The sequence below is a fragment of the Schistocerca nitens genome, chromosome 2 (assembly GCF_023898315.1).
Source record: "Schistocerca nitens isolate TAMUIC-IGC-003100 chromosome 2, iqSchNite1.1, whole genome shotgun sequence".
Lineage (NCBI taxonomy): Eukaryota > Metazoa > Arthropoda > Insecta > Orthoptera > Acrididae > Schistocerca > Schistocerca nitens.
In genome coordinates this window covers 1,094,887,283-1,094,959,371 of record NC_064615.1, presented here as the reverse complement: position 1 = coordinate 1,094,959,371, position 72,089 = coordinate 1,094,887,283, and the positions used below count along the sequence as shown (strand labels likewise).

Sequence of the window (72,089 nt, the reverse complement as noted above, 5' to 3'; positions counted from 1 at the left end):
GGCGCGATTTCATTCGTAGGGTCACTGTGAGGTCATTCTTTTCCCTCACAGAAAACATTACACAAATACTAACGTTTCCGAAATTTCTTGTCTTACTTGGGAAGTGGGTAAACAATATATACCGAAGGGCAATTCAGATTCCAAGGAGCTTTTTCCCCGTCCGGAGTCTGCGGGGTGAAATATTGCGGCCAGAAGATGTAGCGCCATAGAATATAGCAAATTTAATCAACAGTGGGCAACGTAGTAGGCAGAGAGAACAACTTGCGTTAAAAGGAGCTGGGCAACACAAATTTCACGAGACTTCCCTCAAACGTGACGTCATTTTGACGTCACGCGTAATATGGACAACGGCAGGAATTGCTATCGACTTTCTATAGCGATCGATGCTGGCCTCTCTTGCACGGGTCATAAGATTTCGTGCATATGAGACGACGTTTTGACACCATACGCGGCATCGAAGATTTATAAAAACATGTCGTTCTTGGTGATATTTATTATAATTATAATTATAATTAAACGACACATAATGACTTATAGGCGATTAAGGCTCTTATGACGTGTAAGTTACAGCACATAGTCCAAAACTTCGCAATATCATCGTGGTGTAGCGGTAAAGAGTGTGGATGTGTGAAGTAAAAGACAGCTGCTTGCTGTTTCTCGCTTTTCCATCTCCATATTTTTTATCCTTTCTAATAAATTCTTTGACTTTCTTATTAATTTTACAGAAGTATGTCCTGCAATATTCGATGTAGTGTACGTATGAGTGCTCTTTCAGGAGTGAGTTGTCACTGTGAACAATTTACAAATGAAACGTGAAACATGCAAATGCGAGTAAATACTCAAAACACGTTGGTTGTCTGGTAAAACGAATTGCCAGTCAGAATAAAAAGCGTAGAAAAGACAGAAAAATTTGCGAAACAACTAAAGACAACTTAATCTCAGCCATCTACACAGCACACAAGAAAATTTGCCTGCTAGTTCTTTTATGCACTTCTCTGCAAACAAGAATGACTTTAACCACCAATATGACGCTTTTCGTTATATTATTACAACAAAGTGTACCATTACCGATTCGTTCTCTAGGACCTTCAACGTGCCTTTGTTTTGAAACAGTATTTACTCATAGAACATAAGCTAAACGGGTTTCCGCTTCAATTTGTCTGATAGAATGACGGTCTACTCTTTTTAATTACAATCTCCTGAAATTAGTTGTTGACACACCTTAACGAACAAAGCTGAATATATACTGTACGTTAAATGGATTCAATGCTAGCAGACATCAGTTTGTGTTTTGCAGAATGAAATGTAGATCAGCAATTTCTGTCACACTAGGGGTTGTTGACGACATATTAGAAAAAAAAATAGTACAACATTTTCAGTACGTTTTTCAATTAATTCTAGCAAACGCTTCAATCTCTCAACTGTCCGGAGTCCAGTCCACGTGAATGCAGAACCTTACACATTCACAAACAACGTTCTCTGCAGTAAAAAAAAAAGCTTAACCTCCACTTCTCTGTAACTGAGGCTAATGTTGTTGTTTTGAATGTCATGTTCGCCTCACGTGTTGTTAACCGTACATATACGAAAGTCGATAGACAGTTCTTTCCGTCTTCGATATTGCGCGTCTGCGAAATTGCATGTGACGTCAAATGCCGCGAGGTTTGCATGAAGCCTTCTGAGATGTGTGACACAAAGGACTTCCATGGAGCGGTGTCAAGAGGAGCCCTCGAATTAACGACCCAGAGGAAGTGAGTTATTTCGAAGATGATGTACATTCAAGCGCCAAAGAAACTGGTATAGGCATGTGTATTCAAATACAGAAACAGGCAGAGTACGGCCCTGTGGTCGGCAACGCGTATATAAGACAACAAGTGTCTGGCGCCGTTGTTAGATCGATTACTGTTGTCACAGTGGCAGGTTATCAAGATTTAAGTGAGCTTGAACGCACGAGCGGTGGGACACAATATCTTCGAGGTAGCGATGAAGAGGGGATTTTCCCATACGACCATTTCACGAATCTACCGTGGATATCAGGAATCCGGTAAAACATCAAATCCCTGACATCTGCGACCGGAGAAAGATCCTGCTAGAACGGGACCTACGACGACTGAAGAGAATCGTTCAACGTGACAGAAGTACAACGCTTCCGCAAATTGCTGCAGATGTCAGTTCTGGGCCTTCAACAAGTGTTGCGGTTACTCGACCCAGTCCCCCGCTGAGGCGTTCGCCTAGCGACGGGTGCTTTTAAAACGAGTCCGGTGACCAGTGTCCCTCCATTGAAGGTTAGGCGTGCACAGCTGCTCACCAGTTACGTTGCACGCGTTCCTAGTTCTCCTGCTCATCCGAATTACCGTCTCCTTTTCCCAACCACAGCACTTCATCTGCCGCATCGGCGGCCCAGGTCAGGGCTTACGATTGCGGTTCACATCCGGTCCCTTCTGTCTGAACTGGAGTCCTTACCGTTACCACCTCTCCTCGAGGTCCATTCACATACACCTCCATGGTGTACACCCAGGCAGCATATTCTTCTAAATCTTTCGCATGGCCCTAGGGACTCCATTAACCATGCAGCTCTCCGCTACCACTTCCTCTCGATTCTTGACATGTACCAGGGACGTGAAGTGGTTTACACCGACGGCTCGATGGTTGATGGTCACGTAGGTTTTGCGTATGTTCATGGAGGATATATTGGACAGCACTCATTGCCAGATGGCTGCCGTGATTTCACTGCAGAGCTGGTAGCCATATCTCGTGCTCTTGAGCACATCTGCTCATGCCCTGATGAGTCATTTCTCCTGTGTTCTGACTCCTAAAGAAGCCTACAAGCTATCGACCAGTGATACCCTCGCCATTCTTCGGTAGCGTCCATTCAGGAGTCCATCTATGCCCTGGAATGGTCCCGTCATTCAGTGGTGTTTGTGTTGACCCCAGGACACGTCGGAATCTCAGGCAACGACCTTACCAACCGATTGGCCAAACAGGCTACGTGTAAACCGCTTCTGGTGATAGGCATCTCCGAAACTGACCTGCTTTCTGTCTTACGCCGAAGGGTTTTCCGGCTTTGGGAGACGGAATGGCATAACAGTACGCACAACAAACTGAGTGCCATTAAGGAGACTACGAATGTGTGGAAGTATCCCATACGGTCCTCTCGCAGGGAATCAGTTGTCCTCTGCCGGCACCGCATAGCCATACGTGGCTAACGCATGGTTACCTCCTCTGTCGCGAGGACCAACTTCGGTGTCGCTGTGGCTCACAAATGACGTACGTCCACCTCTTGCTGGACTGCCCACATTTAGCCGCTCTGCGGCGGACATTTAACTTTTTCAGCACCCTACCTTCGGTGTTGGGCTATAATGCCTCAATAGAAGCTTTAGTTTTACATTTTATTCGTTAGGGTGGGTCTTATCATTTGATAAGTTTTAGCGCATGGCCTTTGTTCGTCTGTGTCCTCCACCCTAGTGTTTTTAGGATGGAGATTTTAATGTGATGTATAGTGGTTCGCTTGTCCTTTTGATTCTCATGGTCAGTCAGCCATGGTAACCTGCTCTCTTGTTTTGATCTCTTCTATAGGTTTCTTGCGTCTCTCTAATGTTTTCTTGTCCGATTCTGTCCATTTTAGTGTTTGTTACCCTTCTGTCGTTCTTGTGGTTTTCTCCTTTCTTACAGCTGTGTTTTGCATGTCTCGATTATTTTACTCCCACCCTTGTGGAATTATTGTAATCGGAACGTGGGACCGATGACCTAGCAGTTTGGTCCCTGCCCCTCCCTTCTTTAAACCAACCAACCAACAACGAACATAGTCAATTGTTTGTCGGATACTCCCCAGTAGAACTCTTTCTAGTATAATGACAGCTATTCCCTGGCGTCTTAAGACGTATCCTATCGTCCTGTCCTTTCTTCTTGTTAGTGTTTTTCTTGTCTCGCCGATTCTATGGACAACCTCCTAATTCCGAACTTTATCAGTCCACTTAATTTTCAACGTCCTTATGTGACATCACATCTCAAACGCTTCCATTCTCTTCGTTTCCGATTTCCACACTGTCCATGAATCACCTTCATACAATTCTGTACGCCAAGCATACGTCTGCAGAAATTTCTTAAAAGCGATATGTGATACCTGTAGGCTCTTTTGGGGCTGGAATACCCTCTCCCTCTTCTAGCAGGCCTTGTAAGTACGTCATGTGTTACTTTACAGCGAAGGTATCATAATTCTTTTACATCGTCTACGTTGTGGTCCCCAAATTTGACAGTAGGTTTCCCACTGTTCTGATTTCTGCTACTAGTTACTACTTTCGTTTTTGTTCGGCTTGTTCTCAGTCCACATTCTGTGCTCAGTAGAATGTTCATCCATGTTTTGTAGTTCTTCCTCACTTCCACTGGCGATAGAAATGTTATCAGAAAATCTTATCGTTGCTTTCACCCTGAGTTTTAGTCGCACTCCTGAACCTTTTAATTTCGCCGAAGTTTCTTCGATGTGCAGATTGAACGGTAAAGGACAAAACTACTGCACCGCTGCCGGGAATGGTGAGGGAGTGGGCACTCAGTAAGGATAATATCAAGTAACAACAGAGGAAATAAACAGGTAAAGATACATGATATGATTCAGTAAATAGGATAAAAATACATCATATAATTGGGTGTGTGGGACACAAGGGGCAGACCTGTGGAAGTTGAACAAGATCAGCTGCTTGGAGAAGCTACCATGGCTGAGTTACGGTGGACCTAGTCTCGAATAATAGAGAGGGAAGAAAGGTTGCGTATTGTCAGGAGCTCATCTCGTATGGAGCTCATGCAATACCCACATATCCCGAAATCCCATATCGCAATGTTCCCACACTTCCCATTGGTCACTAGAGGCGACGCTAAAAGAGCATGCCTCGCTAGCAATACCTGATCGTCACAACCTACTCTTGGCCAGCAACATAGGCTGCTTCTGATACACAAATCACTGGAGCTGTCACCCAAACATATTACATTGCCGAGCATGAAAGAAAGAAAGAAAGAAAATTTATGGACTCGAAATCATTAATAAAACGCTCCAGAAATTCATCCAATCAGGCGGCCTGCACGCTGCATTCATGCCTTACACCATTTCTTATTGAGCACGTCATTCTTGGTATTGTGAGCTCTTGTTATCTTTGGAACTGCGTGGATGAGATTTTTACAACTTTCCGATGGAATGTCTCCAGTCTCAGAAAGTCTGCACACTATAAGTCGTGTATTGTGTAATAAAATGTACTGCTATCATCGGCAGTTAGGTAAAGTACTGAACTATTCAGCTATGTTGTAATATATGAATTGTTATATATCTCGAAAGAAAACTGGAAACCCTGTCTGACCACAAATGTTAATGTGGTGTGCGTACTGTAAGACCTTCGGTACACACACCATCAGATTATTTGACTTGTCGCTCTAACGAAGTAGGCGAGTGTCAGCAATATGTCTCGTGGTCTTATCGTGGCGTGTTTATCTACTGCCGTTAGGTCAGACCATAGAAATTCCACTTGGACGCTTAGAGTAGCAGATTGACGGTGACAAATTTTAAACAGAACTTGATTAATTTTCACACACATTTATTAAAATAGTAACAAGCATAAAATTACTTAACTTGATTCTGGATGCTATTTACAATTGACAATCTGAAGTTCCTTTGGTCTTGGTACGTTAATCTTATTCTCACATACCTCTGATACTTGGCAAAATGTCTATACATTTATCTTCATCGCTAAGTACAGGATTATGGTAATCTTATTAGGTGCAGACTGAAACTTGACTATAGACTGGTGCAGACAAATGCAGACTGAGTAATCGGAGGTCTGTACACTCGTTATAATACCTCGCGCGTTCAGGTATCACTGTGCGAGTGTGATCCGCAAGGAGAAAAGGTTCTACATTAGCAGCAACCTCATTGGCTGCGTTACATATTAATACGCGGATTGGCGGAAGCAGAATTTGGTCCGTCTCTAAGGCAGCGCCATCTCGTAGTGTGGAGACGGACGAGCGCTGAGCCTGCGCTGTTGTGCTTAGCGGGGCGCGCTGTAGTGGGAAAGTTGTGTACGCGCTCAGTACGCGGAACTATGTACACAACATCCCTCCCATCTGGGGGAAGAAGAAAAGCTTTTGAAGTTTGCTTGAAAAGCCTTTTTTTCTGCTTCCTTGCTTTCTGGCGTGCGTATGTCTGTGGGTGCACACATGTTGCTCCCCGTGGCATTCGCCCGCGATCCGCTAGGAAAACCCACTCAAAACCTACGAAACAGGGAACCGGAGAAGCAAAAATTTAGTTACATAATTGCATTTCAACATCGGTACATTGGTCATAGCGTAAATCTAATTGTTCTTCGACTTCCATCTTCTCTGGGCATGTCGGCTGTGGAAGGCTGGTGTAGTTGGCTGCCCATGAAGGTGCTGCGTCGGCGTCGGCGGCTGCCGGTGACGGCGTCTGGAATCCTGCGAGCTGCTCTGGGTTGACATCTTCTTCTGAGTTTGCAAAATGAAACAGCCTAGGAGTTCTGCCTATATGTGACTGCTGTCTTTGCTGCCGTAATTGATTAGTATGGCGAATAACTATGCCGCTTTGCGTTCTTATTCTATACATGACATTTCCAGTGCATTCTACAATGATTCCTTGTGTCCAAGTACGTTTTCCTCGACTTTAGACAGTTACGAGGACTTTGTCGTTTACGTGGAATCGTCGTCCTTTCGACGTTCGGTGATCATTTTCTCGATGCATTGTGGGTTTTAGGATAGACATCAAAGTCCTGTGTTGTCGCCCATGCAGTTTTTCTGCTGGTGACTGTGCCTCGTGCGGAGTAGCTCTGTATTGTGACAGAAAAATTAATAAGGAAGTCTCTTTGTTGTACTGTTGCACCAACTTTGTCATGTGTGCCTTGAACGTTCGTACGAATCGTTCGGCTAGTCCATTAGCCTCAGGGTGAAATGGTGCCGTCCTGTAATGTGCAATTCCGTTCATCTGACAGAATGACTGGAATTCATGCGACGTAAATTGTGTGCCGTTATCGGTCACTATGGTTTCAGGAAATCCTTCAATGGAAAAGATCTTTCACAAACGCTTGAATTGTTGTCGCTGAAGAAGTTGTACGCGTTTGTAATACAAAAGGGAATTTTGAAAAAGTATCAATGACAATTAACCAAAAAGTTCCAAGGAAAGGACCTGGATAGTCAACATGCAATCTTGACCAAGGTTCTGGAGCCTGCGGCCACGGAAAATATTGTCTTGGTGGAGCTGATTGATGCGTCTGACATAATTTAAAATTAGAAAGCATTGTTTCAATATCTTTATCAATGTTCTTCCAGTAGCAATGTTCTCTGGCCATGAGTTTCGTGCGCACTATGCCCCAATGACATTGGTGTAACACTTTATTCCTGAGAGCTTTGCGTATAACTACTCTTGTTTTTCCCGATTCACTGTGAACTAATGTGACGCCTTTGTGCACTGTGAGAGAATGTCTCATGTTCCAATAAGATTTCACTTGTGGCTGAGCTAACATGTTCTTATCGGTTGGCCATCCTGTAAGAATATACTGCTTTATCTGTGATAAGACTGGATCTTTGGTCACTAACTAAGCTATTAAGGTGGCATTGACGGGGAAATTTTCCACGACGTCCTCACTGATTACGTCTATCTGAAAACATACGTCCTCTGATTTGTCAAAATGTTCGTCTTGACCCGCCGGTAGACGTGAAAGTACATCGGCGTTGGCATGTTTTGCCGTCGATCTACATAAGATCTCGTAGTTGTAATTAGACAGTAGTAACGTCCAACATCGTAAACGCTGTGCTGTCTTAGTGGATACACTATTATGTGGTCCGAATATTGTCACCAATGGCTCATGGTCTGTGAGCAGAATAAATTTTCGTCCGTATATGTAGTCATGAAACTTCTTCACGGCAAAAATAATTGTTAGTGCCTCTTTTTCTACTTGGCTATAGTTTCGTTGACTTGAGTTTAATGATTTCGACGCGTATGCAATCGGTCGTTCAATCCCTTGATGTTTATGGGACATGACTGCACCGATCCCGTAATCTGACGAGTCCGCCGCAGTAGTGATCAACTTTTACGGGTCATATGTCGTAAGACATTTTGCGTCTACTAAACTTTGTTACAGTTTGTCAAATGCGCGCTGGCATTCTTTGGACCAATTCCACGAGACTCCTTTGCGAAGCAATCTGTGCAACGGTTCGGAAATTTCAGCTGCTTTCGGTATGAATTTCCGGTAATAATTAACTGGGCCTAATAAAGCTCTTAGTTGCTTTAAGTCTTTCGGAGCTGGCAATTTCTGTATTGCTTCTATGTGCTGTGGTGTCGGACTGATTGCGTTATTTGACAATATATGTCCTAAATACTGAATTTTCTTGACAAAAAATATACATTTGTTCTTGTTGCACCTGAGATTGGCCTTTCTGAGAACCTTGAACAGTTATCTAGTAAATCTTGTGGAGATTTTCCCGAGACGATTATGTCATCGAGAAAGTTAACTGTGTTAGGACAGTTTCTAATTAATTGTTCCAAGTAACGTTGAAAGAGGCTTGGTGCGCTAGCGATACCAAATGGTAAGCGCTTGTATCTGTACAATCCGAATGGAGTATTTATTACCATAAACTTTTGTGTATCTTTATCTAAAGGGATCTGCAGATATGCTTCCTTTAAATCCAGTTTGGCGAAATACACACCCCCTGCTAATTTATACTTCAGTTCTTCCGGTTTCGGAATCGGGTACGTATCTATAATCCACTGTGAATTGACAGTATTCTTGAAATTTGCACACATACGTAATGATCCATTTGGCTTTTCTATGACAACAATTGGTGTTGCCCAGGCTCTACATGTGACTGGTTCGATAATACCATTGCCTTCGAAACGGTCAAGTTCTTGTTTTACGCGTTCTTTCACTGCGTAAGGGACAGTTCTAGCTTTGCAAAACTGCGGCACTGCATTCGGTGTCAGCGTAATGTGTGCCTGGTTATCAGTTACACTGCCTGTCGCGGAGGAAAAAATATCTTCGTACTTCTGCAACACTGTTTGTAATTTTCCTTTCGGAACTTCATGTGTGCCCTGTTTCGCTTCATGGATTGGGAAGCCTAATTCGTGAAAGAGATCCAGACCCAGCAAGTTTGATGCCTTATGGGTGTTAACTACTGCTAAAGTAGCTGTCTTGGTAAACTGTTTGTAAGTTACTTCCGTCGTCAGTGCACCTTTGACTGGAATTTGTTCATTAGTGTAGCTGTACAGAGAGCTGTCAAAATGCTGCAATTTAGGAGAACCTAGCCGTTTATGCGCGTGCAGATTTATGATACAGATCGACGATCCTGTGTCAATCTGTCAATCTGGAATTTGATAGGTATTTTGTTCACCAGTAATGTGGCATACAATGATTTGTTCCTGTTTTGCACAACAGCATTAACTTTATGTTTAACTTTTGAAACCTGAATAGAGTCTTGCCTATTCATATCGTTCCACGCGTTGGAGGTATGCTTCTTAAAATGAAGCACTTTCTTATTGCTAAACTTATTTCTAGACTGTACACGTTTCTTATTACACACTTCTGATTTATGCCCTTTACGTTCGCAAAAGTCACAATGTGCGTTACGATAGTAACAATTGTCTCTGTGATGATTGATTTCACATGTAAGACATGATTTCAACTTTAGTCTTTTAGTTTGGGTGTGGTATCCGCTCTTAGATCGCGTGAGCTTAGCCTTGCTGTCCTGTTTACAGCCTTGGGTACGCGGGCGGCGATGCCCCGTGTCGCGTGCCTGTGTCGCGAACACGTCACAGCCGTCGTCTTGTACGACACTCACAGAAGCTTGGCTTTGTTCGTGTGTTCGAAAGATTGGTAAACAATCTTGCAAGGACGCATTGATTAAACTAAGGAGCTCTTTCCTTAATTTCTCGTCTGGTGAATGCATTATGAGCATATCACGTATTAAAGAATCTGCATAGGACTTTTTACACTTTTCGTTTTCACAAATAAATTTGCAGTTCCTAGTTAATCCTTGCAACTGTGTAACCCATTCCGTGTAGGTCTGCTGTACCTTTTTCTTGCATAAGTAAAATTTATGCCTTGCAGCAGCGACATGCGTTTGCTTGTCGAAGTATTTTTCGAGCATGCCTTTAATAGCTGGGTATGACAAATTTTTCGGTTCACAAGTCGGACTCAGTTTTAAGAGAAGGTTGTAGATAGCTGCGCCGCAATTTGCCAAAAAATAAGATCTTTCTTCTACATCACCTGATATCTGCGTGCTGCATAGTCCGGCCACGCTTCTTCCTTGCTGTTGTAAACTGCGAAAGGTGGTGGTGGAAGTTTAATTTGTAGCGTAGACGCTACGGCAGGCTGCGACTCCAAACGTTCCACTCTTGTAAGCAACGCCTGTTGCGTCTGTTGTATTTGTGCCGTGAGGTTTACGATCTGCGCAATGAGGTCCGTGGGTATCTGAAAATTCCAAGTGCCACTAGATTACTGCAGTAATGATATTTTAGCTGCAAGAGAGCGGGTTAGCAGACAAGTATGTATCTTGCAGAAGTCCACTGTAATGTATTTTATTTCAGGCTCACACATGGTATCCATAATTGTGCTGAAATCACCTGTTTCCTTAGTACCTCGTTGCCAATGTGGTGTGCGTACTGTAAGACCTTCAGTACACACACCATCAGATTATTTGACTTGTCGCTCTAACAAAGTGGGCGAGTGTCAGCAATATGTCTCGTGGTCTTATCGTGGCGTGTTCATCTTCTGCCGTTACGTCAGACCATAGAAATGCCACTTGGACGCTTAGAGTAGCAGATTGACGGTGACCAACTTTAAACAGAACTTGATTAATTTTCACACACATTTATTAAAATACACTCCTGGAAATGGAAAAAAGAACACATTGACACCGGTGTGTCAGACCCACCATTCTTGCTCCGGACACTGCGAGAGGGCTGTACAAGCAATGATCACACGCACGGCACAGCGGATACACCAGGAACCGCGGTGTTCGCCGTCGAATGGCGCTAGCTGCGCAGCATTTGTGCACCGCCGCCGTCAGTGTCAGCCAGTTTGCCGTGGCATACGGAGCTCCATCGCAGTCTTTAACACTGGTAGCATGCCGCGACAGCGTGGACGTGAACCGTATGTGCAGTTGACGGACTTTGAGCGAGGGCGTATAGTGGGCATGCGGGAGGCCGGGTGGACGTACCGCCGAATTGGTCAACACGTGGGGCGTGAGGTCTCCACAGTACATCGATGTTGTCGCCAGTGGTCGGCGGAAGGTGCACGTGCCCGTCGACCTGGGACCGGACCGCAGCGACGCACGGATGCACGCCAAGACCGTAGGATCCTACGCAGTGCCGTACGGGACCGCACCGCCACTTCCCAGCAAATTAGGGACACTGTTGCTCCTGGGGTATCGGCGAGGACCATTCGCAACCGTCTCCATGAAGCCGGGCTACGGTCCCGCACACCGTTAGGCCGTCTTCCGCTCACGCCCCAACATCGTGCAGCCCGCCTCCAGTGGTGTCGCGACAGGCGTGAATGGAGGGACGAATGGAGACGTGTCGTCTTCAGCGATGAGAGTCGCTTCTGCCTTGGTGCCAGTGATGGTCGTATGCGTGTTTGGCGCCGTGCAGGTGAGCGCCACAATCAGGACTGCATACGACCGAGGCACACAGGGCCAACACCCGGCATCATGGTGTGGGGAGCGATCTCCTACACTGGCCGTACACCACTGGTGATCGTCGAGGGGACACTGAATAGAGCACGGTACATCCAAACCGTCATCGAACCCATCGTTCTACCATTCCTAGACCGGCAAGGGAACTTGCTGTTCCAACAGGACAATGCACGTCCGCATGTATCCCGTGCCACCCAACGTGCTCTAGAAGGTGTAAGTCAACTACCCTGGCCAGCAAGATCTCCGGATCTGTCCCCCATTGAGCATGTTTGGGACTGGATGAAGCGTCGTCTCACGCGGTCTGCACGTCCAGCACGAACGCTGGTCCAACTGAGGCGCCAGGTGGAAATGGCATGGCAAGCCGTTCCACAGGACTACATCCAGCATCTCTACGATCGTCTCCATGGGAGAATAGCAGCCTGCATTGCTGCGAAAGGTGGATATACACTGTACTAGTGCCGACATTGTGCATGCTCTGTTGCCTGTGTCTATGTGCCTGTGGTTCTGTCAGTGTGATCATGTGATGTATCTGACCCCAGGAATGTGTCAATAAAGTTTCCCCTTCCTGGGACAATGAATTCACGGTGTTCTTATTTCAATTTTAGGAGTGTAGTAACAAGCATAAAATTACTTAACTTGATTCTGGATGCTATTTACAATTGACAATCTGAAGTTCCTTTGGTCTTGGTACGTTAATCTGATTCTCACATATCTCTGATACTTGGCAAAGTGTCTATATATTTATCTTCATCGCTAAGTACAGGATTATGGTAATCTTATTAGGTGCAGACTGAAACTTGACTATAGACTGCTGCAGACAAATGCAGACTGAGTAGTCGGAGGTCTGTACACTCGTTATAATACCTCGCGCGTTCAGGTATCACTGTGCGAGCTTGATCCGCGAGGAGAAAAGGTTCTACATTAGCAGCAACCTCATTGGCTGCGTTACATATTAATACGTGGATTGGCGGAAGCAGAATTTGGTCCGTCTCTAAGGCAGCGCCATCTCGTAATGTGGAGATGGACGAGCGCTGCGCCTGCGCTGTTGTGCTTAGCGGGGCGCGCTCTAGTGAGAAAGTTGTGTACGTGCTGACTACGTGGAACTATGTACACAACAGTTAATGAAATAGCCATAGACATACACACTTAAATAATGTAGGCACAACGTAAAAGAATTTCGAATAGCTCACTATTCAGACATTAAACAGGAAGTTATTGTTCGTGAAGAACTGGTCAGAAAATATTATAATGTTTGCTCTCAACTTGTAACCCAAACCAGTTCAAATGGGACTATTTCCTCTTATCTGAAACCATTGAATTTAGATTTGAAGTAGTAAATAAATACTTTCTTTAACCACTATTATCAGAATATAACGTCAAAACAATATCACTTCCTAATATTACAATTACAGAGGCCCTCCCTGTCATGTATTCTTCAGGATATCTCACTAAAATATCGGATCACCGTGCATTGTATTCAGAAATCATCAATCTTCCAAGACAGCAACTGATGACTCACCTGTCTCCGTCTGAAACCTAAATCCATGCAAGTATAAGTATTCTACACCCTCCCTGTAGACATACTTGTTATTCTTGGTGACATTTGTCCTAAGTTTATCGATTAGTTTCATCGCAAATTATGTTACTGCAGCTGCCGCAGAGTTAGCTGAGTCAAGCATTTCAGAGTAATAGTTTCCTGCTGACAACGCTTCACTGAAGTAGTGATTGCTGCTTTACTGGTGGGCTTGGTGTAGGAATTCAGTAGTGAGTGGACAGCTGCAGCGTGGAGTCGGCACTGGGCGCTGGTGGTCGCTAATATGTTTTCTGGCTAATTATCCGCGTTCTGCCGTTAAGATAGTCTTAAGGTTTCAGTGTGAAATGTATTGTCGCATATGGGATATCGCTAAAACTGATTGCACATAAACTGGTTTTGAAATGAGTGATCAATTTGATAAAAATTGTACCGAGAACGAGTAGCATTAACTGTTTGCAGTCGAGTCATTCACAGTCAGATCCGTGAAAGTTCTCAGCAATTACTCGCCAGCTGGTCGTGTTACACATGGAGACCGGTGACAAGGACGTCGGATTCTGCAACTATCTTCAGACGCGTAGCCCAATTGCAAGCATCAATATATTGTGACTGGATTTGGAATTTTCAGTAGCGCCTCGATTTTTTATGACAACTTTGGAATGGAAAGAAGGGGTGACCAACTACACTCCTGGAAATGGAAAAAAGAACACATTGACACCGGTGTGTCAGACCCACCATACTTGCTCCGGACACTGCGAGAGGGCTGTACAAGCAATGATCAAACGCAAGGCACAGCGGACACACCAGGAACCGCGGTGTTCGCCGTCGAATGGCGCTAGCTGCGCAGCATTTGTGCACCGCCGCCGTCAGTGTCAGCCAGTTTTCCGTGGCATACGGAGCTCCATCGCAGTCTTTAACACTGGTAGCATGCCGCGACAGCGTGGACGTGAACCGTATGTGCAGTTGACGGACTTTGAGCGAGGGCGTATAGTGGGCATGCGGGAGGCCGGGTGGACGTACCGCCGAATTGGTCAACACGTGGGGCGTGAGGTCTCCACAGTACATCGATGTTGTCGCCAGTGGTCGGCGGATGGTGCACGTGCCCGTCGACCTGGGACCGGACCGCAGCGACGCACGGATGCACGCCAAGACCGTAGGATCCTACGCAGTGCCGTAGGGGACCGCACCGCCACTTCCCAGCAAATTAGGGACACTGTTGCTCCTGGGGTATCGGCGAGGACCATTCGCAACCGTCTCCATGAAGCTGGGCTACGGTCCCGCACACCGTTAGGCCGTCTTCCGCTCACGCCCCAACATCGTGCAGCCCGCCTCCAGTGGTGTCGCGACAGGCGTGAATGGAGGGACGAATGGAGACGCGTCGCTTCTGCCTTGGTCGTATGCGTGTTTGGTGCCGTGCAGGTGAGCGCCACAATCAGGACTGCATACGACCGAGGCACACAGGGCCAACACCCGGCATCATGGTGTGGGGAGCGATCTCCTACACTGGCCGTACACCACTGGTGATCGTCGAGGGGACACTGAATAGTGCACGGTACATCCAAACCGTCATCGAACCCATCGTTCTACCATTCCTAGACCGGCAAGGGAACTTGCTGTTCCAACAGGACAATGCACGTCCGCATGTATCCCGAGCCACCCAACGTGCTCTAGAAGGTGTAAGTCAACTACCCTGGCCAGCAAGATCTGCGGATCTGTCCCCCATTGAGCATGTTTGGGACTGGATGAAGCGTCGTCTCACGCGGTCTGCACGTCCAGCACGAACGCTGGTCCAACTGAGGCGCCAGGTGGAAATGGCATGGCAAGCCGTTCCACAGGACTACATCCAGCATCTCTACGATCGTCTCCATGGGAGAATAGCAGCCTGCATTGCTGCGAAAGGTGGATATACACTGTACTAGTGCCGACATTGTGCATGCTCTGTTGCCTGTGTCTATGTGCCTGTGGTTCTGTCAGTGTGATCATGTGATGTATCTGACCCCAGGAATGTGTCAATAAAGTTTCCCCTTCCTGGGACAATGAATTCACGGTGTTCTTATTTCAATTTCTGGAGTGTATTAACTTGATTATAAACTGCGCACGTAATATACATATTTGAATAAGAGTCATACTGCGAACCGTGATGTAATTAAAGGGCAGGACAGTGTTAAAGACGACAGTGTTATTATGAACCACATTAATGAATTGGAATTACTTAATAGAATTAAAATTGTAGAGACAACTTGGTATTAAAATTAAAGTTTGAATGCACACGTTGAATTGTGAGAGGTAGTGGTACACAACAATCATGTTGATAATGTAGCAAGGGAGGTTGTGTTAATTCTGTTTATACGAAAACTGAGCAGCGATTCGAGAGCAGATTCTCGATAGTTACATGATAGTAATCAAAAAATGAACTCAGATGTGAACAAAAGACTTGACGACAATACGTAGAAACTAGATGTTATTAAGCAAGAATTGACTGCATATAGAAACAAAAAGCTCGAACATCGTCAAACATCGGAAGCAGTTCTGAGCGAAAGGTTGGACCAACATGTGATACTGTAAAGACTTGTCAGAATTAAGCTCAAGGCAGGAAACAAAACGATGAACAGAAGGAAGTTCAGTGTTAATCGCACAGCAGCAAGGAGCTTGTTAGTCTACTGAACCGAGTGCTGTAATCCATTATCCCGTTGATCATTGGCGGAAGTAATGCAGACGCTAAGCTAATTTTCCATGTAGGACAACGTTCTTCTGATCTTCGAATTAGTGTTAGTGAACTGGATAAATTTGTCAATACCAAATAAAATTGCAAGGATGCCACTGATCAAAGTTTGACAAGAAAGGATATTGAGTTGGTGATGTAAGAAGGCTGTAGTGGTAACACCTGCTCCACTGGAGTAATCGGTAATTTCCCTGTCAACGGGAACAACTTTTTACTAACGACGTGATTACTGTTGTTATGTGACTTGGTAAGAAGTTGATGTTTATCTACCAAAATAACACAAATCAGAGTATTTGTTCCCCTCAATATACATTCTTTTGAGCTTAATGAAGTTCGTTTAGAGAAAGGCTAACAAAATAGATCTGCTGATTTAAGGTCTTCTATCACGGACATTAGTTGCTGTTAGTAAATAGTTGATCAGCTTCAAACACAATTTAATCATTATGCTAATAACAACACTTAAAAAAATTAGATTATGCATTTGTTTTCGTGAAGAAAAAGTTAAGGATTTTGCAGTAAATGGTCTGTAAACACAGTTCCATATAATGAACACGTTCAGTACATATTTGTATTTTTTTGTCTTTTTCCACTGACATTTTCGTAAACAAAACATGTTGGACGTTTTTCGTTGATGTCATATATACTTATTCTTCGCGTTATATTTTCAGGTGGTAACCTATTAAGTATGCATCTGTAACTCATGTGGCTGTTATTTTGTCATTAGGTGGTATTTATCTGTTGTATCTTTCTTGTCTACTGAGAGGCTTCTTTCTTGATTAATTTCAAGCTCAAACTTAAGTCACCAGAAATTTCCAGGCGAAATTTGTTTTTCGAGGCCTGGGTATGTTTAACGATCCTGTATTCTCCCACATCGATATATTTGTTATTGTTTATTACATTTGTCGTAAATTTATCGATTAGTTTCATTGTAGATTGTGTATTATGTTACTGCAGCTACCACTGGGTGGGTTCAGAATAATCGTAGCCGGTGGCAATGCTTTCCTTAAATAAGGTTTGTTTGTTTGTGCGCAAGTGCGCATGGTGTGGCAACTCAGTAACCAGTAGCGAGTGGAAAGTTGCGATATTGAGTCGATACTAGGTCACTGTGCTCGTCAATACGTTTTAGCGCTAATTATCCATGCTGCGTCCCGTTGTGACGGTCTTAGAGTTTGATTTTGGTTTCATTAATGCCATATTGTGACATGCGACGTCCTGCGAAAACTGAGTGTAGGTAAATTGGTTTAGAAATGAGTAATCAATGTAACAATACGAGGATAAGCCAATAAGTACCTCCAGTTTTACTCTGTCTTTATGTCAGCTCTACGGTTTTGTGTGATCGCCAGCTACTAGAGGGAACCGATGTTTTCGCCTGTGGTCGATCGCCGCGCCACACCCATTTCGCACCATAGAAGAACGCCATCCGTAGTCCATTTTTTGTGGCCTGAATGTGTACTGAGAGTGACAGTTAACAGAAGACTTTTAACACAATACGAGTAAAATGTTTTGTCACAGCGTAGTTTCTACCAGTGAACTGAACCTTTCGGACGGCCGGAGTGGCCGAGCGGTTCTAGGCGCTACAGTCTGGTACCGCGCGACCGCTGCGGTCGCAGGTTCGAATCCTGCGTCGGGAATGGATGTGTTTGATGTCCTTAGGTTAGTTAAGTTGAAGTAGTTCTAAGTTCTAGGGGACTGATGACCTCAGAAGTTAAGTCCCACAGCGCTCAGAGCCATTTGAACTATTTTTTTGAACCTTTCGGAAGTGGTCGAACGAGCGTGAAGGATGAGGAAAGAGGGGAGCGTCCAGATACAGGCATAACTGATACCAGTACTGAACAAGTCCGTGCCTGATGTTTATTAACTGACGAGTGACTGTTGATGATGTACGCAGATTAGTCATGCTTCTGCATTTGAAACCATGCATAACAAGTTCAACTTTCACCAATCTCTGTGCGAGATGGGTCCCAAAACAAATAGACGGAGGGCACAAGTGCAACCGCAAGAAAATCCGTCAGCATCTACTGGACCATTATGCTAACAAAGATGATACGTTTCTGAAACGATTCGTTACTGGAGATGACTCATGGATTCATCGTTTCCAAGCAGAAATCAAACGCCAGAGCACGGAATGGAAGCACCCCGAATGTCCACTCAAAAAGAAATTCAGGAGTCAACCTGACCCAGGAAAAGTGATGCTCGCAGCTTTTGGGACTCACAAGACCAGATCTTGGAGCATTGTGTGTAATAGAACTTAACAGTAAACACACAAAGTTACAGTGATATGCTGTTAAACTAGTTGAAGCCCGAAATTCGCAGTAAACGCAGAGGTCCATAGTGACAAGCCGTTCTTTTGTTGCATGACAAAGCGCGTCCTTATACAGTGGCCTACACCACTCAAACGCTTCAGGTGTTGTCTTCCGTACAATAGCCCTTGGTTTGGTGTAGGGCGGCAGAACTCAATTACTCCTTCTCCTCTCTCATTCCTTGTCTTCAAGCCCATGTTCTCCTGTAACCTTTTCTTCTACTTCTTCCCCTACAAGTACATTCCAGTCCCCCATGAATATTAGATTTTCATTCCTTAGGAGTATTGTATTACCCTTTCAGTATCCTCATATACACTCCTGGAAATTGAAATAAGAACACCGTGAATTCATTGTCCCAGGAAGGGGAAACTTTATTGACACATTCCTGGGGTCAGATACATCACATGATCACACTGACAGAACCACAGGCACATAGACACAGGCAACAGAGCATGCACAATGTCGGCACTAGTACAGTGTATATCCACCTTTCGCAGCAATGCAGGCTGCTATTCTCCCATGGAGACGATCGTAGAGATGCTGGATGTAGTCCTGTGGAACGGCTTGCCATGCCATTTCCACCTGGCGCCTCAGTTGGACCAGCGTTCGTGCTGGACGTGCAGACCGCGTGAGGCGACGATTCATCCAGTCCCAAACATGCTCAATGGGGGACAGATCCGGAGATCTTGCTGGCCAGGGTAGTTGACTTACACCTTCTAGAGCACGTTGGGTGGCACGGGATACATGCGGACGTGCATTGTCCTGTTGGAACAGCAAGTTCCCTTGCCGGTCTAGGAATGGTAGAACGATGGGTTCGATGACGGTTTGGATGTACCGTGCACTATTCAGTGTCCCCTCGACGATCACCAGTGGTGTACGGCCAGTGTAGGAGATCGCTCCCCACACCATGATGCCGGGTGTTGGCCCTGTGTGCCTCGGTCGTATGCAGTCCTGATTGTGGCGCTCACCTGCACGGCGCCAAACACGCATACGACCATCATTGGCACCAAGGCAGAAGCGACTCTCATCGCTGAAGACGACACGTCTCCATTCGTCCCTCCATTCACGCCTGTCGCGACACCACTGGAGGCGGGCTGCACGATGTTGGGGCGTGAGCGGAAGACGGCCTAACGGTGTGCGGGACCATAGCCCAGCTTCATGGAGACGGTTGCGAATGGTCCTCGCCGATACCCCAGGAGCAACAGTGTCCCTAATTTGCTGGGAAGTGGCGGTGCGGTCCCCTACGGCACTGCGTAGGATCCTACGGTCTTGCCGTGCATCCGTGCGTCGCTGCGGTCCGGTCCCAGGTCGACGGGCACGTGCACCTTCCGCCGACCACTGGCGACAACATCGATGTACTGTGGAGACCTCACGCCCCACGTGTTGAGCAATTCGGCGGTACGTCCACCCGGCCTCCCGCATGCCCACTATACGCCCTCGCTCAAAGTCCGTCAACTGCACATACGGTTCACGTCCACGCTGTCGCGGCATGCTACCAGTGTTAAAGACTGCGATGGAGCTCCGTATGCCACGGCAAACTGGCTGACACTGACGGCGGCGGTGCACAAATGCTGCGCAGCTAGCGCCATTCGACGGCCAACACCGCGGTTCCTGGTGTGTCCGCTGTGCCGTGCGTGTGATCATTGCTTGTACAGCCCTCTCGCAGTGTCCGGAGCAAGTATGGTGGGTCTGACACACCGGTGTCAATGTGTTCTTTTTTCCATTTCCAGGAGTGTACTTCTGTATCATGATCAAACGAGTCGCTGAGCAACTGCGCGCGGTTCGGTCCCCAGTGGACCCCACTGGGAACGTCTCATATCAGACAAGTGTAAATCCAAACGTTTGCGTGGTAGACTAATGATGGTGTACGCGTGCATGAGAATGGTGTTTATGCAGCAGTCGCCGCCACAGTATAACTGTGGCCGAATAAGCAGAACCAGCCCGTATTCGTCGAGATAGATGGAAAACCGCCTTCAAGACCATCGACAGGCTGTCCAGCACACCGGACCTCGACACAAATCCGCCGGACGGATTCGTGCCGGGTCCGGAACGCCTTTCCGCTCGCGAAGCAGCGCGTTAGGCCGCGAGGCTAGCCGGCCGGGAGGAGATGTACTTGGAAAAGGCCGGGAGTTACGGGAAGATTTCGGTTAGATTACATCATGGTCAGACAGAGACTCCGAAATCTGAGCCTGGATTTTAAGGTATACCCAGGAGCAGATATAGACTCAGATCACAATGTAGTAGTGATGAAGAGTAGGCTGAAGTTTAAGAGATTAGTCAGGAAGAATCAATACGCAAAGTAGTGGGATACGGGACAACTAAGGAATGACGAAAGAAGCTTGAAGTTCTCTAAGGCTGTAGATACAGCAATAAAGAATAGTCCAGTTGGCAGTACAGTTGAAGAGGAAAGGACATCTCTAAAAAGGGCAGTCACATAATCTGGAAAGAAAAACAGAGGTACAAAGAAGATAACTCCAAAGAAACCATGGGTAACAGAAGAATTACTTCAACTGATCGATGAAAGAAGGAAGTAAAAAAATGTTCAGGGAAATTCAGGTATATATAAAGTCAAGTCGCTGTGGAATGAAATAAACAAGAAGTGCAGGGAAGCTAAGACAATACGTCTGCATGAAAAATGTGAAGAAATCGAAAAAGAAATGATAGTCGGATGGACTGACTCGGCGTATAAGAAAGTCAAAACAACCTTCGGTGAAATTAATAGCAAGGATGGTAACATTAAGAGCGCAACCGGAATTCCATTGTTAAACGCAGAGGAGAGAGCGGATAGGTGGAAAGTGTACATTGAAGGCTTCTATGAGGGGAAGGTCTCTCTGATGTGTTAGAAGAAGAAACATTTGGAAGAGATACGGGATACAGTATTAGAGTCAGAATTTAAGAGAGCTTTGGAGGGCGTACGATCGAATAAGGCAGATGGGATAGATAACATCCCTCCAGAATTTCTAAAATCATGGGAAGTGGCAACAAGTCGACTATTCACGTTGGTGTGTAGAATGTATGACGCCGGCAATGTACAGTAGGAGCTTCGGAAAAGTATCATCCACAGAATTCCAAAGACTGGAAAAGCTGACAAGTGCTAGAATTATCGTACAATCAGCTTAACAGATCATGCATCCAAGTTGCTGACAAGAATAATATAGAGAAAAATAGAAAAGAAAATTGAGAATGTGTTATATGACGATCAGTTTGGCTTTAGGAAAGGTAAAGGCACAAGAGATGCAATTCTGACGCTGCGTTTGATAATGGAAGCGAAACTAAAGAAAAATCAAGACACGTTCAAAGGACCTGTCGAACTAGAAAAAGCGTTTGAAAATTTAAATGGTGCAAGATGTCCTGAGAAAAAAGGGGTAAGCTATAGAGCGAGACGGGTAATATAGAATATGTTCAAGAACCAAAAGGGAATAATAAGAGTGGACTACCAAGGACGACATGCTCGGATTAAAAAGGGTGTGACAGGGTTGTAATCTTTCGCCCCCACAGTTCAGTCGGCACATCGAAGAAGCAATGATTGAAACTAAAGAAAGGTTCAAGAGTGGAATTAAAATTCAACGTGAAAGGGTATCAATGATACAATTCGCTGATGATATTGCTATCCGGAGTGAAAGTGAAGAAGAATTACATGATCTGCTGAATGGCATGGACAGTCTAATGAGTACAGGATATGGACTGAGAGTAAATCGAAGAAAGACGAAAATAATGAGAATTAGCATGAATGAGAACAGGAAGAAACTTAAAATCAGGATTGCTGCTCACGAAGAAGATGAAGCTATGGAATTCTGTAACCTAGGCAGCAAAATAACCAATGACAGACGGAGCGGGGAGGACATCAAAACCAAACTAGCACAGGCAAAAAGTACATTCCTGGACAAGAGAAGTCTACTAGTATCAAACATGTGCCTTAATTTGAGGAAGAAATATCTGAGAATGTAAGTTCGCTGCACAGCAGTGAATGGCAGTGAAACATAGACTGTGGGAAAACCGAAACAGAAGAGAATCGAAGCATTTACGATGTGGTGCTACAGACGAATGTTAAAAATTAGGAGGTCTGATAAGGTAAGGAATGATGAGGTTCTGCGCAGAATCGGAGAGGAAAGAAATATGTCGAAAACACTGATTAGGAGAAGGAACAGGACGACAGGATGATAGGACATCTGTTACGACATCAGGAACTGACTTCCATGGTACTAGAGGGAGCTGTAGAAAGCAAAAATTGTAGAGGAAGACACAGATTGGAATACATCCAGCAGATGATTGAGGACGTAGGTTGCTAATACTGCTCTGAAATGAAGACGTTGGCACAGGAGAGAAATTCGTGGAGGGCCGCATCAAACCAGTCAGAACGCTGATGAATCAAAGAAAAAAAAGAGAGAGACTTATTCTGCTGTATTTCTGCTTTATCTCAGCATTTTTTTACGTTTCTTCTTTCGTCGATTAAATGAAGTTTTTTTTCTGTTTTCCAATGTTTCTTCGCATTTATCTTCCTTCGACTTTCGTTCGTTTGCGCAACGTCTGCAATTGCCTTGCAATTATCGAATATAAAAAGTAATAATTATGTGACTATGTTTGCGGGAGATGCGAGTGGACTATACTGGGTAGTCCACTGATCGCGACCGGGCCAAATATCTCACGAAATAAGAGTCAAACGAAAAAACTACAAAGCCCGAAACTTGTCTAGCTGGAAGGGGGAAACTAGATGCCGCTATGGCTGTCCCGCTAGATGGCGCTGCCATAGGTCAAACGGATATCAATTGCGTTTTTTACATAGGAACCACCATTTTTATTACATATTCATGAAGTGCTTAAAGAAATATGAATGGTTTAGTTGGACCACATTTTTCGCTTTGTGATAGATGGCGTTGTAATAGTCACAAACATATGGCTCACAATTTTAGACGAACAGTTGGTAACAGGTAGGTTTTTTAAATTACAATATAGAACGTAGGTACGTTTGAACATTTTATTTCGGCTGTTCCAATGTGATACATGTACCCTTGTGCACTTATCATTTCTAAGAACGCATGCTGTTAGAGAGTGATTACCTGCAAATACCACATTAATGCAATAAATGCTCAAAATGATATCCGTTAACCTCAATGCATTTGGCAATACGTGGAACGACATTCCTCTCAACAGCGAGTTGTTCGCCTTCCGTAATGTTCGCACATGCATTGACAATGCGCTGACACATGTTGTCAGGCGTTGTCGGTGGATCACGATAGCAAATATCCTTCAACTTTCCCCACAGAAAGAAATCCGGGGACGTCAGATCCGGTGAACGTGTGGGCCATGGTATGGTGCTTCGACGATCAATCCACCTCTCATGAAATATGCTATTCAATACCTTTTCAACTGCACGCGAGCTATGTGCCGGACATCCACCATGTTGGAGGTACATCGCCGTTCTGTCATGCAGTGAAACATCTTGCAGTAACATCGGTAGAACATTACGTAGGAAATCAGCATACATTCCACCATTTAGATTGCCATCGATAAAATGGGGGCCAATTACCCTGCCTCTCATAATGCCACACCACACATTAACCCGCCAAGGTCGCTGATGTACCACTTGTCGCAGCCATCGTGGATTTTCCGTTGCCCAATAGTGCATATTATGCCGGTTTCGTTACCGCTGTTGGTGAATGACGCTTCGTCGCTAAATAGAACACGTGCAAAAAATCTGTCATTGTCCCGTAATTTCTCTTGTGCCCAGTGGCAGAACTGTACACGACGTTCAAAGTCTTCGCCATGCAATTCCTGGTACCCAGAAATATGGTACGGGTGCAATCGATGTTGATGTAGCATTCTCAATACCAACGTTTTTGAGATTCCCGATTCTCGCGCAATTTGTCTGCTACTGATGTGCAGATTAGCCGCGACAGCAGCTAAAACACCTACTTGGGCATCATCATTTGTTACAGGTCGTGGTTGACGTTTCACATGTCGCTGAACATTTCCTTATTCCTTAAATAACGTAACTATCCGGCGAACGGTCCGGACACTTGGATGATGTCGTCCTGGATACCGAGCAGCATACATAGCACACACACGTTGGGCATTTTGATCACAATAGCCATACATCAACACGATATCGACCTTCTCCGCAATTGGTAAACGGGTAATGTATCACGAAGCAAATACCGTCCGCACTGGCGGAACGTGATACCACATATACGTTTGTGACTATTACAGCGCCATCTATCACAAAGCGAAACTAGTGGGCCAACTACAACATTCATATTTCTTTACGTACTACACGAAAATGTAATAAATATGGGGGTTCCTATTTAAAAAAACGCAGTTGATATCCGTTTAACCTATGGCAGTGCCATCTAACGGGCCAACCATAGCGCTATCTGGCTTCCCCCTTCAAGCTAGACGAGTTTCGTTCTTTGTAGTTTTTTCGTTTCATGCTTATTTCGTGAGATATTTGGCCCCGTCACTATCAATGGACCACCCTGTATGTGGAGGTCATTCCAGGCGTGTATCTTCCCAGTATTCATCCCGGGGCGGCAGGTTTCTGCCAGTGGTAAATTTCGAGCGAAGGCGCTAACGGTGTTCCAGACAGAGCTTGATAAGATTTCATAGTGGGGCCTAGATTTACTACTTGCTTAAAACGTTAGAAATGTAAGTTTTCGGACCTTACACAAATCGCAGAAAAGTTGTATTCCATGACAACAAAATCAAGGACTTAGCACTGGAATCATTTATGGGAAAATCGGGTTGTATCAGGTAGCGGACTGTATCAGGCAATAGCTGCTTCTAAACTCTTGCGCTAGTGGCTGCATCTGTCTCGTCACTACAATGAGAACTTGGAGGAACAAGCTATTATTGTGAGCTTTCCGTTGTACGAACTTGTGATATTGTAGTGTTGTGTTTTGTTTGCAAATAATTAATTTTAAATTTTTATTGTACCTTCAGATGTAGTTGGTAATATTTACAGTATTGTAGGCTCTAATAATGTTTAACACAAGTAATTAACAATGGGAAGTTACAATGTCACAGAGCAACGTTTTTGTCGTTCCGAACAAAGCATGTGTTGTGGCGGACAAAACAGATACAACATAAACCAAAATTTTGCCGTTCTTTATTTAACACGCAAATATTGAGAACTCGTGACATATATGGGATGAAACTAACTTGAAGCCGTAGAAAAAGACAGAATGCTTAAAATGATAAGCGGGGAAGCTATAGAGAAATATAGGCAATAGACCGAAGCATTACGTGAAAACCACAAGGAGGCGGTGGAACCTTTTGTGGGAAATAACACTTTTTTCCGCGATGATACATTGATGAACAAGAAGAATATTGTACAGTCAGTGGCGCCTTCGAAGGAGCTTGTATACGGCCTCACATTCGTGAAGCATGAGCTGATGATAATTGTGCCCATTTAGTCTGAACAGTCATTACTACAATGTTCAACTTAAGTTTGGAATACCATCGTATAAAGTAGTCTCCGACAGTAGAGGTCTCATTTACCTAAGCACTTCATGCATTATCCAGTTAGATTACATATAGGACCTACTGGTCATCCCAGTCATGTAAACATACCGCTACCGCGAGCAGTCCAGTATCAACAAAAGATTCATTCAGTTTGTGCTTAGCACTGCAGTAACAGGCACAAAACACTTCGATTGAGTCAGGATAGTGGCTTTACTTTCACCATGTCATACACAACAAGATGTTGCCGATCTGTTACATGTTACTCAAAGTGGTGTATCTAAGGTGTGGACCAAGTAAAGAGAGACGGGAAATGTGAACGATACATCTCTCAGTGGTCGACCTCGTATGACAACATCAATGGAGGATCGTTTCCTCCAACCGTCGGATAATAGGCGCCCAACATCAGCATTCCATTGGAACTACTGACGGCCTTGGGAAAGCCAGTCCTGACAAAACTCTACCATCTGGTGAGCAAGATGTATGAAACAGGCGAAATACCCTCAGACTTCAAGAAGAATATAATAATTCCAATCCCAAAGAAAGCAGGTGTTGACAGATGTGAGAATTACCGAACAATCAGTTTAATAAACCACAGCTGCAAAATACTAACACGAATTCTTTACAGACGAATGGAAAAACTAGTAGAAGCCGACCTCGGGGAAGATCAGTTTGGATTCCGTAGAAATGTTGGAACACGTGAGGCAATAGTGACCTTACGACTTATCTTAGAAGAAAGACTAAGGAAAGGCAAACCTACCTTTCTAGCATTTGTAGACTTAGAGAAAGCTTTTGACAATGTTGACTGGAATACTCTCTTTCAAATTCTAAAGGTGGCAGGGGTAAAATACAGGGAGCGAAAGGCTATTTACAATTTGTACAGAAACCAGATTGCAGTTATAAGAGTCGAGGGACATGAAAGGGAAGCAGTGGTTGGGAAGGGAGTAAGCCAGGGTTGTAGCCTCTCCCCGATGTTATTCAATCTGTATATTGAGCAAGCAGTAAAGGAAACAAAAGAAAAATTCGGATTAGGTATTAAAATCCATGGAGAAGAAATAAAAACTTTGAGGTTCGCCGATGACATTGTAATTCTGTCGGAGACAGCAAAGGACTTGGAAGAGCAGTTGAACGGAATGGAAGGTGTCTTGAAGGGAGGATATATGATGAACATCAACAAAAGCAAAACGAGGATAATGGAATGTAGTCGAATTAAGTCGGGTGATGTTGAGGGTATTAGATTAGGAAATGAGACACTTAAAGTAGTAAAGGAGTTTTGCTATTTGGGGAGCAAAATAACTGATGATGGTCGAAGTAGAGAGGATATAAAATGTAGACTGGCAATGGCAAGGAAAGCGTTTCTGAAGAAGAGAAATTTGTTAACATCGAGTATAGATTTAAATGTCAGGAAGTCATTTCTGAAAGTATTTGTATGGAGTGTAGCCATGTATGGAAGTGAAACATGGACGGTAAATAGTTTGGACAAGAAGAGAATAGAAGCTTTCGAAATGTGGTGCTACAGAAGAATGCTGAAGATTAGATGGGTAGATCACATAACTAATGAGGAGGTACTGTATAGGATTGGGGAGAAGAGGAGTTTGTGGCACAACTTGACCAGAAGAAGGGATCGGTTGGTAGGACACGTTCTGAGGCATCAAGGGATCACCAATTTAGTATTGGAGGGCAGCGTGGAGGGTAAAAATCGTAGGGGGAGACCAAGAGATGAATACACTAAGCAGATTCAGAAGGATGTAGGTTGCAGTAGGTACTGGGAGATGAAGAAGCTTGCACAGGATAGAGTAGCATGGAGAGCTGCATCAAACCAGTCTCAGGACTGAAGGCCACAACAACAACAACATCAACTGGCAAAAATTTTGGAAATTACTTCTCGATGGCAACAGGAGTTCGTATCTCAGACCAAACAGCGCATAGAAAGTTACATCAGGGTGGTCTTCGTCCCAGAAAACAAGTGAGAAGTTTTGCACTGAAGCAACGTAACCGATGCAGTAGAAGGACCTGGGCTCCTGCACATCAACATTAGACCATTGCAGAATGTACTGCTATGTTTGCTTACGAGACCAAGACTGTTTCCGAACAGATACTAGACTTGTTAGGGTTTGGAGAAGCGCTAGACGTCACCACAAACACCGATACTTTCAGCAAGGCCATTCGTTTGCAGACGGATGTGTAATGTTGTGGGTGACAATAATGATGGGGCGGTGGGCTCGTCTAATTCTCATCTACGGCAATTTGACTGGTCTCCGATAACTTCAAGACGTCCTACAAACGATTGTAATGCCCTACAGACGTGAACTCGGTGACAACTTCATCCTAGTGGATGACAATGGAAGACCGCTCAATACTCTAGCAGTGTATGCATTGGCCAGCACAGTCGTCAGACTTGCCTGCAACTGAGCATGCATGAGGCCAGTTGTAGGTGGGCACTGCACAGCGTCAGAATCCACCTGACAATCTTTAGGGCCTCAGTGAAGGTGAGGAGAGAGACTTCATGCCCTAACATACACCTGATGGTCTCATCCAGAGCACGCCTCGCAGAGTGGAAGAACTCATCCGTGTGCAGGAAGGACATACAACAAAAGACCGATAATCATCATGAATAAAGGTTTTCACTGTTTTGTTTTTAAGATATACACATAGGAGAGAGAGGCTGGTTTCTTTTCTAATGATTTTTTGTAACTAACCAGAATCGTTGTTTTCAGAAGATATCATGTCTGTTTTGCTAATAAGGTACTTCACAAACATCAATGCGCATACTATAAGAAGTCCTTTAAATGCGAACATTTTTAGGTTAGGCTTTACCGTGACTGTTACTGACATTAAATGAAACAATAAGTTCACTGTTACCAGTCACCGTTTTATTTATTTCCACGACGCGTTTCGAAGGTTTAAACCTCCATCATCAGGTGGATTTACATTAGTAAGTATTACATTTGTGTGTGTGTTGTGTTACGATTTTGGAGGAACTTGTGGCACTGCCTAGTGGAGAAACGAGACACTATTTCAGAATATGGTTTAGGATAACTTTTGACGAAAAATTAAACTGATATCTAATGGTAAACATTAAATAAGTAAACTACAGTACCTTCAGTGATCACAGGTTCCTTTTGCTGTCGTAACACATCACATGTATACTGCCACATTTGTAAACAAATATGGCGTCTGGAATCAGCTGGGTGCAAAGTTCGTGTAACAGAAGTGAAGACATAATCGCAAAGTGCAAAGAATATACATCATAACAATATTATTACAGAATAATTGCTTTAAGCATTTGGCGGTGTTTGTTTTGAGGTGTCAGATATATGTGTGTGTACTTCAGGTGGTATATAAATCCAATTCTGACAAGTTAGAACAGCAAACATTCGTACTCGTTTATACAATCAGGTGAAATGTTAAAATGGCTTAAACTTCATACTTATTGATAACAATTAGGTGAAATGTTCAGACTACACTCATAAAATGCGCACACACACACACACACACACACACACACACACACACACACACACTTACACACACACACCTAATATTTACCATAAATATTGACAGCTGCCAAGAGTACAAGAGATTGACCTCATTCACAGATAATTCATCACACCAACAGCTTGTACCCCTTGTCAGCTTAAAACTGTATGTACATCAACTACTGGCACAAATGTATATCTATCTGCATATTTCATAGCATTAACCAATGTATTACTCCAATCTTTAGGCAGCTACTATATGCAACATGCAATCTTAAGACTCCTTGCCATGTAAATGTTTCCTCTCAATAATCACTCTTTCCTCTCTCCCTCTCCCTCCCTCTCTCTCTCTCCCTCCCCCCCCCCTCTCCCTCTCCCTATCACTCACACACACACACACACTTTTTCTCTCTCTCTACCTCTCCTTCTGCCTCCAGCCCCTCACTTCACATCTGTTTATTAACCCCAATCAAAGAATGTAATGTATGTATGATTTTACTGTTGTAGCCAATATGATCGTTGTAATTATAGTCTGAACATTTCACCTAATTGTTATCAATAAGTATGAAGTTTAAGCCATTTTAACATTTCACCTGATTGTATAAACGAGTACGAATGTTTGCTGTTCTAACTTGTCAGAATTGGATTTATATACCACCTGAAGTACACACTCATATATCTGACACCTCAAAACAAACACCGCCAAATGCTTAAAGCAATTATTCTGTAATAATATTGTTATGATGTATATTCTTTGCACTTTGCGATTATGTCTTCACTTCTGTTACACGAACTTTGCACCCAGCTGATTCCAGACGCCATGTTTGTTTACAAATGTGGCAGTATACATGTGATGTGTTACGACAGCAAAAGGAACCTGTGATCACTGAAGGTACTGTAGTTTACTTATTTAATGTTTACCATTAGATATCAGTTTAATTTTTCGTCAAAAGTTATCCTAAACCATATTCTGAAATAGTGTCTCGTTTCTCCACTAGGCAGTGCCACAAGTTCCTCCAAAATCGTAACACAACACACACACAAATGTAATACTTACTAATGTAAATCCACCTGATGATGGAGGTTTAAACCTTCGAAACGCGTCGTGGAAATAAATAAAACGGTGACTGGTAACAGTGAACTTATTGTTTCATTTAACTATAAGAAGTCATTGTAATACTGTCTACGATATTCGCAACTTTTGTCGAGATATGTAAATGTGCGATAATTATTTCGCTGCATGTTAAACTAACGGTTTGATTGAGACATATTCTTTTCGAAACTGTAACTTAATAATTTTGTCATGAACCTTTGCTTATTTGAGTCAACTACCAGGAGATGTGCAAACTTGCACTTACTTTAGTTTGATGTTTATAGCCATTTACGGACCGATGAAAACATTTTTGTAAGAAAAATGAATTTGTTAAAGCTTAAAAATTCATTTCCGATACAACCCTCTGAAAACTGAAACGACAAATACGCAGAGGGCGGAAGAAATATAAAAAGTAATGAAGGTATATTCCTATGACAATGTACTATACACTGGTGTGCAAAACTTGAGGACGAAAGTTACTTTTACGAGATGTGTTACTGCCAAGCAGCGTGACTCAATGAAAACTTGGACAATGCATACGAGGAACTGATACAGTATAGTACAGAAGGTACTAAAAAGAAATACGCAGTGAGACGAACATGAAACTTTTGCTCAAGGAAATGATTACACCGAAGTCACCGCGATTTATGATGTTCCCCTGACTTAACAAAAGGTGGGTCATGACTCTTAACAAGGTGCGTGATCACGACGGACGCCATTGCTCTGGAGCGCGCTCCCACGCTGGGTACAAGGTTGGTAGAGAAGGCTTGCGGTAGGACGTCGGATTCCCCCACCACCTCGGTCGAAAACTGATGGATGATCGTTAGTGTGTTTGGACGTGTTGCGATGCGTCCCCTCAGTGATTACCACAGGTGCTGGATGAGATTTAAGTCGGCGGAAAGGGCAGAACGGTTCACTGGCTGAATATCCTCTTGTTCCATGAGCGCCTCTGCCAGCGTTATTGGACGTGGTCAAGCGTTGTCGTCTGCAAAGTTAAGTGTTGGTCAAATGCACTTCAGAAAAGACCCACGTGGCTAAAGGTCACAGTGGCACAGTAAGTGCCATCGGTGAATGTACCGTGTCCAAAGATATGGAGGTCAGTACGCCGATGTAGCATTGTGCCATCCCTCTCCCCCCACCCCCACCCTCCCCTACTTGGACCACGAAAATGATCTTGTTCGCCAGTGATGGACGTACCTTCATACGGAGACAAGCAGGAAGACGAAATGCATCCAGGAACTTGGTCGCGGTTGTGGCGGTAGAGTGACCATTGTAGTTGACAGCTCTGTCCAACCTTCTGGGGGTGGGAGTCGTGCGCGGTGACGGGCTTCTGGAACGCGGAAAGAGAGCTCTGCCTGGAAAGGTGTAGTTTAGTTCGAGCATTAACTCAGAGGAATAAGTCGAGGTGGGGGCCATGTCCGCAATGTCCGATCGTTTTGGTCTCCTGGGTATTACGGTGTGGGTGGGAGGCAATACGTTCCACGGGCGTAGTGTCCTCCAAATCTTATAGCACGGGGCACTCACCAGTCAACGTCACTGTGACACTGTGCTCCTTCCCCATGTGCGTTTGTTCAGGGGTGCATTCGGTCCTTTTATGGATGACAGTGTGCGACCACATCAAACAGCTTGGGTGGAGGTGCTCCTGGAACAATGGAATATTCGTGAATGGACTGTCGTGCTGGTTCTCTCTGACTTAAATCCTACGGAGAAAGTGTGGGATGCATTTGGGAGACATCTTGTAGCACGTCCTCATATACCGACAACCCACCGTCCAGTAGTTGTCAACCACCCTGGTGGACGGATGGAACGCCCCAGCATAAAAGTCCTTGTCAGCCTTATGGCCAGCGTGGGAGAACGTTGCAGAGCATGCACTGCAGTCCGTGGTGAACACACATCTATTAAGAACCATGCCTCGCTTTTTGTCGTGTCTACGGCAGCAATATGAATCGCGGTAGTCACTGTAATTACACTGCTGGCCACCGTAAATGCAACACCAAGAAAGACAATAGGTAGCACAACAAGATTTATTTTGTAGGTAGCATGTTGACCAAGTATCAAATGATTACGTTTACAGACGTCTGTGACATGTGGTTCCTGCCAGAATCAGTAGCCAGAGTAGCCGCCATTGTTGGAGATCACCGCTGCCACACGTCTCGGCATTGAGTCAAAGAGACGTTGGATGTGTTCCTGGGGTACAGCAGCCCAAGCAGCTTCCACACGTTGCCAAAGATCATGTGGTGTGGCAGCTGGGGATGTAATCTGGGTCACTCGTTGAGCAACCATGGACCACATGTTTTCTATCGGCGAAAGATCCGGAGAGCGAGCCGGCCAGGGAAGCAATTCAATGTGGTTATTGACGAAGAACCTTCGGACAATGCGTGCCACGTGTGGTCGCGCATTATCCTGTTGAAATATGGCTGTGGCCGAGCCCTGAAGGTAAGGAAGGACAACTGGCTCCAGCACCTCGGATATGTAGCGCCGGCTATTTAAAGTACCGGCAATGCGTACTAGAGGCGTGCGAGAGTAATATCCAATACCGCCCCATACCATAATACCCGGTGCAAGACCAGTGTGGCGGTGCATAATGCAGCTGTCCAGCATCCTCTCTCCACGGTGTCTCCACACTCGAATCCGACCATCGTGGTGCTGCAGACAGAAGCGTGCCTCGTCAGTAAAGACAACGTCATTCCATTCTGCCGTCCACATCCGTCTGTCATCACACCATTGGGGACGGAGACGTCTGTGGTTCTGCGTCAATGGTAGACGAAGCAATGGACGTCTTGCGGACAGACCACTCTGCTGTAAACGGCGTCGAATGGTACGCACAGACACTGGATGATGCGTTACAGACGCAATGTGCTGTGCTATGGTTCGGGATGTCACTGAGCGATCCGTCACTGCCATGCGCACAATTTGCCTATCAGCACGTGCAGTGGTGCACCGAGGTGAATGCGATCGACCACGTCGGTCCGTCGTACCCTCCTGCATCCAACGGTCACATATCCGCATTACAGTTGTTTGGTTTCGTCCAACACGACTAGCGATTTCTCTGTATGGTAATCCACAATCTCGGTAACCCACTATCCTTCCTCGGATACTTGATCAAAAGATGTTCGCTGTTGTCTACGAGGCATAACTGATCGTCGTGTGAAACAACCACAAGGTAAACACACGTGCCGAACGTACACTCGTCGAAATCGTCAAGCCTTAAATGGCGCTATGAGGTGGCGCCACAGGCGCGCGTGATGTGCGCCTGCGCTGAAATTCTAATCAGTTGCACATCTCATCGCTGCAAACCCATGGTGTAAATTTCACTTGATTCGGATGCTTCCTTCAGGGTGTTGCATTTACGGTGGCCAGCAGTGTATTTTCTTTGAATAGTCATTTCTGTTCTTCCCATTGCGTACTTCTTTCAGTTGGCTTCTATACTATACTGTAACAGATGTTTCTATGTATGGTCCAAGTTCCATAGAATGACCTTACTTGCAGGAACCCGTCATGAGAAAGTTACTTCCGGCCGCGCGGGGTAGCTGCGCGGTCTGATGCGTCTTGTACCTGTCCGCGAGGCTGCACCGTCGGAAGTTCGAGTCCTCCCTCGGGCATGGGTGTGTGCGTTGTCCTTCGCGAGAGTTAGTTTAAGTTAGATTAGGTAGTGCGTAAGCTTAGGGAGCGATGACCTCCGCAGTTTGGTCCCATAACACCTTACTACAAATTTCCAATTTCCAGGTCCTTTCGTTCTTAAATTTAGCACATCAGTGTGTAATTAAATTAAGTAACGTATCATAGTGATCATAAGTGTGAAGAATGTTGAAATATAACTTCAGGAAAGCTAGACAAAGCTTACGTGTCAGATAGTACCCCACCTTCCCGTAACGCTTGCAAATACCTGGGTGTAACAGTTTGTGCGTGCATAAAATGGAATGAACACCCACGCTCAGCCGTTCGCTGGCAACATACTGGAAATCTGCAGCCAATCTACAAAACGGACTGTTTACAAGACATTCCTGCGTTTCATTATAGATCATTACTCAGGAATATGGTGTAACTGGGGAAATAGAACGTATATAGAGACAGGCATCACGAATATCCAACGGTCTGTTTAGTTCATGGAAGCACCAACGAAATTCTTAAAAGACTGAACTGGAAGACAGTTGATGACTAAGTATCCGGCGAAACCCTTGTCACCAGGTTTCCAAACCCAATATTAATTGAAAAATATGTGATATACCTGTGACTTCTGAAATTTTCCCGGCGCATTTCTTCTTCTAATAATTTCCGGGTATGCAGCCGGATCCAGTCGACATTCTGCCACGATATTTCGGCCCAGAGACGTCCGGCCATCATCAGGTGAGTACACAACTAGTGAAGAGCCCAGGTGCAGTCGCGGTATTTATGCCGAATCATCGAGCGCATATATTATCGGATGATGAAAACTCCACGCAGAATTAGAACACTTGGAGAAGGTTTTCAAAGAGAATGGCTACACTTCTCGCCAAATAAGGAAGGCCATGCGCAACTATCATAACAAGAAGCAACGCCCTGAGGACGCTGATGACGACCTTAAATCAACTGCGTTCCTTCCATACGCCGGGAATGTGTCTTCGAAAATAGGCCGATTACTGAAGAAAAATAAAATCAAGGTTATCTTCCGTCCACCAGCAAAGAACTGGGCCCTGGTTGGATCCGTTAAAGACGATTTACAACTGAAGAAAGCAGGCGTCTACAAAATTCCCTGTGAATGTGGCTCTGCATATATTGGCCAGACGACAAGAACTGTCCATGAACGATGTATAGAACATGAAAGATACACCCGTCTGCGGCAACCGTCAAAATCGGCAGTAGCAGAGCACTGTATTTCATTGGGAGATTCAATGGAATACAATGGAACAAAAATTTTAGCCCCGGTTTCCCGTTTTTGGGATTCCGTAATCAAGGAATGAGTGGAAATACGTCTTGCCAATAATCTTATAAATCGTGACAACGGCTTTCAGCGGGATAAAAATTGGAATCCTGTTATTAAAATTATACAATCACAGCGGAATCGACAGTGTCATTCGATACTCAAAGACTAGATGAACCTTTATTTTCACCACCGAGGGCAGCACGTACAACTCGGCTATGCTGCGCATGTCAACACCTGACGCATGCGCTGTAGGATGCCAGTACATTTCGCATGCGCGAGATTCGACATAAATACTGCGACTGCACCTGGGCTCTTCAGTAGTTGTGTACTCACCTGATGATGGCCGGACGTCTCTGGGCCGAAATATCGTGGCAGAATGTCGACGGGATCCGGCTGCATACCCGGAAATTATTAGAAGAAAAAAATGTGATATACCTGATCCCCGCTCTTGAGGCTCCCGTACGGACTGCCGAAACGAGATTAGGTTCATTACAGCGTGCACACGTGCGTTTTAGCAAAACGTCTTCCTACTCTCTGTACTCGAATATAACTGGAAGAGGTGGTAAAATGGGAAGTGCCCTCTACAGTGGTTTGCAGATATAGTACGCATATAAACTACGAGCCAAATATTAGACTTACAAGCAGATAACTGCATTTTAAGTTTGTGAGTGAGAAATACACGGTGTAGTCACCTTAATGAGACCACAGCCTATGTTCGAAGCCAGTGTGCAATAACCAGTCACAGACGGCAGGTGACAGCACTAGCAGTGGAGGGTATATAAAGAGTGTCAGGGAACGCGGAAAAGAGTGCACTAATTGCCGCAATGCAGGAACGAAGCAATTTACCTGACGTCCAAGAGGACACGATCATTACCTTTCGAGCCAAGGCTTGAAGCATTTCCGAAACGGAAGTTTTTAAACTGCACGCATACCGTCGTGAAAGAAGTACACGGTACATGACAAAATGGCGCTATCCAAAACTGACGTCAAGGCTTTTGTGGTAGGTCTCGAGCGGTAGAAGACAGGGGTGAACGACGGCTGCGGAGATGTGTACGGGAGAAGAGACGCGCAGCTGTTGAGCAACTGACCACCCGCATGAACCAAGGGGCTACCAGCAGTTACTCCTCAAGGACCGTTCAGCGAACGTTGCTGTTCATCTGTAGAAGGCGCAAGTTTCATGCACCTATGCTGGCTGCTGATCATCGGCGACGATGGCTGAAATTGGCACGCCAACACCGCAGATGGGCGTCCACTGAGATGCGGCAGCTGGCCATTCGAGATGAATCATGTTCTATGCTCCATCGGCATGAAACATCTGAAAGTAAACGATCGTCTGAAGAGTCCAGGCTGTAGGAGTGAGCGTTCGGGTTTGGAGAATGTTTTAGTGGCACTCCTTGGCTGATCTCGGCATTCTGGAAGACACAATTGATCGACGTATTCATGCACCTATCCTTGGGCCCATGTCCAGCCCGACATGCAGTTTGTTTTTCCTCGGCTTGATGAAATCTATCAGCAGGGCAGTGCAACGTGTCACACAGCTCGCAGTGTACGAGCGTTGTTTGAAGAGCACAAGAAAGAGGTTACCGTACTCCTCTAGCCACCAGATTCCCCAGATTTAAACCCAATCGAAGCTATGTGCCACCACATCGAGCTGGCTGTTCGGCCTTTTATCGTCATCCTTGAAACCTGGCTCAGCTGGCCACGGCATTGGAGTCGCCATTCCTCCCATGCCCTGTCGGTACCTTTCACAATTTCTTTGATTCTCTTCATTCTCGTCTCGCAGCGGCCGCACTGGAATCGGTGGTTATTCAGTCAGGTTTTCCACAGGTGGTCACATTGTGACAGGACACTGCAAAAGATTAAGTTCAAGGCTGGTCTGATTGTCTTAAAAAACTAGGTATTTAATGTGAGTAACTACTGGAAAGTAAAGTCAAATCAAAAATTAAGCAGCCCGCTGGGGAGCGGATGGTGGGTGGGTGGGGTGGGGGGGGGGGAGGGTGGGGGAGGGGATGAACCTCGTGATTGTCTGGCGCTTCCCAGAAAGTGCTTACCTATGTGTGTGAAATCTTATGGGACTTAACTGCTAAGGTCATCAGTCCCTAAGCTTACACACTACTTAATCTAAATTATCCTGAGGACAAACACACACACCCATGCCCGAGGGAGGACTCGAACCTCCGCGAGGACCAGCCGCAAAGTGCTTACCTCTCCAAGACGAGTCTGCTCCACGCGTTGGTACTCACTTCTCATTGTGCTATGGCATATGTCACTTGTTATGGACAGTTATACGCGTTCCGTTGTTTGGGAGACCTTAAAAATGATATTTGAGGTAGAAATGTGAAACACAGCCATGCGAAGTGGCCGCGTGGTTTGAGGCGTCATGTCCCTGAGTGCGTGGCCCCTCCCGCCGGAGGTTCGAGTCCACCCTCGGACATGGGTGTGTGTGTTGTTCTTAGCATAAGTTAGTTTCAGTTAGTTTAAGTAGTGAGTAAATCTAGAGAGCGATGGCGTGAGCAGTCTGGTCCCTTAGGAATTCACACATATTTGAGCTATGTTAGATGACAATCAGTTTGGCTTTCGCAAACATAAGGCTACCAGAGAGGCAGTTCTAACGTTGTGCTTGACAACGGAAGCAAGAAAATCAATATGTCTTCACAGGATTTCTCAATGCAGAAAAACGGTTCACCACTGTAAACTGATTCAACATGTTCGAAATTCAGAGAAAACCAGGAATAAACTATAGGGAAAGATGGGTAGTACATAATATGTACAATAACCAAGGGCGAACAACAGGAATGAAACACACAGACGAAATGGTCAGATTAAAAATGGTGTAGCACAGAGTCTTTCGGCACTACAGTTCAGTCAGTACGGCAGAGAGTGAACGACGGGAATAGAAGAAAGGATCAAGAGTGGTATTAAAATTGAGGATTAGAGGATACCAGTGATAAAATTCGGTGATGACATTGCTTTACCCAGTGCAAATGAACATCAACTGCAGGACGTGTCGAATGGAGTTACCGGCCTAGTGACTGGAGAACATGGCTTGAGAGCTAAAAGAAGAAAGACGAAAGTGATGGTCCGCAGCTCGTGGTCGTGCGGTAGCGATCTCGCTTCCCGCGCCCGGGTTGCCGGGTTCGATTCCCGGCGTGGTCAGGTATTTTCTCTGCCTCGTGATGACTGGGTGTTGTGTGATGTCCTTAGGTTAGTTAGGTTTAAGTAGTTATAAGTTCTAGGGGCCTGATGACCATACATGTTAAGTCCCATAGTGCTCAGAGCCATTTGAACCATTTTTTGAACGAAAGTGAGGTGGAGTATCAGAAATGAGATTAGAGATAAACTTAACATTACGATAAAGTAGACCAAATAAAGGAATTCTTCTAGACTGGAAGCAAAATAATACATGTCGGACGAAGCAAGAAGAATATAAAAACAGACTAGGACAGACAAACAGGGCATATCTGGCAGAAAGAAATCTGGTAGTGTCAAACAACAACCTTGATTTGAGGAAGAAAAATTTCTTTGAAAACGCACGTTTAGATTGTATCATTCTACGGTACTGAATCATGAACTGTGCGAAAATCATAAAATAAGAATATGCAAGTGTCTGGGATGTGTGGCTATAAATGGATATTGAAAATTAGATAGACTCACGTAAGAAATGTAGAGGTTCTCCCCAGAATCGACATAGAAAGAAACACATGGGAAACGCTGACAAGAAGGGACACAATGATAGTAATCGTGTTAAGAAGGCAGGGAGTAACTCACATGCTACTAGAGTCAATTACAAAAGCTAAAAAACGTAGAAGACAGATTTGAATATATAAAACAAATATTTAAGAACGTAGGGTAAAGGATGGGAGAAATACGTGGCGGATCGACTCAAATTTCAGTCCTGTGGTAAGATGTTTGTACATAGGCTTAGGGAGATGTTATGAATGTTGTGACCAAACGAAACTACTTTCGTCCGATCATGTGTGTGTGTGTGTGTGTGTGTGTGTGTGTGTGTGTGTGTGCGTGCGTGTGTGTGTGAATTCCTAAAGGACCAAACTGCTGAGGTCATCGGTCCCTAGACTTACACACTACTTAAACTAACTTATGCTAAGAACAACACACGCACCCATGCCCAACGGAGGACTCGAGCCTCCGGCGGGAGGGGCTGCGTAATCCGTGACATAGCGCTTCAAACCGCGCAGCCACACCACGTTCGGTCGTAACTGTGGATTCTTTGACTGCTCTTTGAGAAAGCTCATCAAACTAGAACACATCAAATGTTCGTCCACTTTATTACATACATGAATAAAAAATTAACTCAACTTTTACTGACTTCTTTGCCACCAGAGTAATGGATAATTTACAACTGTCATTGACTAGTAAAGCTTCACAGATATAATAGTTTTCTTGAGGTGCAATGTTCCACATCTACAAAAGCACATTTCATCAGAAATTTTAAATGTCACTGGCCTTCACTATGATGCTGACTGCTGTAGGAGGTCTCAAACTGGAACAGTACTCCTGCATGCTCGCCACTATATAGAGCTCAGTATGAGGGTGGTTACTTGGTTACTATGCTGAGAGAAGAGATGTGGTCTTCAGAATTGTCTCCCGTACGTCGTTGCGGATTACTCGTTAACGTCTGTGGTATCGATATGTGTTGCCGACTTTGATGTGGTACCACGATTCCTCGACGATAACACAACGAACAACTTAATAAACTTGCTTAGGTCGGTAGTTGTTGTGCTAGATTAATATGGGGAGACGATTGAAGGAAGTCCAGAGGCCACCATGAGACACATATAGTTGAGGGAGCAACCCTACCCGCCACGAGTGTAATGGTACACACACACTGATGAGCCAGAACATCATGACCACATGGTTAAGAACTTGTTTGTCCGTGTTTGGAACGAAATATATCACTGATTCTGCATATCATGTTCCCGACAATTAGTTGGTAGCCTTGTGGAGGTATGTGGCATTAGATATCTACACGCAGGTCACGTAATTCTTATAAACAGCGGGCCGCTAATTCGTGTACACGCTGATGGTGCCCGATAGTGACCCAGATTGGTTCCATAGGATTTACATCTGGGGAATCTGGTCGCCGTGACATCAACATGAGTTCACTGCAATGCTCCTCAAACAACTACAGCACTTTTCCGACTCTTGAGACACGGACACTTACACTGCTGAAAGATGGCATTGTCGTATGGTAGGGCTTAACAACTGGCCGGTTTTGAGCGGGAGTACTCGCGTCTGCTCAGGCACGTGCTCGCGAGCAGGTGCAAGGTCGCGGAGTAGGGAGGGAGGGAGGGGAGGGAGGGGAAATGCGCGCGCACGTTTGAATAGGGCCGCAGCGTGCCTATTGAATTCGCGCCGACTGTGTAACGTTTAAAGTACTACGATCAGCTCTTAACAGTCACTTCGCTGGTTAAGAATCATGTGAAGTCGCCGTTGTGTAACCCCATCCATGCTTTCGCAGTTCAACCCCCATTGGGAGGAATTGTATCTGTTTACTGAAAAAGATGGTGTTGCAAAATGTTTAGTATGTCACAAAACGCTGAATTGTTTTATGAAATTTAATTTGCAGCGACATTATATGTCGTACCACGCGAAAGACTACGGACGTGGAAATTGTGATTGACCAGGTCGTGCACAGGAAGTTATTAAACTTAAAAGGAAGCTATCTGAAGAAGATCTGGACGACGAAGAAAAATCAACTGAGGCAGCTCTCTGAGTGGGTTACAAAATTGCTTTGCTTTTAGCAAAATCCCTGCGCCCCTTCACTGATGGCGATTTAATAAAAGAATGTTTGGTAGTTGCAGCGGAACATTTGTGTCCATCTCAAGTTGAACAGTTTCGGATTGTGCCATTATCTAACATGACCATTATGCGTCGCATACAGGACATGGCAGACGACGTCCAGAGCCAGTTAGCAAATATCTGTAAAGATTTTATGGCCTACTCTCTAGCTCTGGACGAAAGTGTTGATATCACTGGAACAGCGCAGCTTGCCATATTTATTAGAGGTGTTAATAGAGATCTTCAGGTGAGGGAGGAACTCCTCGATGTAGTAGCCATGAAGAACACTACAACCGGAGGTGATATTTTAAGTAGTGTTGAAGAGAGTGTTGAAAATATAGGATTGTCGTGGAATTCTTTAGTTTCAGTGTCTACAGATGGTAGAGGCATACACTAAGCTAATAAAATTATGTGGCACGTGTACATTCTCCTTTATTTGTTTCATTTGTCGCAGTAATAATTCGTGAGTGATATCCCTGCAGGTGGCCGCGGATTTACATTGCCTGGCGGCAGCTGTTCTGTGCCCCACACGACTCTCCCCACTCTCCGCTCTGGTCCGGTAGTGGGGGTAGCGTGCTCGCGCTGCTCCGTGCTCGCGCCTTGCTGCTCATAGCTTGCTCCGCGAGCGCGTATGTTGTGAAGCCCTGTCGTAGGGGAAGACATCAAGCATGGAGGGATGCAGGTGGTTCGCAGCTGTCAGCGCGTCTTCGATTACTACGCAGGACGCATGCAAGTGCAGGAGAATGTCTCCCATAGCATTATACCGCTCCCACCAGCCTGCGTCCGTGTCCGTGTCGCGCTGCACCTTTCGACCCACCGTTCACCTCGATGACGGCGTTTGTGGAGACGGCAATCGACCTATTACAGCAAAAATATGATTCATCCGAAGAGCCTACACTTTTCCATTTACCGGCGGCCGACAGCCGAAAGTTCCGTGCACGCTGCAGTCGTAATAGACGATGTTGTTGGGGTCGACAAATGAACTCTTAGGGGTGGTCTGCTGAACACCCTCATGTTGAACGATTGACAACGGACGGTGTGCTACGAAATACTTGTGAGTGCACCACCATTGTGCTATTTCGGCAGAGATGTCACGTATCACCATCTATCCTACTTTGCAGAGCAGACCAGCCTCCGAACGCCACGTTCTGTGAAGAGTCATGGACGTCCAACCATTTAGCGTCTAGTCGTAGTTTCAATGCCCTTCTACCTCTTTCTGTAGATGCTCACGACAGTAGCACGCGAACATTCTACAAGCTTCGCCGTTTTTGAGATACTCGTTCACAGGTTCTGCGTAGTAATAATCTGCCCTTTGTCAAAGTCGCTTACATCAATGGATTTCCCGCTTTGCTTGGGTGATCCCCATTCGTGTCTGCTCCGCTTACATACTTTACCACGTCCGGTGCCCGCAACGCCAGCAGGCCACATCCAAAGTCGCCGTATGTAGTGGACATAATGTTTTGGCTTGTCAGTGTATAACACCAGCTGGTTGTATACTGATTTTAAAGGCATTTCATTGGTATAAAATAATTCATTCTCGGCACAGCCACTAGGAAGCTTTCACGAATGTACCTAGAAACATTTGCTAAATCCGCGCGGGGTAGCCGAGCGGTCTGAGGGGCCTTGCAGAGGTTTCCGCGGCTCCCCCCGTCGCAGGTTCGAGTCCTCGCTCGCGCATGTGTGTATGTGTGTGTGTGTGTTGTCCTTAACGTAAGTTAGTTTAAGTTAGATTAAGTAGTGTGTAAGCCTAGGCACCGATGACCTCAGCAGTTTGGTCCCATAGGAACTTACCACAAATTTCATTTCATTTGCTAAATTTTCGTCTTTTGTCATCAAGTTTTTTTGTTAGCGATGAGTAATCGACAAACAACCAAAAGGAAAATAGCACAGTGGATAGAGAGAGACGGGAAGAGAGAGAGAGAGAGAGAGAGAGAGAGCGGACAGCCCTTCTAACTGTACACGTAATTTCTGCTACGAGGCGGAGAGAATCGACTTTTTCAAATACTTGTAATTAACTGCGGCGCATATAAAAACTCTCATTACGCGGGCTGTCCGCGCACCGCCATGAAGCAGAGCCAATTTTAAATTAGCGCCTAATGAATTCTGGCAGCGCCCGCTTCTTGCGGCCTGAATATTTATTAAAGCAGGCACAGCCGGAGCTGCTTGTCCAGGGCCCGCGGCGCCATTGTCTTACGGAGGATGTCCGATTTCACGCAGTCACTCCCACTGCAGATGTTCCCGGGACACCTCAGCGCACACGTTCTTGCTCCTCCGTCCGTTTCTATTACATTCCGGGAACTGTGACACGAATTCTTTACGAAAAACATACTTCCCCAGCTCACCTCTGGTGAACAAAAACTAGTTATAAATGGAAAATATAATTCACCCTTAAACATAGCGATCTGCATCTAACGTCCTGCTCGCGACATTCATTACTTAACACAAGCCTTACGGAAATACGCAAGTGTTCTACAATCGTGCAAATAGCTATTAGAATGTTTATAAATGTTACGTAGCCCATAATGTTCCAATTTAACTACAATTTTAGAGCCTTTTTCTGAGCTAAATGGTACAATAGGTTTAGCCAAGAATTATTACGTATTATGAAGTTCGAGGAGAACGAAACAGAGATTCAACGAACAGAGATCTTATGAAACTCAACGCGGTCGCCGGCCGGTGTGGCCGGGCGGTTCTAGGCGCTTCGGTCTGGAACCGCGCGACCGCTACGGTCGCAGGTTCGAATCCTTCCTCGGGCATGGATGTGTGTGATGTCCTTAGGTTAGTTAGGTTTAAGTAGTTCTAGGGCACTGATGACCTCAGATGTTAAGTCACATAGTGCTCAGAGCCATTTGAACCATTCAACGCGCTCAGTTCCTCCATGAGATCCATAGGGCTGTAAACAACGGCGCTCGGATTGATGCCGTGTTCCTTGATTTCAGCGAGGCATTTGACACCGCCCCGCAGTACCGTTTAGAGACAAAAATACGTGCTTTCCGCATATCGGGAATCGATACAAGACTCTCTTACAGATAGATCTCGACATGTCGCTGTGTGGCGGAGGGACGGTGGAAGTGAGAGTCGGGCGGAGGCTGGTGTGGAGTCTTGGAGAGGACGGCGAACGACGCAGAGAGTACTTGTATCGGGTTAGCGTGACCAGCTTCCCCGGTGTGCGCACGTTCCAGCAGGGGGCCCTGTGCACTGGCGCCGTTGGTACCAACCTCTGCGGCAGTTACTGCGGCGTGCCAACCGTCTGCTGCGTAGTTTGCGCGGATACTTGCCCTCCTTGCTTGCTATGCTTGGTCGAGGTCAGAACTTGGGATCTGCCGCAACCTTTTTTTCACGGCGAGCGTTCTTTGATATTTCTGTGACAGTCGTTCCGTCCGGTGGGTCTTGCGTACGCTGCACCTGATTAGTGATTATTGGTTGCTTGGTGCTGAAATCTCCGCCGCCTGTTCTGCAGCCCTGCTTTAATAGTGTCTATTTCTGAAATTTCGTCATGTGTACTCAGCCTTACTCCTCGTAGACAAATTTCTGGATCTATTATAGCTACTTTCTCTCAAACTACGAGGTGCATTCAAGTTCTAAGGCCTCCGATTTTTTTTCTAATTAACTACTCACCCGAAATAGATGAAACTGGCGTTACTTCTCGACGTAATCGCCCTGCAGACGTACACATTTTTCACAACGCTGACGCCATGATTGCATGGCAGCGGCGAAGGCTTCTTTAGGAGTCTGTTTTGACCACTGGAAAATCGCTGAGGCAATAGCAGCACGGCTGGTGAATGTGCGGCCACGGAGAGTGTCTTTCATTGTTGGAAAAAGCCAAAAGTCACTAGGAGCCAGGTCAGGTGAGTAGGGAGCATGAGTAATCACTTCAAAGTTGTTATCACGAAGAAACTGTTGCGTAACGTTAGCTCGATGTGCGGGTGCGTTGTCTTGGTGAAACAGCACACGCGCAGCCCTTCCCGGACGTTTTTGTTGCAGTGCAGGAAGGAATTTGTTCTTCAAAACATTTTCGTAGGATGCACCTGTTACCATAGTGCCCTTTGGAACGCAGTCGGTAAGGATTACGCCCTCGCTGTCCCAGAACATGGACACCATCATTTTTTCAGCACTGGCGGTTACCCGAAATTTGTTTGGTGGCGGTGAATCTGTGTGCTTCCATTGAGCTGACTGGCGCTTTGTTTCTGGATTGAAAAATGGCATCCACATCTCATCCATTGTCACAACCGACGAAAATAAAGTCCCATTCATGCTGTTGTTGCGCGTCAACATTGCTTGGCAACATGCCACACGGACAGCCGTGTGGTCGTCCGTCAGCATTCGTGGCACCCACCTGGATGACACTTTTCGCATTTTCAGGTCGTCATGCAGGATTGTGTGCACAGAACCCACAGAAATGCCAACTCTGGAGGTGATCTGTTCAACAGTCATTCGGCGATCCCCCAAAACAATTCTCTCCACTTTCTCGATCATGTCGTCAGACCGGCTTGTGCGAGCCCGAGGTTGTTTTGGTTTGTTGTCACACGATGTTCTGCCTTCATTAAACTGTCGCACCCACGAACGCATTTTCGACACATCCATAACTCCATTATCACATGTCTCCTTCAACTGTCGATGAATTTCAATTGGTTTCACACCACGCAAATTCAGAAAACGAATGATTGCACGCTGTTCAAGTAAGGAAAACGTCGCCATTTTAAGTATTTAAAACAGTTCTCATTCTCGCCGCTGGCAGTAAAATTCCATCTGCCATACGGTGCTGCCATCTCTGGGACGTATTGACAATGAACGCGGCCTCATTTTAAAACAATGCGCATGTTTCTATCTCTTTCCAGTCCAGAGAAAAAAAATCGGAGGCCTTAGAACTTGAATACACCACGTAAAAAGGCAAACACCGTAGTGAGATCATTCTAGGTTAAAGAATTTTAGTATTGTTCGTATTTATTCTTTTATAGGGGTTGCGACCTGTACATGTTGTTTTATTGTAGGTGTTCAGCTTTTTTTTTATCAAGAGGGGAGCTTCCCTTGGTGTCAATAACAACCGTTGTGCGGATACATTAGTGGTTTGTGAATCTTCTCAAGTTTTAGTTAATAATTCCCTGAGTGATCCTTTGGGTGTAGTAATGTGCTTGTTACTTGTTAGCACTTCAGATCAAATTCTCTGGCTGAGCATTTCTTCATGGTTGAGGTGACCACTAGCAGGTAAGTTCCACTCGGAAAAGAGACCGTGCATTATTTGACATTCTTGATTAACTTTAATATGAAATTTTCTGGAGATTAACATTTGCGTTTTGATGCTCTAGTCTCGAGTACGACATTTTTTTGACATGGGACAATGGGCTATTGTTTTATCGCTGCTTTATTTAAGAGAGTGTTTATATATGTTGCATTTGAGTCAGCATTAACTTCACGCCTTGTCGCTGCGGATCGGCTGCACGAAGCCTACTTCAGCGTATAACGTGCCGTCCGCGGGCTTGGACCCTGATCTCCCACCGGACGTTTCCTGGTAGTTTATTGTGATCTAAGGAACCACTTTGAGTAAACTGTTTTCTTTGAAATTTTGGAATCAGTAATTAATAAAACCAACAAACTGCAGGAACTGATTCCTGACTGTAAATGGAGGAAGACAAGTCCTGTGAACATATATTCAGAAGTGCATCGTTGCCATCGTAGATGGGACTGGCGAATCAAAGTCCGTCTAACCACGTACTGCGTGTTCCTTGCGTTTTGCAGGCTCTGTGATTGACGCAGCCTACTGTAAGCAGCAGAATGGCCCTGTATTCATATCGGCAACAACCCGACGTGGTGTCTGTGGAAATAGTTGAGAGACAGCACGGCTGTACCCCCATACACACCAACCACATCACACTACATTTCAAGCTCATTTTGGGCGTTTATGTGATAATGGATAATTTCAGACAGAAGAACGTACAGGGAGGCAGCGGACTGTGGGTACACAAGATCTGGAGAACCGGTTTCGCCAACACTTCACCATCATCTTCCCTGGACTTTGGATAGGATGCGGAGGGCCTGTAGCATGACCTGCTAGATCACCAGGATTAAACCCTCTGGATTCTGACCTCTTTGCCCATCTGAAAATCGTTCTGCAATCTGAACGAGTACCTGACATGCAGACCCTTCAACAGCAGGCTCACGGCCCTGTGAAGCTATTCAGGCATAGGCCGAAATGTACGAAAAAGTCTGCAAACCATGATGCCTTGTGTGAACTCGTGCAATGCATCTCATGGGGGTCCCTTTGAATATCTGTTGTGACACGGATGCGATGCAGCTCTGTATTGTGTTCGGGACGATTTGTTGTTGTTGCACGCTCTTCTCCATTTCCAGACACATGTTCCTCCATTTCCATAAAAAAGTATCGTATTTGATGGATTAATTTTGCTTTCCACACGAACAATTATTCCCAACACATCATACCAGTCTTGGTGTGAGTTATATGGTCTGTCAATTTTGCGTCTTTGATTGACTATGCGTGAAATAAAAGTTTGTAAGGTGGCAGCTTGAATCAACGTTAATTTCGCACCTTACATAAATACATCGTAACAAGTAGATGAACATGTCACCTGACATACTTTGGTGAGAGTGAGCAGCTTTGCCTATCAAAACGTACAGTAGGTAATGCCAAAAGGGATGACACTCGATTCGACGGTATTAACACACCGAACCCAAATCCTGCATGTCAATGAGCAAAAGGTGAAAAAAGCTGCTTATTTAGGGGGCATATGTGAGTTGCGTAGTCACGGCCTGCAGACAATGAAAGGCTTCTAACAGGTGTTGGTGACCCACAGTGAGAGAGACAACGAGCGCGCACGGCGATACATCGAAGGGAGCAGGTAGTGACACAGCGCTGCCTGCGACAGAGAAATTCTTTAGAAAACTGTGTTGGGGCATTTCCAGTTGGATCAAACAGGCCACAGACGCAGTTGATCACGTGAAAGGCCCATGGTATGCTCGTAATGTACATGTGTAACTTTTAGGTGTCAGGAGCGGGCACAAAATGTCCCACAAGCTGAAATAAAGTCAGAAGGAGTGAAAGTGGGGATATTTCGACGTAGTTTAAAGGTTGGCCCTTCAAGATTGGTGGGGTAGTTTCCGCAAGATGAAAGGAACGATCCCATTCGTCTAAAAAAGCCACGATGTGAAGCACGAAAGGACACAGGTGTGAGACAGTTTGCTACAAAAGATATAATACCGGAAACTATGTGGACTCTCCTCTGACCCAGCGTCATGTGTAGAACAGGGGTCATGACGCTCTGTACGATGCCAAAAGAAGAATTTTTGTGTAAACACTGCATTCACTTTGGCTGACATTGAGCTAGAAAGTAGCTGAAGTGCCGTTGAGCTCCAATAGCGGAGAAACGAAACAGCCATGTAGTTGATTGTTATTGTGAGAATTGAGAGGGTGTTGAAGTATACACACTGCTCCATCTATTCGCTTGTATATCGCCATATTTTCCTGACTAGGGATGCGTGCATATTTTCTCGCCTAACGAGAAACATAGGGCAGTTTCAGCTGATAAAGCCAGCAAAGATTTTCATTACCTTTTTATAGGGTTTTCAGAGGGAAAAAGCAGCCATGCAGTCGACAACACTTTGCAACTAAAGATAACTGCCACTGGCAAAGACGTAAAATTGTTGGATCACCAGCTTGCATCCACTGTGAAAATGAACAACCTTGAGTAATCTTTTGCCCATATTGTCACAGAAATTTACCATCCTCCATAGACTTGATTGTCGTCCTAAATAGTACCGAATTTAGAACCGGAATCGGATGATTTGTCGTAATATTGACCCACACTGCCTAGAAGGAAGAAAAATCTTGTAGGGAAGCTTCTATTTATATTTGATATGGTTGTGTTCAGTGTTAGTTCTGCTAATCAGGATATAATACATTATCTTGACAACTGTCGTGAAATTGTCATGTCACAATCTATGTACGTCCGGGTGCTTCGTTGACAACAACACAGAAATTAAACGAATTTCGTGCACCTAAACACCGATGTGCTCTGTCATAGGTGCTCTGTCAAAGGTTGTTCTTGGTGATGTCTGACTAATGTGAAAAGGAATGGAGTGTCAGAAGTTCACTGTTACACTGTCATAATGAAATTCATTGAGGTTCTGAAAAAGAAGACTTTCCTTTCAGCTTAAGAACACGTCTTTCCATAACTAGCCGTTTCTTTATACCATCAGTAGCAGCTTTAAAACTAACTTTGAGCGTTAGGGAGTCATTGCAGGTGTCCTATTTTATGTTGCCAAGAGCCAGATTGAAGCTGGTGACAAAAATCTGAAGAAAATAGAAAAAGGTAACTACCAACTCCCTTTCAGTATGCAGTGACGTTAACATAAATTTTACACATAATGTGAATCTAACTTCTTACTGTCAACTCATCATAGCATATCTACTCGATAATTAATTTATTGCTTACGTATAATATAATATGTATGTAGATTTGTTGAAGTTATAGTGCCAGCTGCTCTCTTTTCATAAAATAAATTCTACATCTTATGTACGATTAATTCTGGAGGCAAGCATTTTCTTAATGGTGTCTTTTTTCTCCCCCAACACTGTTAACTGCATTTGATCCTTGTTGTGTGGGCTATAATTTCAACCTGTAGTTTCTTCGTATCATCACCAAGCCTTGCACCACCTCCTCTTTCAGAAACTGCTGCCTCACTATCCATTTTATCATCAGCTGCACGCTCATCCTTTCTTCTGTCAACATTAAAATACTTAAGAATGTAGAGCTACAAACAGGGACCTGCCCCACAAGAGCAGATTGTATGCAGTAGCTTTAAGTTTTGTCTTTCCTTGAATATCCTTTGTTACGTTCTTAGGCCTTCTTTTAGCGTAGTTCATATCAGTCTACCCGATTAAAAAGTTTCTCTGACCTACAGCATCTGCATTGCTCATAATATATATAATATTTTCACGTATCATGTCATCTTCTGATATCGGGCGCTGAAGACCTTGCCGTCGTGCGCCCATACAACCCCCTCCATCCATCCATCCATCCATCATCTGATATGCATAATACTTAGAAGAAGTTACAATTATGTTTACATGCGATTTTAGATTTTGCACTTGCAGCAGCTTTATGTTTTTCATGTTTCAAAACACTCCCATGTATTTATACATCTTTTAGATTTCCTTAGCGTTCCTGTAAATTTTGGCTCATCTGAATGTTCATCGGACATATCAGATTTCCTTTTAAATGTTCATCATAAACAAACACAACAGGAAACACAAGAATATTACATGAAATAACATAATAACAACCTGAAAGGAGCCATTTTTCGAACAGGAAGCACGTGACTGGACACACACACTCTGTATTGGCTCACTGTGTTTGTGACATCATAGCTTCAGTCAGATCAGTGCAAAAGGATTTAGTGCTCCTTGCTATGAAAGTTCTAAGGGATCTGGTACGTTTTGGTGCAAAATGCTGGATCTGACGACCTCTGTATCAGAGATTTGGTATTGTTTGCAAGAAAATATTTGCTTGTTACGTCTAGCAAGCTATTAGGCAGGGGCTACCACCTCTAACCAATTTTTTGAATTTTTTTTATATCTGGTTCCTTTTGGAAACTAACACACACACACACACACACACACACACACACACATATATATATATATATATATATATATATATATATATATATATATATATATCATCAAGTCACAGCAATGGACAGGCATCTTTATTTGTGATTTTATTTAGTCATTGGTAATAAATGTAGACACACCATATGCTATCCCTCTTCCTGACAAGTACCACAGGAGAAGACCAAGGATTCTCTGAAGCTTCAGTGATGTCATCTTGTAGCATCTTCTCTACTTCCTCAAGGAAGTTCAGCTGGCGACACTTTTTATGACCATTGGATAATATATATATATATATATATATATATGTGTGTGTGTGTGTGTGTGTGTGTGTGTATGTATGTATCTTTCCACTGATTAATGAGAAAAGATTTACTGATTTAATGCCAGAAGCGAGTAAACTGTTTTGTAATGCTTTGGAACACGATGCAGATATGGTTTCTTAATATTAATGAACCTTGTTGTAGAGTTGCATTGTTTGATTAGAAAAGATTTAATGCCTGAAACGTGTAATGCCTGAAATTAGTAAACTGCTTCTTGTAAAATTTATGTTGATTTCTTTATGTAAATGAGCCTTGTTGTACGGTTACACTGTTTCAGTAAGAAAAGATCTGGTGCCTGAAATTAATAAACTGATTATTGTAATACTTTTGGAACACATTTCAAAATTTGGGTTCTCTATGTCAGTTAACTTTTTCTCGTGTTGCACCGTTTTAATAGGAAAAGAAAACTTAGTAAATGTTTATTGTCCAAAAAAGTGACTTATGAAAGTTTTTAATATATTGGTTTGCAGTATTGTATTAATAGATTTGAGAAGACATTATTTTAAGGGAATAAACAATAAATGATGACTAACTGACAACCTCAGCTGCTGATAGGTGTTGTTGTTATACCTCGATGTGGACAGCTGAAAATGTGTGCCCCGACCGGGACTCGAACCCGGGATCTCCTGCTTACATGGCAGACGCTCTACCCATCTGAGCCACCGAGGACACAGATGAATAGCGCGACTGCAGGGACTTATCCCTTGCACGCTTCCCGTGAGACTCACATTCCCAACTGTCCACAATTCTACATATGTACTGTACCTTATAGACATTTGCCCACCCACTCATTACTCGCGCACGCGCTGGCGATTCCCGTAAGAGTTAGGGCAACCTGTGCGCATTCGCACAGACAAAGGTCAATGGCTGGGTAGCCTTTAACTATACATACAAAGACAGTAACTTGTTCTCGAAAGAACAGTTATTGTTGATGACCGTGCAGCTTTTCCCTGAAATAAATGATGACTAACTGACAACCTCAGCTGCTGATAGGTGTTGTTGTTATACCTCGATGTGGACAGCTGAAAATGTGTGCCCCGACCGGGACTCGAACCCGGGATCTCCTGCTTACATGGCAGACGCTCTATCCATCTGAGCCACCGAGGACACAGATGAATAGCGCGACTGCAGGGACTTATCCCTTGCACGCTTCCCGTGAGACTCACATTCCCAACTGTCCACAATTCTACATATGTACTGTACCTTATAGACATTTGCCCACCCACTCATTACTCGCGCACGCGCTGGCGATTCCCGTAAGAGTTAGGGCAACCTGTGCGCATTCGCACAGACAAAGGTCAATGGTTGGGTAGCCTTTAACTATATATACAAAGACAGTAACTTGTTCTCGAAAGAACAGTTATTGTTGATGACCGTGCAGCTTTTCCCTGAAATAAATGATGACTAACTGACAACCTCAGCTGCTGATAGGTGTTGTTGTTATACCTCGATGTGGACAGCTGAAAATGTGTGCCCCGACCGGGACTCGAACCCGGGATCTCCTGCTTACATGGCAGACGCTCTATCCATCTGAGCCACCGAGGACACAGATGAATAGCGCGACTGCAGGGACTTATCCCTTGCACGCTTCCCGTGAGACTCACATTCCCAACTGTCCACAATTCTACATATGTACTGTACCTTATAGACATTTGCCCACCCACACATTACTCGCGCACGCGCTGGCGATTCCCGTAAGAGTTAGGGCAACCTGTGCGCATTCGCACAGACAAAGGTCAATGGCTGGGTAGCCTTTAACTATATATACAAAGACAGTAACTTGTTCTCGAAAGAACAGTTATTGTTGATGACCGTGCAGCTTTTCCCTGAAATAAATGATGACTAACTGACAACCTCAGCTGCTGATAGGTGTTGTTGTTATACCTCGATGTGGACAGCTGAAAATGTGTGCCCCGACCGGGACTCGAACCCGGGATCTCCTGCTTACATGGCAGACGCTCTATCCATCTGAGCCACCGAGGACACAGATGAATAGCGCGACTGCAGGGACTTATCCCTTGCCCGCTTCCCGTGAGACTCACATTCCCAACTGTCCACAATTCTACATATGTACTGTACCTTATAGACATTTGCCCACCCACTCATTACTCGCGCACGCGCTGGCGATTCCCGTAAGAGTTAGGGCAACCTGTGCGCATTCGCACAGACAAAGGTCAATGGCTGGGTAGCCTTTAACTATATATACAAAGACAGTAACTTGTTCTCGAAAGAACAGTTATTGTTGATGACCGTGCAGCTTTTCCCTGAAATAAATGATGACTAACTGACAACCTGAGCTGCTGATAGGTGTTGTTGTTATACCTCGATGTGGACAGCTGAAAATGTGTGCCCCGACCGGGACTCGAACCCGGGATCTCCTGCTTACATGGCAGACGCTCTATCCATCTGAGCCACCGAGGACACAGATGAATAGCGCGACTGCAGGGACTTATCCCTTGCACGCTTCCCGTGAGACTCACATTCCCAACTGTCCACAATTCTACATATGTACTATACCTTATAGACATTTGCCCACCCACTCATTACTCGCGCACGCGCTGGCGATTCCCGTAAGAGTTAGGGCAACCTGTGCGCATTCGCACAGACAAAGGTCATTGGCTGGGTAGCCTTTAACTATACATACAAAGACAGTAACTTGTTCTCGAAAGAACAGTTATTGTTGATGACCGTGCAGCTTTTCCCTGAAATAAATGATGACTAACTGACAACCTCAGCTGCTGATAGGTGTTGTTGTTATACCTCGATGTGGACAGCTGAAAATGTGTGCCCCGACCGGGACTCGAACCTGGGATCTCCTGCTTACATGGCAGACGCTCTATCCATCTGAGCCACCGAGGACACAGATGAATAGCGCGACTGCAGGGACTTATCCCTTGCACGCTTCCCGTGAGACTCACATTCCCAACTGTCCACAATTCTACATATGTACTATACCTTATAGACATTTGCCCACCCACTCATTACTCGCGCACGCGCTGGCGATTCCCGTAAGAGTTAGGGCAACCTGTGCGCATTCGCACAGACAAAGGTCAATGGCTGGGTAGCCTTTAACTATATATACAAAGACAGTAACTTGTTCTCGAAAGAACAGTTATTGTTGATGACCGTGCAGCTTTTCCCTGAAATAAATGATGACTAACTGACAACCTCAGCTGCTGATAGGTGTTGTTGTTATACCTCGATGTGGACAGCTGAAAATGTGTGCCCCGACCGGGATTCGAACCCGGGATCTCCTGCTTACATGGCAGACGCTCTATCCATCTGAGCCACCGAGGACAGTTGGGAATGTGAGTCTCACGGGAAGCGTGCAAGGGATAAGTCCCTGCAGTCGCGCTATTCATCTGTGTCCTCGGTGGCTCAGATGGATAGAGCGTCTGCCATATAAGCAGGAGATCCCGGGTTCGAGTCCCGGTCGGGGCACACATTTTCAGCTGTCCACTTCGAGGTATAACAACAACACCTATCAGCAGCTGAGGTTGTCAGTTAGTCATCATTTATTTCAGGGAAAAGCTGCACGGTCATCAACAATAACTGTTCTTTCGAGAACAAGTTACTGTCTTTGTATATATAGTTAAAGGCTACCCAGCCATTGACCTTTGTCTGTGCGAATGCGCACAGGTTGCCCTAACTCTTACGGGAATCGCCAGCGCGTGCGCGAGTAATGAGTGGGTGGGCAAATGTCTATAAGGTACAGTACATATGTAGAATTGTGGACAGTTGGGAATGTGAGTCTCACGGGAAGCGTGCAAGGGATAAGTCCCTGCAGTCGCGCTATTCATCTGTGTCCTCGGTGGCTCAGATGGATAGAGCGTCTGCCATGTAAGCAGGAGATCCCGGGTTCGAATCCCGGTCGGGGCACACATTTTCAGCTGTCCACATCGAGGTATAACAACAACACCTATCAGCAGCTGAGGTTGTCAGTTAGTCATCATTTATTTCAGGGAAAAGCTGCACGGTCATCAACAATAACTGTTCTTTCGAGAACAAGTTACTGTCTTTGTATATATAGTTAAAGGCTACCCAGCCATTGACCTTTGTCTGTGCGAATGCGCACAGGTTGCCCTAACTCTTACGGGAATCGCCAGCGCGTGCGCGAGTAATGAGTGGGTGGGCAAATGTCTATAAGGTACAGTACATATGTAGAATTGTGGACAGTTGGGAATGTGAGTCTCACGGGAAGCGTGCAAGGGATAAGTCCCTGCAGTCGCGCTATTCATCTGTGTCCTCGGTGGCTCAGATGGATAGAGCGTCTGCCATGTAAGCAGGAGATCCCGGGTTCGAATCCCGGTCGGGGCACACATTTTCAGCTGTCCACATCGAGGTATAACAACAACACCTATCAGCAGCTGAGGTTGTCAGTTAGTCATCATTTATTTCAGGGAAAAGCTGCACGGTCATCAACAATAACTGTTCTTTCGAGAACAAGTTACTGTCTTTGTATATATAGTTAAAGGCTACCCAGCCATTGACCTTTGTCTGTGCGAATGCGCACAGGTTGCCCTAACTCTTACGGGAATCGCCAGCGCGTGCGCGAGTAATGAGTGGGTGGGCAAATGTCTATAAGGTACAGTACATATGTAGAATTGTGGACAGTTGGGAATGTGAGTCTCACGGGAAGCGTGCAAGGGATAAGTCCCTGCAGTCGCGCTATTCATCTGTGTCCTCGGTGGCTCAGATGGATAGAGCGTCTGCCATGTAAGCAGGAGATCCCGGGTTCGAATCCCGGTCGGGGCACACATTTTCAGCTGTCCACATCGAGGTATAACAACAACACCTATCAGCAGCTGAGGTTGTCAGTTAGTCATCATTTATTTCAGGGAAAAGCTGCACGGTCATCAACAATAACTGTTCTTTCGAGAACAAGTTACTGTCTTTGTATATATAGTTAAAGGCTACCCAGCCATTGACCTTTGTCTGTGCGAATGCGCACAGGTTGCCCTAACTCTTACGGGAATCGCCAGCGCGTGCGCGAGTAATGAGTGGGTGGGCAAATGTCTATAAGGTACAGTACATATGTAGAATTGTGGACAGTTGGGAATGTGAGTCTCACGGGAAGCGTGCAAGGGATAAGTCCCTGCAGTCGCGCTATTCATCTGTGTCCTCGGTGGCTCAGATGGATAGAGCGTCTGCCATGTAAGCAGGAGATCCCAGGTTCGAGTCCCGGTCGGGGCACACATTTTCAGCTGTCCACATCGAGGTATAACAACAACACCTATCAGCAGCTGAGGTTGTCAGTTAGTCATCATTTATTTCAGGGAAAAGCTGCACGGTCATCAACAATAACTGTTCTTTCGAGAACAAGTTACTGTCTTTGTATATATAGTTAAAGGCTACCCAGCCATTGACCTTTGTCTGTGCGAATGCGCACAGGTTGCCCTAACTCTTACGGGAATCGCCAGCGCGTGCGCGAGTAATGAGTGGGTGGGCAAATGTCTATAAGGTATAGTACATATGTAGAATTGTGGACAGTTGGGAATGTGAGTCTCACGGGAAGCGTGCAAGGGATAAGTCCCTGCAGTCGCGCTATTCATCTGTGTCCTCGGTGGCTCAGATGGATAGAGCGTCTGCCATGTAAGCAGGAGATCCCGGGTTCGAGTCCCGGTCGGGGCACACATTTTCAGCTGTCCACATCGAGGTATAACAACAACACCTATCAGCAGCTGAGGTTGTCAGTTAGTCATCATTTATTTCAGGGAAAAGCTGCACGGTCATCAACAATAACTGTTCTTTCGAGAACAAGTTACTGTCTTTGTATATATGGAATAAACAATGTTCAAGTTGTTACACAGGGCTTCCAGTGGGACCTGTTCATTGTGTCCTGTCATTAATAAACGTAATAGCTAAGGCCACATTAGACGCGCTGGAGACGTTGTGTGCTACTGCACAGAAAGAAGAATGTGCGACGACTTCTACACCATCCGACGGAAACCTTCACAATAGCTCTAATCAAGCCAATCATCTGCAGACAACTATAGTCTACCAGTGGGACGTAGCCTACCCTAAACGATTTCGATCTTCAACACGCCTTAGCCATTCCCAGTCGCCATACACAGGTACCAGCCTCTCGCCTAGCTGCCAACTTCAGTAAAACTACCTGTGGCGATCATCCTATGAAGGTGAAGCCCGTAACAGATGCGAATCCTCCAAGGACGACAGTCACCAAGATTTCAGGAAATCTCAATGACGTCATCACCGATGTCGACCCTGTCCACGTGGTCGTCGATTCAAATGCCTCCTTTCCTGTGATATATGATGCTTGTCGCTAGCTAAAGAAGATTATGCTCCGTGATGCGAAAACAGTTACGCTGAGGATCGTAAAACGAAAACACATCCAGCTGACTGAACACGTTTTGAAAGAATATCTATCAAAGATAGAGCTTTCGAATTTGTCACTTTAGCGGAATTTACTTACGACGATATTCCCAGAAGAGGCTGCTTTCAGGCATCACAAGCAGTCAGAGACTGTGGAAGTTCATGGTTGCATACTGACGAAGCTGCTCCACTAAGCACAGATAACAAAGATTGCTGTACCCACTAGTTTATCGTTGTAGACGTTATAATCGCGCTATCATCAATGAGACGACTTCCAATCGCACAATCGAGATGCGTAGATAAACTGCGAAGTTGGTATTTTTTAGTGTAAAAAACTGCTCAGAATCACAAAAGAAATCTACATGGCAGCGACAATCACAAACATTGTGGGTAATTTTCATGAGCAGCCACAACTGATCCATATGATATGTGTGCAGGGAGAGTGGAACCAGTCCATGAAGGGCAGCTTAGTGTCACTGAAAAAGATCTGTGCTCCATTCCAACAACAGACAACACAGGGCATGAAGCTACTATTGAAACGTCAATAGGATCTGGACTGATTGAGGACAACATCAGCAAGTGATAACCATTCTGTGCCTGTTTTTTCATATCCAAGGTGGGAGGAAAGACAGCTCAAGCACCCTAGGGTAAAACATTATAATAACACCGGGGATCATCCACCAATTATCCAATGGTCATAAAAAGTGTCGCCAGCTGAACTTCCTTGAGGATGTAGAGAAGATGCTACAAGATGACACCACTGAAGCTTCAGAGAATCCTTGGTCTTCTCCTGTGGTACTTGTCAGGAAGAGGGATAGCATATGGCGTGTCTACATTTATTACAAATGACTAAATAAACTCACAAATAAAGATGCCTGTCCATTGCTGTGCCTTGATGATACAGTAGACTGATCGAAAGTAGAAAAGTAATTCTCAACTATGGACATGCAGACAGACTACTGGAAAAACGGATGATGACGAGGCTGACTGAAAAAAAAACTGCCTTCTTAACTCCTGATGGTCTCTGTGAGTTCAAAGTTATGCCGTTTTGACCACATAACGCTGCAGCTATCTTCGAACGGATGATGGACAGCGTGCTCTGACATCTTAAATGGATTATGTGTCTTTGCTATCTGGATGACATTGTCAGTTTCTGAAGACATCTGAAGAAGATCTAAGCAAAGTCCACTACGATGAAGTGTATCCAGACTGCGGATCTGCTTCTGTATCTGAAAAATTGCCTCTTCATCATCCAAGATACAAAAATCGTGGGCACCTAGTAAATGGCGATAGAGTCCGTCCTGATCCAGAGAAAACAATACTAGTGTCTGATTTTCTGACTCCATCGTGTATTCGTGATATGAGAAATTTTCTCAGAACGTGCTTGTACTATAGGGAATTCATAAAGGACTTTTCTACGAGGGCACATCCCTTACAAGGACTACTAAAGGGAGACGACAAATTTTCCTGGAATGGGGCATAAGATAGATCTTCCCTTATTCTGTGGGAGGTGCTAACGTTTTCTCCAGTTCTAGCATTGTGTGACGAAAACACCGACTTCACACTGATGCTAGCAGCTTTGGGATAGCTGCAGTTCTAGTAAAATTTCAGGAAGGTTCTATACCTGTGACAGCTTCTCCAAATCTGAAATGGACTACTTCACAACAAAGAAACAGTACCTTGCAGTTATTTGGGCCATCAATTAGTTATGGCCCTATTTATTTGGCAAACCGTTCACTTCTGTGATTTACGACCTATCTTTCAGCTTGCTAACAAGCCTGTAGGATCCATCAGGTGGACTGGTGGGATAGCCAGTGAGGTTTCAGGAATATGTCACGTGGCATACAAAAGTGGATCCAAACACAAGGACACTGACTGCCTTTCATGGAATCCTTTGGCAGATCACAGCAACATGGATTAAACTTCAGTCATCGCTGCACTAATTTACACTCCTGAAAACCAGAGAAGCCTTAATGAAAGAGGGGCTGACCAAAGGAAATTTCTAATTAATTAATAAACATTAAACAATATGAATTATGATCCAGTGGGAAGGAAATGGCCGTTAGTCCTCTCAGCTCATGTACGACCAGTTGTCCTAAAGTATTTCCATGATGTTCCAACTTCTGGTCAACTTCGATTCGAGAAGACATAAGACCAAATGAGACATGGGTTTCAATGACCAGGTTTCTACCGATCCATTAGACACTGAGTGAGCCACTTTAAGGAATGCCAATGGTAGAATCACATGTCACAGTTACCTCCAGGGTATCAGGTATCAATCCCACCTGGAGCAGCACCTGTCAATTGAATCGGAGTTGATCTTTTGGGTAGTTTCCTGAAGTCGACAAATGGGAATCGATGTGTAATAGTCAGCACTGACTACCTCATCCACTATGCTGCCAAGAAAGATGTGCCAGCTGCGAAGCTTGTAGACGCCAAAATTTAGAAGCACAGTGCACCCCTTACGATGATCTCTGATCTTGGTAGGGATTTCCAGTCGAGTCTAGTATCACAGATAATTTAACGTTGCGCCATAACAAATAGGAAGACAACTATCTGATATTCACAGATGAATGGCCTCATATAAAGGTTTAATAAGACGCTGGGGGAGTAAGCTATCGTCAAAAAGAAAGATTGAGGTATAGTACTGCCAATCGTGACATTCGTATACAACATGCTGAAGCAAGACAATACAAGCGTCACCCCATTCCTTCTGCTCCACAGTCAAGAGGCCGAAATGACGATGTTCCTGTTTCAAGCAGACGATACCAAGGATGACTGCATGAAACACCTCATCAGCAGGACTGGAGAGGCAAGAAAGCTGGAGAAGGAGTGAGAGCCCTATAATGCCAAGCAACGACAAGGAGATAAAGCCCAGAAGACTTGGTTCGGATTATTATTCTTTCCCGAAAGTGTGACGGTTGGACAATGTTTCAAAACTTTTATGAAAAATATATTTTTTAAACATTGTTAGTAAGTTTTAAATTAAGTTAAAGCCATGTTTTCTGTTTGTTTCTAATAGATAGCGGCAGGTAAGTGGTAAGATTCAGCAACAATTTTGGCCAGGAAGTTAGCACAAGGTTTTATTAGTTTAGTCTTCAACCCAAGATAACTTTTACAAAAGATATATCCACATTTAATCGTAAAGGAATCTTTACTTCATTGAGGTTAAACAGTATCTGTAAGGTTAATAAACAATAAAATACTATTACTGAGTGAATAAATCAATCGACTTTTACTTGAAGAAATTAACGCGATACTTCTGGTTCACAGGTATTGGCAATACCAGACCACTGCAGCCAAGGAATGGTAATAACAATAAGTCAAAAAAAAATGGTTCAAATGGCTCTGAGCACTATGGGACTTAACATCTATGGTCATCAGTCCCCTAGAACTTAGAACTACTTAAACCTAACTAACCTAAGGACATCACACAACACCCAGCCATCACGAGGCAGAGAAAATCCCTGACCCCGCCGGGAATCGAACCCGGGAACCCGGGCGTGGGAAGCGTAACAATAAGTCACTACAACTAATAATGCAGAACTATAACAGAAAGAAATGAACACCATTAAAAAATATTGTTTAGAACGTTGAAACACCACTTTAAAGAAGCTACAAAATATGGATACCAAAACACGGGAGATGCCAGTTATACGAGTACACTTTGAAGCATTGAACCATTTCACCAAATATAAACAGAAGAGTTATGGTTAAGACCTTCAGGAACTATGTTCTGTAGTGGCATTCCCAATATTGTCGTAACAATATGGTCATAAAAGATCCCCAGATGAAGTAATAATGTAGAAGATCTAATACAGTACTCAACCATTGTCATTGGACACAGAGAGAGATAAGTAAATGTCATCATTCGCAATAAATGAATTGATAAAAAAACACACACACACACACGCGAAATATTAACCATGGCAAGCAGCAATAAGTGAACGGTTAGTGCCAACCTTCCCGTGGGGGCCGAAAGAGACAGTTTTAGCACCAAATAATCTTTTCACAAGCTGCGACATAGTCGCAAATTCAAATAGTGATCCAGGTACAGTGAAATGTTTTTTATTCCAGTCTTTGATCACAATATAAAGTCCTTCGATGATGACCGGTTTCAGTCAGAAATAACCACCTTCAGATCTCTTCTACACCATGTCCCAAAGTGATAAAGCCGTAATGGCGTCGTGAAAACATATAGATACACTCACCAAAGCATCGTCACGAAGAACTAAAATATGATGTGAAATAGGCCACATGGTCTACACAGTCATGTTGTAACTGGCGTATATCATAGATGTAGGCAAACGTATTTCTGGTAGCGACTGCACTTCAGTATGTTTTGTACAGTAACGCCAATCACGAAACGACTGTGTGGACGATGTGGCCGTTTTTACACCATATTTTTATTCTACTTGACGATGCTTTGCTGAGTGTATTTACATGATTTGACGACGTTATTACTACTTTATCACATTGGGACATGGTGTAGAGCAGATCTGAAGATGGTCATTACTGACTGAAACCGGTCATCGTCGAAGGACTTCATATTGTGATCAAAGACTGGAATAAAAAACATTTGAATTAATCTTCTCCTCTACGATCGTCCTGGAGTAGTGGCTTCGTAGCCCTTGATTGTCGTGCCCTCAGATTTGACCCATTTAGATTAATTCCTTCTTAGCGCAATTCTAGAACTTAACAGCCAGACCTAGACTGCAGGAACACTTCCTCCTCCCCCCCCCCCTCCCCCCCGCCACCACAACCCTTGGAACTGTAAAACAACAAGTAGAACTCCGCAGTGCGAAAAAATGGGAATTTATGGCAGAATATCGCCTCCAGCCCTTCACCTGTGTAAATGACCCAACTAAGTCCTGCACACGTCTCACTCCGCAAGCTTGCCCAACCCGCTTACCATAAGTCGACAAGCAGCCGGCTGCCCCCTACGGGCGTGGAACGTAAATACATTCCCGCGGGTTATGTCAACGCTACCTACATTCAGAGGACCTGTTCGTTGAGCAGCCCACCTGCCAAGAATACTCATACATGTCTTGTCTACCCAAGATCAGTTTCTACCAGTAGACACTTCTAGAAACACTTTTTTGTCTACATATTATGTTTCTAGAGATTTAAGTCATTATTTCAATCAAACAAGTCTTATGTCACTTATTCCAAACACCAATACACAGAAACTTTTTCTCTTCTGGTCGTGTGAGACCCAACTCACGTTATTTGTTCATGAGACCCAGAAAATATTAGATACAGGCTCCCAGGTAGATGCTATTTTTCTTGACTTCCGGAAGGCGTTCGATACAGTTCCGCACTGTCGCCTGATAAACAAAGTAAGAGCCTACGGAATATCAGACCAGCTGTGTGGCTGGATTGAAGAGTTTTTAGCAAACAGAACACAGCATGTTGTTATCAATGGAGAGACGTCTACAGACGTTAAAGTAACCTCTGCCGTGCCACAGGGGAGTGTTATGGGACCATTGCTTTTCACAATATATATAAATGACCTAGTAGATAGTGTCGGAAGTTCCATGCGGCTTTTCGCGGATGATGCTGTAGTATACAGAGAAGTTGCAGCATTAGAAAATTGTAGCGAAATGCAGGAAGATCTGCAGCGGATAGGCACTTGGTGCAGGGAGTGGCAACTGTCCCTTAACATAGACAAATGTAATGTATTGCGAATACATAGAACGAAGGATCCTTTATTATATGATTATATGAGCGCGGAACAAACACTGGTAGCAGTTACTTCTGTAAAATATCTGGGAGTATGCGTGCGGAACGATTTGAAGTGGAATGATCATATAAAATTAATTGTTGGTAAGGCGGGTACCAGGTTGAGATTCATTGGGAGAGTGCTTAGAAAATGTAGTCCATCAACAAAGGAGGTGGCTTACAAAACACTCGTTCGACGTATACTTGAGTATTGCTCATCAGTGTGGGATCCGTACCAGATCGGGTTGACGGAGGAGATAGAGAAGATCCAAAGAAGAGCGTTGCGTTTCGTCACAGGGTTATTTGGTAACCGTGATAGCGTTACTCAAGTGGCAGACTCTGCAAGAGAGGCGCTCTGCATCGCGGTGTAGCTTGCTCGCCAGGTTTCGAGAGGGTGCGTTTCTGGATGAGGTATCGAATATATTGCTTCCCCCTACTTATACCTCCCGAGGAGATCACGAATGTAAGATTAGAGAGATTAGAGCGCGCACGGAGGCTTTCAGACAGTCGTTCTTCCCGCGAACCATACGCGACTGGAACAGGAAAGGGAGGTAATGACAGTGGCACGTAAAGTGCCCTCCGCCACACACCGTTGGGTGGCTTGCGGAGTATAAATGTAGATGTAGATGTAGATATTTATGAACTATTAGCTTAGTTATCTCAACGACGTCAGTGTCGCGCCATTTATAATTGGCTACTTTTTCTTTCCCAGGTTACATTATTCAAAAAGATGGGTTGTTACTCTGAAATGGACAAATAATAAAACATCCAAATAGAGGCCTTCCTCTAATTACTTAGTGACAAGACGAAAACTTCCTTTCAAATGAGATTCGTAAACCTCGGTGTTAATTTGCTGAACCACTGATCTAGCACCTGATAAACACAACGCCTTGCTACATTTCTTCGAGCAACTCGACTGACGTAGGAATAACCTCCTTATATGTAGCGCTCTGAACAGGTAACAAAACAACCTCTCTAAACATGGTGCGTGGATCACTACAGAGTACACGGTAGCACTCCTGTTCCGTATGAGGGTTAGCTTTCACGGAGGGAAACAAATAAAATGGAACAGAAGATAATAACTCGTTACAAGCAAAAATTCTCAGGCGGTGTCACATGCGTCACCCAACAAGAAACCGGCTGTCTTCTATAATGTCTGTGAATTCAACGACACACAGTCAACATGGCTTTAGAAAACATCGTTTCTGTGAAACTCAACTAGCTCTTTACTCACATGAAGTGCTGAGTGCTATTGGCAAGGGATTTCAGGCCGATTCCGTATTCCTGGCTTTCCGGAAGGCTTTTGACTCTGTACCACACAAGCGGCTCGTAGTGAAATTGCATACTTATGGAATATCGTCTCACTTATGTGACTGGATTTGTCATTTCCGGTCATAGAGGTCACAGTTCGTAGTAACTGACGGAAAGTCATCGAGTAAAACAGAAGTGATTTCAGGCGTTCCCCGAGGTAGTGTTATAGGCCCTTTGCTGTTCCTTACCTATATAAATGATTTGGGAGACAATCTGAGCAGCCGTCTTCGGTTGTTTGCAGATGACACTGTCGTTTATCGACTAATAAAGTCATCAGAAGATCAAAACAAACTGCAAAACGATTTAGAAAAAATATCTGAATGGTGCCAATAGTGGCAGTTGACCCTAAATAACGAAAAGTGTGAGGTCATCCACATGAGTGCTAAAAGGAGCTCGTTAAACTTCGATTACATGATAAATCATTCTAATGTAAAAGCAGTAAATTCAACTAAATACCTAGGTATTACAATTACGAACAACCTAAATTGGAAAGAACACATAGAAAATGTTGTGGGGAAGGCTAACCAAAGGCTGCGTTTTATGGGCAGGACACTTAGAAAATGTAACAGACCTATTAAGGAGACTGCCTACACTACGCTTGCCCGCCATCTTTTAGAATAGTGCTGCGCGGTGTGAGATCCTTACCAGATAGGACTGACGGAGTACGTCGAAAAAGTTCAAAGAAAGGCAGCACGTTTTGTACTATCACGAAATATAGGAGAGAGGTCACAGAAATGATACAGGATTTGGGCTGGAAATCATTAGAAGAAAGGCGTTTTTCGTAGCGACGGAATCTTCTCACGAAATTGGTTCAAATGGTTCAAATGGCTCTGAGCACAATGGGACTGAACATCTGTGGTCATCAGTCCCCTAGAACTTAGAACTACTTAAACCTAACCAACCTAAGGACATCACACACATCCATGCCCGAGGCAGGATTCGAACCTGCGACCGTAGCAGTCGCGCGGCTCCGGACTGAGCGCGTAGAACCGCGAGACCACCGCGGCCGGCTCCCACGAAATTCCAATTACCAACTTTCTCCTCCGAATGCGAAAATATTTTGTTGACACCGACCTACATAGGGAGGAACGATCACCACGATAAAATAAGGGAAATCAGACCTCGTACGGTAAGATATATGTGTTCATTCTGTCGGCGCGCTATACGAGGTTGGAATAATAGAGAATTGTGAAGGTGGTTCGATGAACCCTCTGCCAGGCACTTAAATGTGATTTGCACAGCATCCATGTAGATGTAGATGTAGATGAACGACGACACACTGGAACATTCGTTGGAAACCAAAATTTCAAACCCGCAGGGATTAAATCCTTTTGCAGAGATTATCTAGAGCAGTGGACACGCTTCTCTCATGAGGTTCAATTTTAATCTGACATTACAAAATTTTAGGTATCTTTATGACTGTAACAGTAACACAATTCTGCCAAGACAGTCACACAGTAAGTGCTAAGCAACGTGCAAATTTAGGGTTATGTTTCACGTTATTTACTTGATAATAAGTATAATCATAACGCACGTCAAACAGCTTACCTTTGATGTTTTGCTGATAGGTTAAGTTTATTTTGGGATATCCTATTTCCATTTTTCCCAATGATAAAAAAACTTGCACTTTCGGTCCTGTCGGGTAATTTCCTTTACAGCCGGTCACACGACATCTTGTCCAATATACACTCCTGGAAATGGAAAAAAGAACACATTGACACCGGTGTGTCAGACCCACCATACTTGCTCCGGACACTGTGAGAGGGCTGTACAAGCAATGATCACACGCACGGCACAGCGGACACACCAGGAACCGCGGTGTTGGCCGTCGAATGGCGCTAGCTGCGCAGCATTTGTGCACCGCCGCCGTCAATGTCAGCCAGTTTGCCGTGGCATACGGAGCTCCATCGCAGTCTTTAACACTGGTAGCATGCCGCGACAGCGTGGACGTGAACCGTATGTGCAGTTGACGGACTTTGAGCGAGGGCGTATAGTGGGCATGCGGGAGGCCGGGTGGACGTACCGCCGAATTGCTCAACACGTGGGGCGTGAGGTCTCCACAGTACATCGATGTTGTCGCCAGTGGTCGGCGGAAGGTGCACGTGCCCGTCGACCTGGGACCGGACCGCAGCGACGCACGGATGCACGCCAAGGCCGTAGGATCCTACGCAGTGCCGTAGGGGACCGCACCGCCACTTCCCAGCAAATTAGGGACACTGTTGCTCCTGGGGTATCGGCGAGGACCATTCGCAACCGTCTCCATGAAGCTGGGCTACGGTCCCGCACACCGTTAGGCCGTCTTCCGCTCACGCCCCAACATCGTGCAGCCCGCCTCCAGTGGTGTCGCGACAGGCGTGAATGGAGGGACGAATGGAGACGTGTCGTCTTCAACGATGAGAGTCGCTTCTGCCTTGGTGCCAATGATGGTCGTATGCGTGTTTGGCGCCGTGCATGTGAGCGCCACAATCAGGACTGCATACGACCGAGGCACACAGGGCCAACACCCGGCATCATGGTGTGGGGAGCGATCTCCTGCACTGGCCGTACACCACTGGTGATCGTCGAGGGGACACTGAATAGTGCACGGTACATCCAAACCGTCATCGAACCCATCGTTGTACCATTCCTAGACCGGCAAGGGAACTTGCTGTTCCAACAGGACAATGCACGTCCGCATGTATCCCGTGCCACCCAACGTGCTCTAGAAGGTGTAAGTCAACTACCCTGGCCAGCAAGATCTCCGGATCTGTCCCCCATTGAGCATGTTTGGGACTGGATGAAGCGTCGTCTCACGCGGTCTGCACGTCCAGCACGAACGCTGGTCCAACTGAGGCGCCAGGTGGAAATGGCATGGCAAGCCGTTCCACAGGACTACATGCAGCATCTCTACGATCGTCTCCATGGGAGAATAGCAGCCTGCATTGCTGCGAAAGGTGGATATACACTGTACTAGTGCCGACATTGTGCATGCTCTGTTGCCTGTGTCTATGTGCCTGTGGTTCTGTCAGTGTGATCATGTGATGTATCTGACCCCAGGAATGTGTCAATAAAGTTTCCCCTTCCTGGGACAATGAATTCACGGTGTTCTTATTTCAATTTCCAGGAGTTTAGATTTGAACTGTCCCTCACATAAATAACATTAAAGACATTCTGAAACGATCACACTGTGCAAGATTCATGTATTCCCAAGCTCAGCACAATGCTACACGACCCTATTTGCTTGCTGTAGCTGTGAGTGCTCTTAGTACGCATATCATGCTGCTCGCAGGCAGCACACACGCCTTCTTTATTCAGGTGGCGTTGGTTAGGCAAAGGCAGAGTAAGAGAAACTATCTCTCCTGCGCCTTGCACAGGTCAGTGTCCATAGACGGTAAGATGGTCGCTAGTAAACCGAAACTGGTAATCGCTAGCAGAGCCAGCGAGATATACGGACCCTGTGGCGCACATCACAGCGTGTGACAGTACAGGTCTCACGACTTGTACAGGTCTCACGACTTGTACAGGTCTTACGACTTGCAGCGACCGTCTCCAGCGGGGAGGAGATACTATTTCAGAGCAGTTTAATAATTTGCACTACGCGTTTAACTGCACTGACGCCCTCGATAAAATATGGCAAAGTTAAGGACTTCATTGGGTACCTTTTCACTGGCATACTGATTTCTGGCCTGGCTCGAGACATAGCCGAACGTTCGCAATGCATGTCGGACAGGACGACTATGTGACGTCACAAGTTTGTTGTGGGGTTCATATTCTCCACGGGCCCCGCATCCACACTGGTGTCCAAAATTAAAGCAACAAATAGAAATTCTACAAAGTTGTGTTCATTTTGCCACAGAAGAATACAAGCAGGTGACAGTAAAGTAGAAACAATGTGAAGAATACATAAAGAACTGCAACATGCGTAACTGCCGACAAAAATGTTCTTAGTTTTTTCTTACATAACGGATTTAGACACACATACCGACAACGAGTTAATGCCCTCAGTATGGGATGTGACAACGTCTGGCAACAATATAGGCCAGACAACAACGATGAATGCTGTAAATGATTTCATCAATCTCATATTGAGGCAATAACGTCCATTCTTACTGCAGAGGTGCTCGCAAGTTTTCGAGAGTGGTTGGTGGACGCCGACGTGATGCATCTCGTGTCCCAAGTGAATCCCAGACTTACTCCGTGGGAATCAAATGGAGAGAGCGAGCAGGCCCTGACACACGTGCAAATTCTTTCGTTCCCAAGAAAATATCAGCCACGTTTTCTCTACGAGATCGAGCAGTATAGCTGTGTGGCTGGATTGAAGAGTTTTTAGCAAACGGAACACAGCATGTTGTTATCAATGGAGAGACGTCTACAGACGTTAAGGTAACCTCTGCCGTGCCACAGGGGAGTGTTATGGGACCATTGCTTTTCACAATATATATAAATGACCTAGTAGATAGTGTCGGAAGTTCCATGCGGCTTTTCGCGGATGATGCTGTAGTATACAGAGAAGTTGCAGCATTAGAAAATTGTAGCGAAATGCAGGAAGATCTGCAGCGGATAGGCACTTGGTGCAGGGAGTGGCAACTGTCCCTTAACATAGACAAATGTAATGTATTGCGAATACATAGAAAGAAGGATCCTTTATTGTATGATTATATGATAGTGGAACAAACACTGGTAGCAGTTACTTCTGTAAAATATCTGGGAGTATGCGTGCGGAACGATTTGAAGTGGAATGATCATATAAAATTAATTGTTGGTAAGGCGGGTACCAGGTTGAGATTCATTGGGAGAGTGCTTAGAAAATGTAGTCCATCAACAAAGGAGGTGGCTTACAAAACACTCGTTCGACCTATACTTGAGTATTGCTCATCAGTGTGGGATCCGTACCAGATCGGGTTGACAGAGGAGATAGAGAAGATCCAAAGAAGAGCGGCGCGTTTCGTCACAGGGTTATTTGGTAACCGTGATAGCGTTACGGAGATGTTTAATAAACTAAAGTGGCAGACTCTGCAAGAGAGGCGCTCTGCATCGCGGTGTAGCTTGCTCGCCAGGTTTCGAGAGGGTGCGTTTCTGGATGAGGTATCGAATATATTGCTTCCCCCTACTTATACCTCCCGAGGAGATCACGAATGTAAAATTAGAGAGATTAGAGCGCGCACGGAGGCTTTCAGACAGTCGTTCTTCCCGCGAACCATACGCGACTGGAACAGGAAAAGGAGGTAATGACAGTGGCACGTAAAGTGCCCTCCGCCACACACCGTTGGGTGGCTTGCGGAGTATAAATGTAGATGTAGATGTAGATGTAGTATAGTCCATCAACGCGAAGTCTGAGCCCACAGCACGCTGCAACAGCCCCACATGAGGTCCCAAGATCTCATCACGATACCTTGCCGATTCAACGGTACAAGTTCACCAAGAGGTGTTCGAGTGGTCAACATAATCTGTGCTCACACGATTAGGGACCCTCAACTATACTAGTCTCTTTCGACAGTCCCGGAATCTTGCTCCATGTTCCATTCAGATGCGAATCCGTCGAGAATTACTCTCCAGACCAAATCGGGACTCCTCTGTGGAAAGAATGTTTGCCCATTGTTCGACAGTCCAGGTGTCATGTTGACGACTGCAGTCTAGACGTTTCTTGTGTGAAAACGGATCAGAGATATACATACAGCAGGTTTCCGACAATAGCGGGCACACTGTAGAAGCCTTCTGTACTCCGTTTACCCTGACACAACACGTCCAATGGATGCTGCGAGGTCAAATGCCAGTTGCCGTGCAGTATTAAGGCAGTAACGTCGTCCTCTTACAGCCCAATAATGGTCCTCTCCTTCTAATGTCACACGTGGCCGCCCCTGATCTGGTCTTCGGGATACAGTTCCGGTCTCTATGAACTGTCGCCACATCCGAAAAACGACACTACGACTCACGTTAAGTCATCGGGCGGCTGTCCTTCTTCCATTTTTCCTATGTCCCTCCACCACAGAGAGTCTGGTAGGCGCCTTCCCTGTGCCAAACAACACCGTTTATGACTGTGCACACACCGATTGTGGATTTGGACTACCCGGCAAACACTACTCTGTTTGATAGGTGACCTGACGTCGCCGTTGGCGTGGTTGTTCGTTGACCGGAATGGTATCTTCCGTGCAGAACACGATCATACGGTCATCTGTTGACAGATTCTAAGACGACATCGTGAATTAAACACAGGACGAGGAAATAGTAGTTTGATGGTTTAATTTTGGACACCAGTGTAGTTATTACCTTATACTGCGATTAAGGCAGTTTTAATTCATAATAAATCGGGTGATCCTGAGGGAAGTATATTAGAAATAGACACACTAGAAGCAATACTTATGGTGGACGAAGTATAGAGTATATTAGGCGCAGACTGACAATAGCAAGAAAACTTTTGCGAAAGTAGCAAAGTTCTTAACGCCAAATATAAATTTGGAAGTTAAGAAGTCTTTTTTGAAGATATTTGTCCGTGCTGTTGCCTTGTAAGGTAGTTAAGACTAGAAGGGAGTAGACGCTTTTGAAATATAATACAACAAAAGAATGCCAAAGGTCAGATGGGTACATCGGATAAACTAATGATGTCGTTATGAAAGGAATTAGTGAGGAAAGAAACTTTTGGCACAGCTTGAGTGAAAGAATCGATCGGTTGATAGACATCAAGGAACCGTCAATTTGGTAATGTAGGTAACTTTTCGGTGAGCGGGAGTAAACGTTGTAGGGAGAAGCAAAGCCTCGACTAAATTAAACGCACTTAAATATAGTTTTAGATCAGGAAAAACAGTCTTGGTTGCACAAGATAGGTTTATTAAATCTTCACATGTGACGCGTTTCGCCTGTTCTAGGCATGCGTCTGGGGAAATCACAAACTGTTGTAGGTATAAATTGCTATAAAAAGCAATGATAAATAAATAAATTAAAAATAATAGGAGGAAGACGTACACCGATAGGACTATGGAGAACAGGGCCGCATTTGTGTTTCACGGGAAGGTAAGGGGTATACATTTCCACTCATAAAATATTGCACCATAACTGAGCTTACCGATAAAAACTTCTGCTAAACGTAACCGAGGCGACGAACGTAATTAACAGTCCCAAAGAACTGGGAGGTAAGAGCTAAGTGGCTGGTACCTTTGGAACTCTTAATCACGTTTGACGCCTCGGTTACGAGTAGGAAGAATCTTATCGGTGATGTAATGGAGCATTGAAAGAGGCTATCTGGCTGTTTCTCCCACTTCTATAGCATTTTTCAAAAAATTGCTGTCTTTCCACAACGTGCAGACGTGTTATTTGACAATAAACCGGGGACATGGTGTGGTGTTACAGAAAACAGTAAATTCCATTTGGCCCAGTGAGAACTTGCGGTGTTTTTGTGAGTGTTCTTCTGCATATTAACTTTTGACTGATACCCAGTTTAGTTTATGAGGAAGATACTATAAATTAGATTGTTTCCCAAACAAGTGGTTAGGTCTGATACATGGACTGCCATATCTGGTCACCTTGGGATCGAAAGAACTGGACCAGAGGGGTACTGCACATCATTCGTGGCACCAACAAGTTTGAAAATACATTTATTAAACATATATCAATTAATACAGTTAAAACACTAGGCTTGCTCCACAGTGATTATAAGGATTTTCACAATACAGATCTCAGACATAAAATGATGAAAGTATGTTTCACATCTAATTGCAAAATCAGTACTTTGATTTAAAACAATTATTAAAGGAAAATTAATCAAACGGTTAATACTTGCATGAGCAACTAGTGTTCTTGACATCAGAATAATGAATATCACTAAAAACGTTACTGATGAAAACA

The 72,089-nt window shown here is 44.8% G+C and overlaps 6 non-coding genes across 6 annotated transcripts; 4 read left to right on the top strand and 2 right to left on the bottom strand.

Annotated features, from left to right (window-relative positions):
* Positions 1 to 51,501: 51,501 nt before the first annotated feature.
* On the bottom strand, positions 51,502 to 51,575 carry Trnat-ugu (transfer RNA threonine (anticodon UGU)). Its single transcript has one exon. It is a non-coding gene; the product is annotated as a tRNA-Thr (tRNA).
* A 2,554-nt stretch (positions 51,576 to 54,129) lies between these two features.
* Trnat-ugu (transfer RNA threonine (anticodon UGU)) lies at positions 54,130 to 54,203 on the bottom strand. The gene has a single exon. It is a non-coding gene; the product is annotated as a tRNA-Thr (tRNA).
* A 70-nt stretch (positions 54,204 to 54,273) lies between these two features.
* Positions 54,274 to 54,347, top strand: Trnai-uau (transfer RNA isoleucine (anticodon UAU)). Its single transcript has one exon. It is a non-coding gene; the product is annotated as a tRNA-Ile (tRNA).
* A 364-nt stretch (positions 54,348 to 54,711) lies between these two features.
* On the top strand, positions 54,712 to 54,785 carry Trnat-ugu (transfer RNA threonine (anticodon UGU)). The gene has a single exon. It is a non-coding gene; the product is annotated as a tRNA-Thr (tRNA).
* A 364-nt stretch (positions 54,786 to 55,149) lies between these two features.
* On the top strand, positions 55,150 to 55,223 carry Trnat-ugu (transfer RNA threonine (anticodon UGU)). Its single transcript has one exon. It is a non-coding gene; the product is annotated as a tRNA-Thr (tRNA).
* Positions 55,224 to 55,587: 364 nt separating this feature from the next.
* On the top strand, positions 55,588 to 55,661 carry Trnat-ugu (transfer RNA threonine (anticodon UGU)). Its single transcript has one exon. It is a non-coding gene; the product is annotated as a tRNA-Thr (tRNA).
* Positions 55,662 to 72,089: the final 16,428 nt, after the last annotated feature.